We start from the raw sequence: 66,366 nt of genomic DNA, 5'->3' as shown, positions 1-66,366 counted from the left end.
TGTTAAAGGGTTATAGGATTATGTTTAGGGACCAAGATAATTTTAGTGAGAAATGTTATGTCCACAACAATTTTACAACAAATCCTAGGTGACAAGCTTTTATTGATGGATAAAATAAGTGATGTCAGTGGTGGGTTCAATTAAAAACTAATAACAATTTGTTACTTAAGATATGTTATGAAAATATTATATATATAGCATTATTCTATTTTTGTTAAACCCAAATTCTTGGAATTCTCAAGCTAGGATGTTTAATATTTAGACAAATCATGTTAGTTTGAAAATAATTATACATATAATTTTTTTTTAGGAAGTTAGGGTGTTCATTTGAACACCCCTGAAATGCAAATGGAGCTGCCTGCGTCCATGAGTTTGAAATCTATATTTTTTAATAAATTTGAATTTAGAGTAGGTACTCAGTACTCTCAATCTCAACTCAAACCTATCTTTTTTTATTCTTAAATAAGTGCACCGAAATGAATCAACTAAATCAAAATGTTATGCTAATGTGACTCAACAAAATTATAGCAACAATAAATACTGCATTTCATCTTTTAAATATTATTATATAGATTACAAACTTCAATAGGGTTAACAAGTGCCTTACAAGCACAAGTTATAATAGCATAGGTCATGTATCTTGTATCTTAGTTTTGTAATTGTAAATGTATAAGAATATTAAAAATTTTGAATATTCTTATACAATCACAAATTTTAATATTAAAGCTTATACAATCACAAATATGAATATTCTTGTACAATCACTAATTTTAATATTAGAGCTTATGAAAAAATTGGGTCATGTTAACTGGAGCCTTATAAGCACAAGTTATAAGAAAGATTAAATATTCAATTATAAACTACAATGCAAGTTTTTGTGTAATGAAAATTTTTAAAGTTCTTCAATTCTACGTATTACTCTCTCTATAGTGAAGATGCGAAAAAGGGAAAAAAAATTACATAGCTCTTATTTGTGGTTATAATGCTACAATATCATGTTGGCTCAGTTTTCTTTATGTCGATCATTACAGATCTATTTTTATTTTCTTTTAGTTGTTATTTTTATTTGTGTATAATGTCAGTTTTGTTTTCTTTATTATTGATAGGAATTCTCTCATTAAGTCACCATGAATTGAATAAAACCTAATTTTCATACTATAACTCTGATAATTCAAGAAAACCTTCAAATTAGCCAAAAATGTCTCTAAGAAAAAATGATTGGATCATCATTTGCGTAAAGTTTGACTTTATTTTTTAAAATAGTAAAAAAAAATATTTAATAGAATAATAAATGCACTTTAACTTGTATTGTTGTGGCACCCAAAAACAAAAGTCTTACTCTAATAAAAAAAAATGAAGTCAAACATAACACAAAAATTAAGAAAAATATATTCGAATTTGTGCGTGCATGCCCATGAATCACTATCATAAGTAGATATTTTATTTCGAAAACATGCACTATAGCTCATAGTTAAATATTTAATATTTCTTAACTTGTGCTATTAAGTAGGGTATCCATTCAACCCAACCCAATACCTCAGGTTGAATTTTCAATGGTTGATAGGCTTTGGTTATGTACTTCTATTTTAAATATCATATTAGGTTGGTTTAGAACGTATTACCCAAATTCGGGGACAAGGGTAAAACGACCTCTCGATCTACTTACTGCAGCCCAAGAATAAAAACGTCGTCTAGGCATTCCCTGTTGCTCCGATCTCCTACCCCTAGAACGTTGTCTAGGCCAAGAGCCATAGTTAGTTGCTATTTCCATTTGGTTGTTCTTTTCCTTGTTGTTGATACCGGCAAGACCCAGCCATATGATATCTGCTGGTTGGTAGTGAGAGGACTCTTAGTACCTGCATACCTAAAAGGAGGCGCCGATTAAAAAACAATCATTTGCGATCGAACCTCTTTATTAATAGTTTTGAACTATATGTATTTTAATTTATTAATTTGTTGTATGTTGGATTTTAAGACTAATTTTAAATCTGTTAATTTTATGTATTTTAATATTTTGAGACTTAGTTTTGATAAAGTTGGAATATTGGAATTAATATGTAAATTGCAATCATTTATTGAATAATGGACTTAAAGAAGCATGAAAAAATAAACCCAACGCAACATCATTCTCATCAATCTGAGATACAATGACCCAAGAAAAATGTTAGCCACATATGTAATTATACCTTATGTAATCACTTATATACCTTAGAGTTTCGGTCCTTATAACTTGAAACTACTACTACAAAGGTTAGGCTCTTTTGTAGTAGTACTCTATTTATGTAATATATTATAAACCTGTTTAAAAAACTCCATATAGTATATACTACTTTCGTGTTTGTGTGTTCTAATAAGTATTACTATTTCCTAAAAAAAAAAATCAAAATAACATAGATTTTAATGCTAATGATATGATAAGTGTAGGTATGAAAGGCCCAAGGGTACATATTGTGTCGTGGGCCTTGTCCGAGGACATTTAGTGGTCCAAAGACAGATAAACGATAGTGAAGATGCAAGAATCAGAACTCCATGGGCAAGCTATGGCTAAAATGGTTGGGGAAGGGGAGCCGAGGAGGAATGCCTCCTTGGCTAGGCAAAGCAGAGGTCAGGAGGTTTGGTCTGCTATCCAGAATAACGTTATGGGATGTCTTATTAATAAGAGGATTCATCATGGAAACACAGGACAGAGGGAAACTATGAAATATCTAAGAGAAAGCTGCTACCGTCGCATTAAATGCTAAACAACTAACTCTCTGGCCACATTAATGTGGAAGTGATACCTGGATAGTAATTTTCAGTTTTACAGCTATTCCCAAAGACTTCAAGAAGGTGCTGATGGGACAATGATCAACACTAGTGATCTAATATACACATGGAGGGTGGAAATGAAAGGAGGTAGATAGTATAAAATAAAGAAGAGACCCTTAGGGAAGGAGATCGGAGAATTGAGAGAGAAATACTGTAGCAATAAGAACTGTACTTGTAATCAACTTCAAGAATTATATACAATAACTGATCTCTTCGGATTGTGCTAATGACAATTTTCATTAGATAAAATCAATCTATTTTTACTTTGTTGTCATTTAGGTCAACTATAATTGCTACCCAACTCATTTGATAATAATGCATATGTTATTTTGATAAAATCACAAGAATGGGAATAATAACCTTCTCCTATCTCATGCCGTCGGTAGTCCTATGTCAACTTTTTCTCTTGCATATCTTATAATTGGTTGTTAACCTCCAAGAATATCATAAAGGGAAAAAAGGGGGTGATCCATGTTTCATAAAGCTATTGGAGTAATACTTATCTTAAGTATGGAGCATATCATTTTTCCCTCATCTAGTATAAAGATTTTGCAACTATGTGGAGTTCATATATCTTAAAGGAGAGGATGTATGTGTCTAATGCATAAGATACTTTCTTATTTTTTCATCTTTATAAATAAATAAAAAATGTAGCAAAAAACATGGCAACATTAAATGCTTCAAAATGGAAAACCATTGAGGAATAAAATTTTGGATAATTTCATTTCATTTAATAATTGTGTGATATCAATTTTTTTTTTTTTGGGGTCCTTGATATCGTTCTTATTTAAATAAAAGTCTAGTTAATAAGTGTGTGACTCTTTTTTTCTTTATGTTTATCATTACAAACCTTTTTTTTTTTCTTTTAGTTATTATTTTTATTTGTGTGTAATGTTGTTCTACTTATGTTTTCTTATTATTGATAGGAATTCTCTTGTTAAGTAGCTATGAATAGAATAAAACCTCATTTTCATGTTGTAAGCCTGTAACTACAATAATTCAAGAAAACCTTTAAACTAGCCAAAAAAAATTATCTAAGAAAGAATGATTGGATCATCATTTAGGTAAAGTTTGACTTTATTCTTTAAAACGATAATTTTTTTTTTAACAGAATAATAAATACGCCTTAACTTGTTATCATTGTTGTAGTCATTAACAAAAGTCTTACTCCATCAAAAAAAGACAAAGCTTAGTTATAAAATTGATGGTAACTTAAGATTACGATCTTACTTAATATCTTTTTATTATAGGTGAATTTTGACAAATCCACTATTAGATTATATATTTTTCTTATACCCTTCATACTTGCAAAATTTCTAGAAAAACGAAAATCAATAGCTATGTCGTCAATAAATAGTTTAAATTGCAAGTTTTCGTAGTTTAAAATTATGCATAAAATATAAACTTATAAATCATATAGTAAATAATATCCGATTGACACAAAATTTGAAATGTATATTTAAAGTGAAAAAAACATGCAATTTAACAATTAGATTTTTAAAATATGTAGTAATATTTTATTAAGTAAGGTTGTATCCTAATACTATAACTAATTTTGTAGCTAAACTTTGTCATTCAAAAAATAAAGTCAAAACAAAACACAAAATTTAAGAAAAATACACATGGATTTGTGCATGTTTTGCAAGCCCATGAGTCATTGTCATAAGTTTTTTATTTTTTCTTTTTTTAAGAAACAATCATTGTCATAAGCAAATCTTTGATTTCGAAAAACATGCACTATAGCTCATAGTTAAATATTTAATATTTTTAATTTGTATTATTAAGTATTAAGTAGGGTCCTCAAAAAATAAAGTATTAAGTAGGGTACGTCCTTCCCCACCCCCCCCCCCCAAACCACCCCCAAAAAAAAAAGAAAAAAAAAAGGGGGGGATTAAGTATGGTATGCATTTGATCCGTTAAGATCAGCCCAACCTAACGCAATGTCTCAGGTTGAATTTTCACGAGTTGATGGGTTTTGGTTATGTACTTTTTGTTTAAAGCTCAAATTAGGTTGGTTTAGATTGGCAAATATTCCAACTTGAGTAATCCGATTGAGTCATTCTAGTAAATTAGTAATAGTTATGTACTTGATCAGTTGATTGAGTCATTCTAGTAATAGTTTAGAAACATATGTGTTTTAATTTATTAATTTGTTTTATGTTGTATTTTAAGATTTTTTTTTTTTTTTTTTGAGACACAAACATGTGCAAGAGAAAGGGAATGATCTTCTAACAAAAAGACATACCACAAACTTCATTCAAAAGTTATGTTAACTTTTAAAATAGGGTAGAGCAAGTTATATACATAACACACTCAAAAACATGAATTGTAAGACTTAATTTAGATTTGTTAATTTGATTTATTAAATAGTGGACTTAAAAGATTTGTTAGGTGTGAAAAAATAAATCCAACCTAATATCATTCTTAGTATGAGATTAAATGACTCAAGAAAAAACATAAGTCACATCTATACTTATACCTCAAAGGGACAAGTCAAGTTACTACTGGAAATTCTTGTAATCATTTATGTACCAAAGAACCACCTAATAAATATTCAGCACATACGTACCCACACAAATGCACGCTCATACAATCAAATCATAGCCATGTTGTTTTTAATACTAATGATACGATAAGCATAATCTTCAAAAGATAATAATGCATATGTTTGTTTAACAAAAATAAGAACGGCAAAGATAAACCTTCTCCCCTATCTCATGCCGTTGGCAGGGGAGAATGTGCAGAATAGCTGTGCAAAGCCTTTATATATAGTTAGTTAGACAACATTTGAAACTATAAGGGAAACTAAACATCTCGAGTTCTAGAAACTCGAGATCCATATGCACAAATCTCGAGTTTTAGAAACTCGAGATCCATATGCATAAATCTCGAGTTTTAGAAACTCGAGTTCCATACAAAAAAAATTTTAGTTTTATCGCCCCTATAGTGGCATTTTTAAGTCCTATAGTGACGTTTTAAAGCCCTATAGTGGCGTTTTCCTGCAAAATTTTTTCATAAGTGTTCAATACCAGGTTTAGGGAGCCCTATAGTGGCGTTTTTAAGTCCTATAGTGACGTTTTAAAGCCCTATAGTAATGTTTTTCTGCTAAATTTTTTTATAACTCCATTTTTAAGGCCTATAGTGACGTTTTTAAGTCCCTATAGCGGCGTTTTTCGGAACTTGAGTCTTTAAAACTCGATTTTTACTTGAATTTTTTTCCGCCTCAGAGCTATCCGCTTACAAAGTGAGACTTAAAAACTCGAGTTTTATCATAGAACTCGAGTTTTAGACACTCGAGACATTACTTTTCAACATTGTTTTGAAACGTGACAAGTATCTAAATTTTTTTATATTTATTGTTAAATGGAAATAAAATTCCCGTTGGCAGTCCTACGTCAACCCTTTTTTTTTTTTTTTTTCTCACAAAAGAAATATATATTATAGTTGGTTATCAACCTCCAAGAATAGCAAAAAGCGGAAAAAATAAAAAGAAGCGGAAGGGACATATGTATTTCCCCTCCGTATATTGATTCTACAATTATGTGAAATTTATATATTGTTTAGGGGAAGATGTACGTGACTAATGCATGAGATGCTTTCTTCTTTTCATATCTTCATAAAAAAGAAAGGTAAAAGACGTGAGAATATTAAATGCTTCAAAATGGTAAAATATTGAGGAATATATATATATATATATATTTTAATAATACTATTTAGGTTTTTTTTTTTTTTTTTGGGTTAAAAGGAAATTTCATTCAACTAGGCCAAATTGGCTAAATTAGTGGCAATAAGCCTACAAAAGTTCCCCCTAATAGCACTAGAATATACAAAATCAGAAACTACATCTGATGGGGAGCTTTCCAAAATTACAAAATTTTCTTGCATATCACGTCCTAACTTAGCCAGTGCATCTGCGACTCTATTTACTTTACCAAATGCATGTTGCACTTTGCAATGCTGAAACCTACCCATAAGAGACCTGCAATCAGCCAGCAGAGAGGAATAGAATGCATTAGAGGGGGTTTTTGATTGAACTAACTCCACAACAACCTTATCATCTAATTCAATCTCAAGATTCTGCACTCCAATCTAATTTGCCAGCAAAAGACCATCCCTTAGTGCCCAAAACTCAGCTACGATACTGGTTGTGAATTTGATTGACCTAGCAAAGCCTTTCATCCATCTGCCCTCACTATCTCTAATAATCCCACCTCCTCCTACCTTGCCTGGATTACCTAGAAAGGCCTCATCTGTATTTAATTTACACCAACCTGAGGGAGGTTTTTTCCAATTGACATTACACACCACCTTGCTCCTTTGGCTCTTGAGCTTTCCCGCACGGTAATAGAATTCCAAAGCTTGATTTTTACTAACTCTGTGTAAATTAACATTCAAGGCAGTATTATTGAAAACCATTCCATTTCTATGTTTCCACAAATTCCAAATGGCGAAAGTAAAAACATAACTCCACAACACTAGAGAGGAGTGGGACACCTTGCTTTGATAGTTAACTCTCAGCCAACTGAACAAGTCCATATCAACAAACGAGCTAACCATCTCAGGGGGAACCTTAAGATTATACCAAAAATCTTTTGCCACCATACAATCTCTCAATAGGTGGCTTATGGTCTCTGGGAAGTTATTGCACAAAGGGTAGCAACTATCTGGTATTATGCTTCTCATAGCCAACACAGATCTCATGGGCAAGCTGTTATGCATACACAGCCAAAGAAAATTAACAATTTTTGGCAATGTGTTTATCTTCCATATCCACTGCCCTTGGAAAGGCAGAGTATTCTGCTGAGAACCATTTAACAATGCATAGGCAAACTTGGTGGTGAACTCTCCGTCCTTTGAAAATTTCCACATAATAACATCTTCCCCTCTGTCAACCTGCTGCCTTAAAATAGCTTTAATCCTATCCTTAATACTTGAAGGCAGCTCAAATGATAAAACTTCCCACTTCCACCCCTATATAGGCCCATGGAGCAAATCAGACAACTTCATATCAACCTTCCTTTGTGTCAAAGGGCCTTCAATCAGCTCCCTCAAGGAACTTCCCCTTATCCAGCTATCAGATCAAAGTTTAATTCTTTCTCCATTTCCAATCCCCCAATAAATACCATCAGCAAAGGTTTGGAATCCTACCTTAATAGCTCTCCAATTTGGAGATGCTAGCAGCGTATCCTGGTCTTTAGCTCTCCTTCTATCAATCGAGCAATACTTCCTTAAGATCACTTTAGCCCATAGACTTTCTTTTTCCTAATTCATTCTCTAGTTTAGCTTGGCTAATAAGGCCAAATTCTTAGCTTTAGTAGCTTGAATTCCAAGGCCTCCCTCTTCCTGTGGCCTAATAATCTTGCTCCAACCCACCAAATGTAGCCTTCTCTTTTCACTTGTTGAGCCCCACAAGAAATCACAATTAATTTTGTCTAATTTCTCACAAAGATGAGCAAGGAGGGCGGTGGCCTACATTAGATAGTTGGGAATAGATGACATAACAAATTTCACCAACACAAACCTACCAGCAAAGGACAAAAACCTTGCCTTCCAACTAGCCATCTTACTTATCACCCTCTCCACTATAAAGTTCAACCTATTCCTCGGAACCCTTTTATGATTAATCGGAAACCCAAGGTAATTCCTGATATTAGCCGTGGCTTGAATTCCCAGCCTTGAGCAAATTCCACTTCTTATTTCAGCTTGCACATTGGGGGAAAAGTATATTCTTAACTTCTCCATGCTCACCTTTTGACCAACTCTTCACAAAACTCATCTAACACTTTCAAAATAGCTTCACATGAGTCTTCATCTACTTTGGCAAAGAGAATTAAATCATCCGCGAAAAATAGATATGAGATTCCTATATTATCTCTAGAGGCTTTCAAAGGTTTCCACACACCCTCCATACATTTCTTATCAATTAAGTGTCCTAAATACTCCATGCACAATATGAATAGATACGGTGATATTGGGCCTCCTTGCCAAAGCCCTCTCGAAGGATTAAATGCCTCCATCGCCCCTCCATTAAACAAAATAGATATCTTAGTAGAATTGACACAACTCATTATCACCTTAATAATATTTTGGGGAGAAGGGTATGCTTGAAGAACTTTGTGGATAAAGCACCACTTCAATCTATCATACGCCTTCTCCAAATCTACCTTAATGGCCATATACCCCTCCTTACCTTTTTTTTTTTTTATCCATTGCATAGAAGAGCTCTTAAGCAACTAGGACATTATCTATTCCCTTCCCCCCAGGCACGAAAGCTGATTGAATAGGAGAGACACAAGCTTGCTGAGATCAGGTCTAATCCTTTCCACTAAAAATCTTTGAAACGATCTTATAGACCGAATTGCAAAGACTAATCGGTCTATAATTGGTCAAGGATTCAGGGCTTTTACACTTCGGAATGAGAGTCATAAGCATATCATTAAGGTGATTTGGAACTAAGCCATCCTTAAAAATAGCCTTCACCTCCTCACAAACTGATTTTCGCACATCGTGCCAAAAATGCTGATAAAAACCAGCATGGAGACTGTCCGGCCTGGGGGCTTTAAAAGGTTTCAAAGCCCACAAACCATTCCGAACATCTTCATCAAAAACTTCCCTACCCATCCAATTTTTTTCTTCTTCAAAGAGAAAGCTTCCAGAGAATTCAGACATAGGAGAAAACCTATGTGACATCTCTAAACTCGTGGAGTAAAGTTTCTTAAACTCGTTCAAAATATGCCCCTGCACTGCCTCATCCTCCACTATCCATTCCCCCGTGCCATCCTTCAAACACCTTATTTTATTTCTTTGCCTCCTAACAACAGTATTAACATGGAAATAAGAGGTGTTTCAGTCCCCAAAGTCAGCAACATTAATCCTGGACTTAAGTGCCTAGAACTCTTTTTCTTGAAGCAAAATAGAGGAGTACTCATCAATAAGTTGATTCTTGCTTGCTCACTCCCAAGTGCAGGAGATCGTAGCAATATAATTCTCGGAGTACCGAGGTCGAACCACAACGTGTAGGATAGATTCAAAGACAATATAATTAAACAAAAATTTGGGTAAAGAAGAAAAATATTTTTGCTTGGTGATTGTTAACAAGAATAATAATAATAACTGATTTAAATCAATAATGTAAATACCAGGGCATCAGGGTATTTCCCTATATCGATATGAAATTCTTTGTCATCTAAGAAATTATATATTTCATAATTGATTGTTCTTATACAATTAAAAACTTATGATTTGGTTGAACTAAGACAATTTAAAAACGCATGATAACCTTGATCAATAATGCAGTTAAATTTTTTTTCAGAAAAACCTATTCACTCTAAAACCTGATTTCTATTTGAAACTATTAGAAATTCACCTAAAAAATAAGAAAAACATGATTGAACTTATTGAAAGCATGGAAGAACTAATACATCAAAAGAAATCTAATTGAACAATCAAATATGTCGTGGATAAAATCTTAGAAAGAATCACATTGAATATTCATACCGTATAGAAGAAACATAACCCCTAGCCCTAGCAAAGAGATTAGGCTACCATTAGAGAAAGGAAAATACAAGATTTTCTCTGCCCAAAATTCGTTCTTACAGCCTCCCCTCCAAACCCCAATGTCTTAGTGTCTCAAGAAAATAAAACTTTTACTATTTTAATTTCCATCCAAGTTTACATCAGTAACTTGTGAGTTAATTTCGGCCTTCAAAAATTGAGAATTTTGTAAAACTCAAAACTGGAAAGTTGTAGATATTTAAGTCACGGTTCCAACCTATCTAGTCTTGTGTCAATTGGATTTTTGTGGAGAGAGATAAGCCCAAAATACTGATCAGTGCTCAAATCAGATTTTTCCTTTTCAGATTTTGCCTCTTTGATTTCTTTCCTTATTTGAAGCTTCCAATCATGGTAGACGATCCAATCACTCCAGCTGCACCTCCTTAGATATTTAAGCATGGTCCTTTAACTCCACTTTAATTTTAGTTTGGCCTCCATTCTCTCACAAATTCCTATAAACTCATCTTTCTCACATGATTTCCTGAAAATAGAAAATTACATACAATGAATGGCATCTTATTCAAGAAATTATGTAAAGATAAATAATAGGGACTAATGCAAATCATGACTTAATTATAAAAATTAAGCATAGTAATAAGGAGATAACACCCATATAAATATATAACAAGTACACATTTTAAGGCGTTATCACACCCCCTAACTTAAATCTTGCTAGTCTCTAGCAATCCACAAAGCACCCATGTCTACTAAAAGTAAAAAATTAAAACTAAAATACAAGCCACTTTCGTAGGCTACACAACTGCACTTCCCATGTGCAGCAAGTCTTTGAACCCCTAGGTCACCATAGTGGACGAATTTACTCTCGTGAGGGTTTGCAGTGACTACCCACAAAAGTCAAAGGTTTTCTGAAAATTCTTGCAACAAATGTTAGTCTGCTTTATCATTATATCATACAAATGAACTTTCAATTTTGAGTTGAGATACTATTCATCATATTAAAGAGCTTTCACTAGCTTCACTTTTGGAGTGTGTGTGTGCATAGCGCATCTAATCAAACCGGCTTTTCCAAACATGCATAGACCAAGAATAATCTAGATTAGAGCCTCTACTCCAAAACCTTTCTTAAGTCATCAACACTCTGAAAGAACACACATAGAAGTAATGGTTTCTCTCTTCAAATCACATGTGAACAAAAAGGAAAGAAGAAGTTTTAAGAATATCACATGTGTATACAAAAACAGCCGCTAAAACAATGGAAAAATATCTCTTGGAAAGGATGTTGAATTACTGGAAACATGAGGTTAATACCATTCTCATCCCTAGTTTTTATCCCAAACACATACCAGCCATGCACCTTTAGGATCAAGTAGGACTTTAAGCTCAGTGGTAGTATAATCTTATGGCTAGGTAAAGGCAAACTACTCTCTTTGAAATATGAGGTATATGAATCAAATGCAGAAAATTCAAGCCAAACCCAACTCATAGCAGTAACAATCAACTTGAATCAAAACAACATTTACTCAACCATATAACCCTTCTGAAATACATGAAAGATGTGTAAGACACCAATGATTTATTGATTGAATATGTATGTCTCCTCTTTCTTTCTTTTTTTCTTTTTTTTTCTTTTTTTCTTCTTCTTCTTTTTATTATTATTATTATTATTTTTTTGAAGAAAAGAGAGACAATGGTGGTATCTAAACTCATCAATTGCTCAAAACTTGAACCCTCATGAGAATACCCATAAATAAAAAAGTTTTGTGGTATTGTAGAAGCATTTCTCATGGCTCAAATGATGGTGACAATGATTAATGTAAAGGTAGGCTAAATATTTGTTTAGCTAGTGACAAAAAATTGGTGGTTATAGGCTCTCATCTCCTAAAATTCCACATAAACCAGCATGCCTAAGGACAAAAATAAGTAGGATCATGGTATATCCTCCCATAATGTTTCCAATAGTCAACCAAAAAATATAGAAAACTTTTACAAAAACTGAAGCATATAAGAGAAATTTAAGAGTTCAAACAAAGATATACTCTCACAAAGAAAAGTAAGACTCAAGAACTCTCCATATGGGTTGAGTTTCAGCTTATATCTAGCTTGTTCATGATCCATGCATATCCAACATCCAACCGTCCGCTAACCTGGCTATTGTGCTCAAAAGTTCCCAATTGTGCTCTTCATGAAAGAATCTTAATATAACAAATAGTATAACCAACTCAGCATTATCATTCCATTACATGATATAAAAATAAAGCTTATAACTCTTGTGCATTCAAATTCAAGGGTTTTTTTTTTTTTTTTAATAATTGAAAAGTTGCAACCAAAAAGAAAGAAAAAAAAAATCATGCAAGGTGCAGCAAAATGTGTAGACCTCTCCCCCCAACTAAAATATTGCATTGTCCTCAATGTATCAAAGCCAAAATAAATTCAAGTATAAAGGGAAGAAGTTACCTTAAGCATTTAGTTTTTTTATTTTTTATTTTTTATTTTTGAAATTTCTTTCACACCTGCAAATGTTAACTCACAAAAGAAAAATAATAACAAAAAAAAAAAACATAAACAAAAATAAAAAAACAAAAGGCAAAAAGAAAAAAAAAATTAAAACAAATATGGTACAACTTCATAAGACTTTTTCAAAGTTCACTTAGCATCCCAATAGGCAAGGATCTCCAGTGACATAGTCTCCTCCTTAGGTATAACTCCCCCTAAGAATGGTTTTAACCTTTGTCCATTTATTTTCAAAATTCTACAATCTCTAGGGTCTTCAACTACTATAACTCCATAGTTAAACACTTCCCTTACAATGAAAGGGCCATCCTACCTAGGTTTTAACTTACCTGGGCCTAAATATGCATATTTAAAACCACCGGGCAGCGGCTTAAACTCCAGCTGTGGTGCCTCTTCACTTGAATGCACGAGCTTTTTTTTATTTTCTAGTAGCTCCTCAAAGCAAGGCTTCCATCCTTTATTAATTACCATCATCTGTTGTTCTTTTAAAACCTGTGAGGAATCCAACAAAGAAAAATTTTCAGATACATGAATATCACATTTTAAATCATAAGAACCAACAGAATTATTAAGAAGAGTTTCAAGAGGATCAGAAAAACAATTCTTATTAAACTCTTCTTGAACCACCGCCCCAATTAGGTTCACATAAGCACAATCATCATCCTCATGTGGTTGTTTAGCCACATGAAATATGTTTAGCTCCAAAGTTATGGAACCAAAAGTGAGTTGCATCCTTCCATGCCTGTAATTAATTAAAGCATTAGCTGTGGCAAGAAAAGGTCTACCCAAAATAATAGGGGTATGAACATTAGGATGTAAAACAGGTTGGTAATCTAGAACAATAAAATCAACAGGATAATAAAATTGTTCAATTTTCACTAACACATCCTCAACAATCCCTCTCGGTTCCCTTACAGAGTGGTTAGCCAACGGTAAAGTTACTGAAGTAGGTTTTAACTCACCAAGTCCAAGTTTTTGATATACACTGAAAGAGATCAAATTAACACTTGTCCCAAGATCTAGCAATGCATGCTCCATGATGTAATCTCTAATAGGACAAGAGATTGTAGGACAGCCTGGATCCTTATCCTTTGGTGGGGTCTTATGTTGGATAACTGCACTTACCTGTTCTGTTAGAAATGCAGTCTTCTTCACATGATGCTTTCTCTTGATAGTACATAGGTCCTTAATTATCTTGGCATATGTAGGCACTTGCTTAATAACATGCAATAATGGCAAATTTATCTTGACTTGATGCAAATGCTCTAATATCTCAGATGCGGTGTCCAATTTCCTAGGTAATTTTAAGGCTTGTGGAAATGGTGGAGGGATTGGGCATTGTTCAAATTCACCAAATCCAAGTGACCCAGTTTCATCCTTCTCTTTTTCAACTGGGGTCTGCTTAGATTTCTTAGTTACTAAAGGAGAACTTTTATTAATCTCTTTACCACTCCTCAAAATGGTCACAGCTTTTACTTCCTCATGTTTATCCTTAGAGCTAATTTTTAGGTTTTGATTGATGGGATTGGGATGAGTTTAGGAAGGAAGCTTCCCTCTCTCTATCCCATTCAATGACTTTGTAAGCCTAGTTATATGACTCCTGGTCTCTCTTACCTCTTCATCTAGCCTAGTGAGCATGGATTCAAACTTTTGATTTTGCTCACTTTGCCTTTGAATGAACGTACCAAGTGCATCCTCCAAGGAAGTTCTAGATGATGATGATGATGATGCATGTGGTGAATTAAAATTCCTTGGAGCAGGAGGATTTAACACATTGTCACTCTTATAACTCAAATACGGATGGTTTCGCATATTTGGATTATAATTGTTAGAATATGAAGAATTATTTGGCCAATATGAATTAAATGCATGTACTTGTTCTTTTGGCACATTTAAGAATGATGAAAGTGACGCACATTCATTTGTAGCATGGTTTATCTCATGACAGATTTTACACACATCCATTGGGTCCTTTCTAAAGGTAGCACTAACACTCTTACTTCCTTTCATTTTGAGTGCCTCAATTTCTTTAGTTAACATACTGATTTTTGCACTCATGTTATCATCTTCCCTTAACTTGAAAACACTTCCACTAGAAGTGGTAGTGTTAGTTCTAGTTCTATCAGTGGAGCCCATAAGGCTAGGTCCAGTCCATGTGTTAGAGTTTTCAGCTATCTCATCAAAATAATCCATTGCATCTTCGAGTTCTTTTTGTAAAAAGTCCCCTCCATATGAGAGTTGAACAAACTGTCGGTCCCTAGGTGTAAGTCCTTTATAAAAATAGCTAACCAACCTCCAATCTTCATACCCATGAGTTGGGCAAAAATTGAAAAGATCTTTGTGCCTTTCCCAAGCTTGGTATAAGGTCTCATTTTCTCCTTGGACAAAACTAGCTATCCTTCTTTTTACTTGCTGGACTTTGTGGGGAGGAAAATGTTTCTTAAAAAACTCTTTGGCCATCTGCCCCCAACTACCTATAGATCTAGGTTTCAAGGTGTAAAGCCAATTTCTTGCCTTATCCTTAAGAGAAAAAGGAAAGAAACGTAACTTAGCAGTCTCAATAACATTTTATGCATAGAAACTACTAATTACCTCTTCAAAAGCTCTAACATGGACATAAGGATTTTCATTTTCTTGTCCCCTAAAGTCAGGAAGTATTGCCAATAAACCTTGTTTCAGTTCTACATGTGGTGCATTAGGTGGAAACATGATGCATGAAGGAACAGAATTTTGTGTGGGATGCAACAATTCATACATAGTTCTTCTATTCTCCTTATGATTATTACGTGTTTCATCACCCACGATTGATGAAGAAGGTGAAGGCAAAGGTGTGACAAAAAGATTACCAAAGTAAGTTTCAAAAATTTCTAATCTGCCTCTCTCGTTTCTAACCCAAATGCTCATGCAACAATGAATGCACAATAAAATAAAACAAACAGAAAAATAAAAACAAAATAAGGGGGGAAAAATGGAACGAAGTTACCAATAGAAGAATTTCCACCGGTTGTGCTTTGTTACCAAAATTGCCTCTGAACACGCAGCAGCTCCCCGACAACGGTGCCAAAATTGCTTGCTCACTCCCAAGTGCAGGAGATCGTAGCAATATAATTCTCGAAGTACCGAGGTCGAACCACAAGGAGTAGGATAGATTCAAAGACAATATAATTAAACAAAATTTTGGGTAAAGAAGAAAAATATTTTTGCTTGGTGATTGTTAACAAGAATAATAATAAAAACTAATTTAAATCAATAATGTAAATACCAGGGTATCGAGGTGTTTCCTTATATCGATATGAAATTCTTTGTGATCTAAGAAATTATATATTTCATAATTGATTGTTCTTATACAATTAAAAACTTATGATTCGGTTGAACTGAGACAATTCAAGAACACATGATAACCTCGATTAATAATGCAGTTAGAAAAGTTTTCAGAAAAACCCATTCACTTTAAAACCTAATTTCTATTTGAAACTATTAGAAATTCATCTAAACAATAAGAAAAACATGATTGAATTTATTGAAAGCATAGAAGAACTAATACATCAAAAGAACTTATGATTCGGTTGAACTGATTTAAATCAATAATGTAAATACCAGGGTATCGGAGTGTTTCCCTATATCGATATGAAATTCTTTGTGATCTAAGAAATTATATATTTCATAATTGATTGTTCTTATACAATTAAAAATTTATGATTCGGTTGAACTGAGACAATTCAAGAACGCATGATAACCTCGATTAATAATGCGGTTAGAAAAGTTTTCAGAAAAACTCATTCACTTTAAAACCTGATTTCTATTTGAAACTATTAGAAATTCATCTAAACAATAAGAAAAACATGATTGAACTTATTAAAAGCATGGAAGAACTAATACATCAAAAGAAATCTAATTGAACAATCAAATATAGAAAAACATGATTGAACTTATTGAAAGTATGGAAGAACTAATATATCAAAAGAAATCTAATTGAACAATCAAATATGTCGTGGATAAAATCCTAGAAAGAATCACATTGAATATTCATACCGTATAAAAGAAACATAACCCCTAGCCCTAGCAAAGAGTTTAGGTTGCCATTAGAGAAAGGAAAATACAAGGTTTTTTCTGCTCAAAATTCGTTTTCATAGCCTCCCCTCCAAACCCTAATGTCTTAGTGTCCCAAGAAAATAAAACTTTTACTATTTTAATTTCCGTCCAAGTTTACAATAGTAAATTGTGAGTTAATTTCAGCCTTCAAAATTTGAGAATTTCGAAAAACTCAAAACTAGAAAGTTGTAGATATTTAAGTCACGGTTCTAACTCATTTAGCCTTTTGTCAATTGGATTTTTTTCGAGAGAGATATGCCCAAAATACTCATCGGTGCTCAAATCAGATTTTTCCTTTTCAAATTCTGCCTCTTTTATTTCTTTCCTTATTTGAAGCTTCCAATCATGGTAGACAATCCAAGCACTCCAGCTGCACCTCCTTAGATGTTTAAGTATGGTCCTTTAACTCCACTTAAATTTTAGTTTGGCCTCCATTCTCTCACAAATTCCTATAAACTCATCTTTCTTATATGATTTCCTGAAAGTAGAAAATTATATGATTTCTTGAAAGTAGAAAATTACGCACAATGAATGGCATCTTATTCAAGAAATTATGTAAAGATAAATAATAGGGACTAATGCAAATCATGGCTGAATTATACAAATTAAGCATAGTAATAAGGAGATAACGCCCATATAAATATATACATTTTAAGACGTTATCAATTCTCAAGCCTCATAAGAGACTCGCTAGGATTTTCAGCCAACACCTTTTGAGTCCCATTTAATCTGGCTAACACCCTCTTTTTCCTCACAAAAAGGTTACCAAAAACCTCATAATTCCATTTCTTAGCCTTCCTAGTAAAATTTGGAATGGCCAGTTGTAAGGGGGCATCTTCAAGCCAAGCTTCTCTAATAATTCTATGGAAATCCAAATGAAAAAGCCACATAGTCTGGAAACAGAAAGGCCTCACCAATCTATTCGCATTGGGTTTCCATAATTCAATCAAAACAGCATGATGGTCAGAAAAAAGTTCTAGGGAGATGGATAACAATAGCCTCAGGGTACAAAATTCTCCAAATGGGATTAGCAAAACACCTGTCTAATCTTTCCAAGATCAGGTAAGAAAACTGCCTTTTATTGGTTCGAGTATATTTTGGACCGGCAAAACCAAGATCAACAAAATTGCATGAATCCAAACATGCTTTGAACTCTAGGGCCCTGTTTAAGTTAATATGATTCCCCCCAAATTTGTCCTCCCCACTAAGCGCTTCATTGAAATCACCAATCATCAACCAAGGAAGATTATACAATTGCCCTACCTTTTCTATGTTGGACCAAAGAATTCTCCGTTCAGCTAAATGAGGGCTTGCATATATTGCAGTAAATAACCAAGAAAGATTTGAGGCACATACCTTAAAGGTAGCATGAATCTCCTGTTCTGTTGCTGATAAGAGATTGACTTTCGCATCCTCCTTTTTCCACAGGATCCACAAGCCACCAGCGAATCCAATAGTATCCATGGTAATAAAACCATCAAAGGGAAGCCCTTCAATGATCTTTTCAGCTCTACTTCCCCTCACTCTAGTTTCTGTGATAACCATAATCGAAGGATGGTGATTCACAGCCATTTCAAACACCCTCCTCTTAAAATCCATATTCAAAGTAGCTCTACAATTCCACATGAGAATGTTCATCTTCACAAACTGACCCATGGGGACCTTAACTTGACTAGGATTCATTATTGCAGCTTCTACCATACTCCATCCTATCCTCCTCAACAATTCCTTCGAGTGCTTCCACTTCGGTTTTCATATCATCGTGTACTTCAATATTCCCACCACATCTTCCCTACAACATATTAGCATATCGCACTTCTCGACCGGAGCAAGAATTTGAATAAGCTTCAGCATTGGGTGGTTCCCCATTAATGTTGTTGCCATTCCCCTCTTGTCCACTAATTTCCTTTCCTGTATCACCCATCCGGATTCGTCGAAGTGAGGCACCACCGACGGCCTTCTCTGCTTGTTCAAATCTTCGGCCTCCTCCCATGATAGTAGTGGAATGTCTGTTATAAAGCTCCACCAAGGATTGGGCGTCTAACCCTAAGGCGGGTGATCCAGAGGTAATGTCCCCGTTCTACAACTCACCGAGGTGATAGGGAAGATGTTCTTCCATGCCTGACCCATCTCCACATTGCACCCCCCCCCCCCAACTCCTTTGTCGGTGATGATCTGATTTGAAGAATGATCTCGTCTGGCACCTCCACAAGCCTATTTCAGTGCCGGATCACCTAACCACACCTTGTTAAACTACTTCGGCTCAACCGGTATCCCTCCATTCTCACTGGATTGCGAACTTTTTGTAGATGAAGCTCTCTGGGAAGTGGAGGGGTGTTGTCTCTTTAGAGACTTAGAACTCTTCACCCCAATAGATCTGCTGCCCCTTGTATTTGTGCTCGAAAAAACCAGGCTGATATTTCCCATTAGTCCGCATCACTTCAACTTTTTGTATTGGACTTGCCGCACTAAAACTACCTTTAGGATTACCCAAATCTCCATTCAGCGCTACCCCTAGGACAAAAACTTCACACCTGGCATGTGTTGGGTTAGAGTGAATAGACAACACCTTCTCATTATTTGACTTTACTGAACCACCCTCATAATTTTTCTTCCTTTGGAAAAAAATGCCTTTCGGACTAACGTCTCCCTTATGATCACTCCCTAAGGGAAATCTTGACTGTCCATTCCTAATTGAATTCTTTTTCCTTGTAACCAAAATCCAAGGACCAAAGTTAGGATCTGATTGCTTATCTTCCTCACTTGCCTGGTTTGGGCTTTTCTCTGCTTCACTCTCACTTCTATCACTTCTTTCGCTTTTCTTAATCTTGTAGCAACAGTTCTCTTGTTTGTGCCCAAGCCGCCCATAGCAAAACCATAGGGAAGAAATACCTTCATATTTTACTTGTTGCACCAACCTACCTATCCTGATGGATTTAATTAAGGGCTTTTCCAGATCAATTTGTATACAGAGCCTTGCATAGCTTCCACATGATCCTATGGCAGTGTAGGAATCAATGCGAAGAACCAGACCAATAGCACTACCTATTTCCTTCAAAACTTCCATATCATAAAACTTAATAGGCAATTTTAGGGAACCTCACCCAAACTACAATTGACATTAGATTATCTCCTGAGACTCTAAAATAAGGTTCCCAAGGCTTAATGGCCAAAAAATGCTCACCAATAAACCATGGGCCTCCACGAAGCACTTTATCATAATCATCTGAACAATAAAACTTAATCAAGAAATAGTCTTTCCCAAGATTAACACAGTCCATCCTAGTTGCAAGTTTCCATAAGGCATTGAGCTTGAAAGTGAGATAGTTGAAACCAACAGTTCTACCAAACACTTTCACTATCAAAGCCTTTGACCATGGGGCTTTGTTACCAGCCTTGGTTTCCTTAGACAACTTCACTTTTGCCATCCCTTCAATGAGGGGTTCAACTTCTATATCCGATTCCTCACCATCATCCCAGACATTGTCCAGCTTGAAAGCTTGCTTATAAGCTCCAGGATTGTCTCCCACAAGACTGTTTTTATAGCTGACAAGGTTCCGTGGTGGGGTAAACTGCTTTACTCCACTACTCTCTTTAAACTTCTTAACACTGCGTCCTAGCTCATCTTCTTCCTCACTCAATCTTGGGGGTTCATTGCAATATTCAGCTTCCATTCTCTCTTGTTTTCTCTCTTTGCTCTACAGTCAAATTTCAAAGCTTTGGATGCCAACCTTTTGACCAGGTCTATTTAGGATAATTTTATTTCATTTAATAATGATCATGTGATATCATTCTTATTTAAATAAGAGTCTAGTTAACGTGTGCATTAATTTTGGTTTGATTTCGCATATTCCTTTGTTTATTTTACCAAGTACCATTTTTTAAAGTCTTTATGTGTACTATGGGTTTACACAATTTTTTATGTGGGTATTCTTAATAGCAAGGGAGTCAATACCGTACCGAAGGCTGTACCGATTTGCCCAACGGTACGATATATTTCGGATACCGGTCAATACCGGTGTACCGTTTCGGGTTTACCGCTATTTTTTATATTTATAAATAAATAAATATATATATATATATAGATATATATATATATATATATGTATGTGTGTGTATATATATTATAATAAATATAAAAGCTTACCATAAAACATTTCCTCAATTCAGAACTAATTATTCATGATTTTATACTTTAGTATCAATTAAAAGAAAAAGAAAAAAACACAATATAAAAAATAGAAAACTTAAAAGTTATCATTGCATACTAAGAAAACAAATAATACTAATAAGTTAATACAAATAAGTTACCATTCTGCCCTAAAAAAAATTTAAAAATTACAAAACTTTAAAAAAAAAAAAAAACTGTTTTCTGTACCGGCCGGTATTGCCCGAAATTGGCCGGTACGGCCGGTACATGGCCGGTATGGCCGGTATTTAAACCGGTATGAAACGTTGATATTTCGATACCGGTATGCAGCCGGTAGGGTATGTACCGGCCGGTACGGCCGGTACCGGTACGGTATCGACCACCTTGCTTAATAGGTGTGGGGCATGCTAAGGAAGAATACGTGCAATTCATGCATGTTAAGAAAATATTAATAGTATTTAATTATGTGTTGTAATGTATATTTTTAAAGAAATTGCCTACCATTCATTAATTTGTATGCATAAATTCATTATAATTGTATCTGTTTTTATTGATATTTGTGCATAATTAGACTTTATTTTTATTTATTTTTTAATTTTTAATTGAGTACTAAATGCTTATTAACTTACAACCTTTGAAAACTTGATAACAAAATCCTATTTTTGATGGGATCTGGTGTTGGTATGATTGCATTATTGTTAAGAAAATGAGTAGATGTATGCACAAATTCATTGCAACTGCATGTGTGCTTTTTTTTTTTTTTTAATAATTTTAAAAAAATATATAAAAAAATTACTTATCAGAGTGTTAAATATAAAAACTAGTTGTCTCATTTCATTGGACACTCGTTTATCTTCTCTATATATTAAGAGAATTCAGAAAGATAGTTATGGTTTCAAAAAATGTCAAAAATACTCATAATCTAATTAGATAATCCTTATTCTTAAAAAATAAAAAATAATTAAAATTGTATTTTAACAAAATTAAAAAAAAAACTACAAGATAATTTTTTTTCCCTTAAAAATTAGCACACTCTCTATTTGAATATATTTCACGCACGTTTGATACATATTTTCTTAAAACTAGTACACACTAAATCCATCATTCATGTATAACCTCCCTAACAATAGATAAATTCAAATTGAAAAATTACATTAAACTCAAAATAATAATAAAAAATTATTATCGCACGAGCAAAGTGCGCGTGGTGAGACTAGTACTTATTATTTATTTAAAAACTAGTACACACTAAATCTATCATCCATGTGTAATCTCACTAACAATAGATAAATTCAAATTAAAAAATTACATTAAACTCAAAATAATAATAAAAAAAGTCTTATCATATATATAGAGTGCATGTGATAAGACTAGTACTTATTATTTATTTAAGTTCAATGAACTCAATTGGCAAAATCTCATGTTGTAGAATAAAAGACCTGAAATTCAAAAGATATCTTAAAATTACTTAAATAAAACCTTATTTTAAATTAAGATGCTCCCTCCGTCCCAGCTTGATATTTCCTTAAAAAAATTGGCTTGTCAAACATGAGAAATAAATTGGGCAAAGGGAGTATTTGATAAAGAATAATTTACCCGCTTGATTAGTCAGAGCGGGGGAAACAGGCAGGCGCACGTTACTCACACTTCCCAACTTTATGTCTCTGTCTATCCTCCCAAAGTCACGTCGCCTCCACGAATTAAAATCACACTTCCCCAGCTACATTTCAAAATTGGCGTTACTATACATCTTCCTCTCAACTCTCAACTCATTCATTCTACAATCACAGTCACAATCACAATGGGTTCGCTTTGTTTTCTAGATGAACCCTTGCACTACCCTGTTGCTCGCAGAGACGAGTCCGTCGTCGACGACTACCACGGCGTTAAGATCGCCGACCCTTATCGATGGTAATCAAATTCATCGAAAATGGGTTTCTCACTTCACATTTTCCACGAAAATTTAAATCTCTTAGGATTTCAAGATTTTGTTTTCTATGATTCTCTAATTATGAGCTTAACGATAAAAAAGAAAAAAATCAAATCATATCCAAAGCACTTTTTATTGTTCCTTTCTTCCAAAAATAGAAAAAATCGCTATACTTTGTATTAGGAAAAAAAAAAAAAAACTGATGCATGAGTGAGTGGTTATGTTATGTTAGCACCAGTAGTGATGCTAAAGTGAGTGATTATTGATTGATATAACGATCCAAAAAAAATCTCAGGCTCGAGGATCCTGACGCAGAGGAAGTGAAAGAGTTCGTGGAAGAGCAGGTGAAATTGACAGAGTCGGTGCTCGAGAAATGCGAGACGAGAGAGAAGCTTCGCGAGAAGATTACGGAGCTCTATGATCACCCGCGTTATGGCGCGCCTTTTAAGCGTGGAGACAAGTACTTTTACTTCCACAACACTGGCCTCCAAGCCCAAAGCGTCCTCTACGTACAGGTTTGTGAGCTAGAATTGGATTTTAGCCATTTGTTATTTCGTAAAGAAATATTCATAATTATTATGTGTCTCTGTTTCTTTATTCAGGACAGTTTGGATGGAGAGCCTGAGGTTTTGCTGGACCCAAATGCGCTTAGTGAAGATGGAACTGTCTCTTTGAGCTCGCTTTCGATTAGTGAGGATGCTAAATACTTGGCCTATGGGCTTAGTGCTAGCGGTAGCGATTGGGTGACAATTAATGTAATGCGGGTTGAGGATAAGAAAGTTGAGGCTGATACATTATCATGGGTGAGTTTCTTAATCTTAGTACATGTCTTACTATTCCAAATAGATAAAAACAAGTTTTTTTTTTTTTTTAATAAAAAAGGAATCAAGATTTTACTATTCCAAATAGATAAAAACAAGTTTTTTTTTTTTTTTATTAAATAAAAAAGGAATCAAGATTTGTTAGAATTATGGTTAAGCGATTAAATCTACAATCTCCTAACCAATTAAACTTTTGGGAGAGTTAGATATTTATTATGGTATCAGAGCAAGTGTTTCTGAGTTTGAATCTTGTCTCTGCTTTATCTTCCGTTTAAAAAGCTTAAAATCCCACGTAAGGAGAGGCTCAGCCCACACGTGAAAGGGAGTGTTAGAATTATGATTAAGTAATTAAATTCACCATTTATAATAATTTGAGCTTTTAGAAGAATCGGTAATATATCAAGATTAATTGAAGGGATTTTATATGTTGTAATTTCAGGTTAAGTTTTCGTCTATTAGTTGGACACATGATGGCAAAGGGTTTTTCTACTGTCGATATCCTGCTCCCAAGTAAGTGATCATCTTCATCGTGTTCTTGCATTTTAAAAAAGGAGGAATTACTTGAATCTTTGTAAATTATGAACCATGGTAATGATATTGCGTTTGTTTAGAAGGAAAAATTGGATTTAGTGAATCGTATTTGAAATTTCGTAGATTATTATATTGAATTCATAATGATAGTATAATGCTGTAGAGAGGGAGAAAATGTAGATGCTGGGACAGAGACCAATTCTAACCTTTATCAGGAGGTATACTATCATTTCTTGGGTTCGGATCAATCTGAAGATATTTTATGCTGGAGAGATCCTGAAAACCCTAAATACAGGTTCAGAGCCAGTGTTACACATGATGGGAAGGTAATTCATCTCTCTTTTTTTCATGGCTTTTATGGTTATGTCGGACCAGTGTTAGCTTTAATTTCTTGTATTGATGTTAATCCAACTGCATGTTTCTTATCACTCCCTTAAAAAAATGTATCATTTCTATGTCTAGTGGCCAAATTTGTTATAAAGAGGTTTTCTTGAGATGATCTATTATATAATTGAATGCATACCCAAAAAATGAAAAACCTTAAAATTCCTTTTTGAGTTGTATATGAAGCATCATCATTATACCATGTTGTTGAGTTTCTATACTTGAGCTGCCTCTTCAGTTATGCTTATAAATACAATCCATATGTAGTATTTATATGCATGCATTAACTAGAATGCCTGATTAATTTGGCTTAGATAAGCAGTGCAAATGCTCTGTCCTCTTTCTTATGGATTTCCTTCTAACTGACTCCACTTTGATATTTTTGTACAGTATGTTCTCCTGTACATCAAAAAGGATTCTGGCCTTGTCAATAAATTTTATTATTGTGACTTTTCTGATCTTCCTAATGGGCTTATGGGTTTGAAGGGAAAGAAAGCCTTGTTCCCGTTTATTAAGCTTATTGATGAATTTGATGCTTTTTACGATGCCATTGCAAATGATGATACTTTGTTTACCTTTCGGACAAATAAAGATGCTCCAAAATATAAGTTAATCCGAGTAGATCTGAAGGAACCAACTGTTTGGACTGATGTTCTCCAAGAAGCCGAAAAGGATGTACTTGAAGCAGCTTGTGCTGTTAATGGTAACCAAATGATTGTGAGTTACCTGAGTGATGTTAAGTATGTTCTACAGACAAGGGACTTGAAATCAGGTTCCTTTCTACATCAATTACCCATTGACATTGGGACAGTCTATGGGATTTCTGCAAGGCGCACAGACAATGTGGTTTTTATTGGGTTTACTAGCTTTCTTAGCCCTGGAATTATTTATCAGTGTAATTTAGAAACTGAGGTTCCCAATATGAAGATATTTCGTGAAATTGTTGTTCCTGGGTTTGATCGCTCAGAGTTCCATGTTGATCAGGTAATACTCGCTGTCTTGTTGACACCCTAGTCACTCTAGTTTGCTTCTTCTTCTTCTACCTTCTTGCCAAGCTGCATTAGTGTGGATGATTAGGGGCAGCTGTTCTTCTCAGTCTCTCTTCCTCTGTTCATCTAGGGTGTGTGTTTGAGTCCCTAAATGTGTCCTCATCTTACTTGATTATTTTTTTCCATCTCAAGGTTTTTGTGCCTAGTAAGGATGGTACCAAGATACCAGCGTTCATTGTGGCCAGAAAGAATATTCTTTTGGATGGATCACACTCTTGTTTGTTATATGGATATGGTGGATTTAACATTAGCATTACACCATCATTCAGTGTTGGTCGTATTGTACTCATAAGGCATCTAGGTGCTGTTTTCTGCATAGCAAACATTCGTGGTGGTGGGGAATACGGAGAGGAATGGCATAAAGCAGGCTCACTTGCAAAGAAGCAGAATTGCTTTGATGACTTCATTTCTGCCGCTGAATATCTTATATCTTCTGGCTATACCCAACCCAGAAAGTTGTGTATTGAAGGTGGAAGCAATGGTGGGCTTCTTGTTGGGGCTTGCATAAATCAGGTATTGCTGTGTAGCTTGTAATAGAGGGTGCATTTTCTTAGTCTATAACTTGTAATAGTCGTTTGAGTGCTTAGACTAAATTACAATTTTTTTTGGCAGAGACCTGATCTTTTTGGTTGTGCTTTGGCTCATGTTGGTGTTATGGACATGCTGCGATATCATAAGTTTACTATAGGTTAGTCTAAATCCATTGGATCCACTAGTTAATATTTTTGAATCATGTTTTGAACCAGAGTTGCTTTATAGGTCATTCATGGACTTCTGATTATGGTTGTTCAGACAAGGAGGAAGAATTTTACTGGCTAATCAAGTAAGTAAAGTTTATTCAATCAAAAAAAAAAAAAAAGTTTATCCTATATCAAGGACCTGATAGGAAGCTCTTACCACACTTCCTGGCAATCTTTCAAATCTTTAATTTGTAATTTTCCATTGTACACTGCCGATTAGCTCTAGCTCAATTGGCACTTCCTCCCCTTAGAAAATATAGGTGGTGGTGGGTTCAAGACCCATTGGGTGCATGTGGAACTTGCCAATATAAAAAAAAATCTACCATATGTTGTGTAAGAAACTGGAAAACCATTGTCTATTCTCAATCTTGTAATATTGGACAAAAGTTAAATTTATTCATGCCATTCTTTTTTGGCTTGAGAAGATTCATGTACCAGAAAAAGCTATACAAGTATCAGATGCAAGAGGCTTGACCAGAAGGGGAGGGAACTGAGATGAGTCAGGCATAGTAGAAAACCTCATTTTAACTGCCCATTGAGCTCGTTCATGCACTGCGCTGTTTACATTCCTACAATTCCTACTAAACACATAAGAAATGAAATTTGATTCTAAACTTTTGACATTCAGGCAATACTCCAGCTCAGAGTGGCGTCCCCTTCTATCTTCCCTCACTGATGCGTCTACATTGATGTTTGTGAAAAGGGCTGTAGATAGAGTAAATTTAGTGGGCTCATCATTGCTTAACTTGGGCTTTTCAGCCATTAGAACACCACAGTAGCTTGCATGGGCTTTAATTGTGATAATTGGGACTTCCATAATGGTGTTGTAATGTTCTCCATGCATTAGCTGTTCTTGAGTTTCCAAGCTGTGTCCAAACTCCAATGCAAGCAGAGTGAATTGGTCATTTGGAATTTCTGGGTCGACTAGACCTTCTGGGTGGAGATAAGAATATTCACTAGTCTTATAATTGTGTTTGTTTGAATTGCTCCAATTATAAATCCCCACTGGTTCCCCATCCAAGCTAGTCTTATGACTAGGCACATCTCAGATAGGTGCAATTCATCCTCATCTTCCCTATGGCAAAGAGGACAGAATGACAATTTACAGGGGCATAACCTGCTTTACTGGTAAGTGTCCAGATACCAACATCCAAAGGAAAACTTTGACCTTTCCTGGGGTTGGATGCTCCAAATTTTGATCTAAATCCTACCATTTTCCCTATCAAATAGCCTATTTTGGTCCACCCAATAAGCCCATTTAATGGGAAAGCATCCCTTATTTGTTGGGGATCCATACTAGGTTATCATTAATAGCTGATAAGGAGATAGAACTTGTAGGATGTGGACCATGTGGTTCACTAGTTAATCCAGTTCATTCACTGCCATTCAATTGCTATATGTGATTGCTATGCTTATTTTTATCTCATATGTTCTAGCAGTATCCATATTGATTCTTATTTCTTGATCCAATGATCCAACACATCAGTTGTTATTTGCCATGATCATTAACATTCACAACAGCTTGGGTTGCATTACATATCTGTCAATTAGGAAGTATTATTTACCCTTTGTTTTGGACTGCACCACTTTTGTGCTTTTATTAGATTCACTAAAACAAATATTTTACCTGGGTTTTCTACTAAGCAATTTTCTCTGGAAATATTGTGTTAGGATTCTTCACATTGATTGTAATTTTTTTTTAACAGGTATTCTCCACTACATAATATCAGGAGACCTTGGGAACAGCATCTGGATCTGCCTTCCCAGTATCCATCCACAATGTTATTGACTGCTGATCATGATGATAGGGTTGTGCCATTGCACTCATTGAAGTTATTAGCGGTTGGTCTTCTTTATCTTTAGCAAAATTTAGAATTCATTAGCCTTTAAAAAAGAAAAAGAAAAAGAAAAACTTGAATTATAATGTTAAAATGATTCTATGTTATCATGTTGCATATAAGTTCTAGTATTAACAAAGTAGCTGGTGGAACAAGATAAATTATGCATTGTAATTTATTTATTGGTTATGTAACTACTTTTTAGATTTTCTTCAATGATGTTTTCATTGTCTTCATTGTTAGCCATAAGTGTATCGTAGTTCTTTCTTTTTGGTTAAAGAGAGGCAATTATATTAAAAGTTAACCCGCTGGAAGTTGAGTATCAGTTACAAAAGGGCTGCTATTAGCAGTTACATGAGTGCTGTCATAGGCTAAGACCTCCATAACATATAAGGGAGGGGTTACAAAAGAAACAAAAAGCTCCATTTGAGCGCACCCAATTTTTGCAAGAGAATCAGCTGCTCTATTGGCTTCCCTGAAGCAGTGAAGGAGATGGACCTGTTGGAAAGCTTGGAGAGTGTCCCTGCAATCATTGACCAAAGGTTGAGTTAGCCTATTAGAGCAGGATGGTGAGGATAGAAGCTTAATGGCTTCATTGGAGTCCACATTAATTATAAGGTTGTGGATATTTAAATTTATTTTTTTTTCGATGTGGATGCCATCATGCAGGGCCCAAAGCTCTGCCATGAGAACAGAGGTAGTGCCGATGTGCCTAGAGAATCCCTGAACCCACAGCCCTTCTGAGTCTCGAATGAGGCCTCCCCCACCAGCTTCATCATTAATAACAGATGCATCCGTATTTAATTTGAACCAGCCCATAGGGGGGTTGATCCAATTGTAGTTGGTTCGAGCTCTTGGCATGGATGGAGTGGATGGAGAATGGAGATGTAAGGAAGTGATACTCTAGAGCTTTGGCAATACAGTCCTTCAACAGGTGGGGGTTAGACTGCGAAGATTGGAGGGCAACCTTATTCCTGTTAAGCCAGATGGACCAAACACCGAAGAGAAAGAGCAGATGCCATGGGATACGGTGGTGCCAAGAGGTTTGCTTGGAGGTGCAGTTGGCGTGTAGTCAATCTGAGATAGGCAAGCTGAAAGAGAAGATAAGTCCAGAGGGAGGGCCGAGCCGGTTCCAAAAGCTTACTGAGTGAGGGCATTCTCAAAGAAAGTGACTAATGGATTCTGAGTGAGCATTGCAGACGGGGCATTGCATTCATAGTTAGTGCTGCAACTACATGCATATGCAAGGGCATGGCTTGATTAGCAGGCATTGGAAGTTGATATCCTCTCCCCTCAAACCATTGGATTTGTTAATATGTTCTTACTCAGTCATTGCATTTGTACACTGCAGCTGTATTATTTCATTTTCTTTTCTTTTTGCTTTTAAAATGGTTGTTTCTATTGTCAGACCATGCAATATGTTCTGTGCACAAGCTTGGAGAAAAGCCCCCAGACCAATCCTATTATTGGTCGCATTGAGTGTAAGGCAGGACATGGAGCTGGACGTCCTACACAGAAATTGGTAAGCTTTCAATTTCAATTTCCCCCCCTTAAAGTAGAGTAGTTCTACGTTTTTGTCTCATTGTTACTTTTGGCTATTGGCTCTTCTACTTACAGATTGATGGAAATGTTGACCGTTATGGTTTTATGGCTAAGATGTTGGATGCATCATGGATTGACTAGCTACAATTATGAAGATTTTTTAAGATTCTTATAGCTCAATTGATACCTTCTAACATTTCCAACGAAGATGTTCAGATTTCAAAGCCCCCCACCCTCATTGTAACTATAAAACAAAAAAACAAACAAACATGAAGATTTGGTGGGAGGTTGGGAGGGGTTGTTTCCTCCCTTTTTTTATTTTCTATTTTCTCTTTAACTATTACTGCAGCAAAGAAAATTAAAGGAAATCTCATGTAATAATTTTTCTCGGTTTTTTATTTTTATTTTTATATATTGATAGTTGGAGGTGGGGGATTTAAACTCTAGATGTCTCCATTTGAAACACTCCGGAAGTGTCAATTAAACTACAAAGCTTTTGACAATCTTTCTCTAAATTTGTCTTTTTGTTCATGAGCTGAATTCATCATAGAATATTGAAATTTTGACTATTTAACTATCATCTTTTATTTATATAATTGATTATTTAAGCTCGCCCGTGAAATCTTTTAAACGTATTATTTGTATAATAATGGATTGAAATTGAAGTCTATTAAAATTTGTTAGATCTTTCATAAAATGGTATAAACATAATTGTATTTTTTGTTCAGAAATTGTTGTAAAACAATGGCACCCTACCTCATCAACTAGCATAAGATGGTTTACATAATTGTCTTCATAAGCCTCATACCTATCGTCAGGCTAGTATTGACTCTCTTTGACAAAATGTCATGTTTGAGGAACTTGATATCCTACACAAAACCCATGCTTGGACATGGTCCACTGGATAAATTTGCATTTAGGTTTAAGTGGGTCTATAAGATAAAAAACTTTGTAGATGGATTGGTGGAACACTATAAGACTTGCCTCGTTATTGAGGGTTTCACCTAGGAATATGGTATTAATTCCGGATAAATTTGCATTTAGGTTTAAGTGGATAAGATAAAAAACTTTGTAGATGGATTGGTGGAACACTATAAGACTTGCCTCGTTATTGAGGGTTTCACCTAGGAATATGGTATTAATTCCTATATGTAATTGGTCTCTCTTTTAGATATATATTAAAATTGGACCCCGTCAAATAGTAACACATGTTTAAAAGTATACATGTGTCACCATCTTAAGAACGCTAAACTCAAACCTAACCCTATTTAAAATGCCTCTTGAATGATAAATTTCTTAAATAAGACTTAGATTAATCTAGTCCACTTTAAAAACTAAAGACTAACCAAACATTAAGGTAACCCAACATTAAATATTTAAATTAATGAATGTCAGGCCCACAAAACAAATTAGCCCATATATATTTAGACCAACATATGCTTTTATTTATTTATTTATTCATGGAATAGACCAACATAAACTTGGTCTAGTTGGAAGAATCCAGAATCCTACCCTCCACCTATCATACTTGTCAAAATTTAAAAAAAAAAAAAATCTATATTTCATGTACGTTTGGCTCTAGCATAAAAAGTTAACTTATTTTATTATCCAGTTTATTTTTACTACTTTTTATATATTTGCACAACTTACTGCTATTTATGTGTCCACCGTACTTGTTGGAACTATTGAAGCCAAATGTTTGATGATAACACGATGAAGATTGAAGAGGACAGTACTAGGCTACTAGCCCAAAAACATGGCGACATTATAGACACAAAATGGCAACACAAGAAGCAACTTTATTCGCTTATAGTCCACCCGCTTGAACAAATGGCCTAAGAAAAGGCCTCACAATGTTCACATACACTCGTTATGCCAACGCCATTTTCTATTCCCCAACCACTTTCGCTATCTCCCAAAATTCCCGCCGCCTCCAAAGTCTAGCTGTATTAAGTCACCCCTTCCTTCCACGCAAACAAAACCCAAACCCAAAGTACCAACATTACTTCAAATTCAAATCTCCTCGTTTCTTTTCTTCTTCCTCATTTTCCTCAATCCATTCTTCAATGGGATCGCTTTGTGCCTTAGACGAAACGTTACAGTATCCGGTAGCTCGTAGAGACGAGTCCGTCGTCGATGACTACCACGGCGTTAAAATCTCCGACCCTTATCGATGGTAATACTCATTCACGAAAACAATTTCCAGGGAAGATATTTTAGGACGAGAAATGCATTTTGATTGTTCGCATTTGCGAATAGAATCGTTAAATTTGGGAATAATCAAGGAATTTTGATTGGAAATGTTGATTTTTTTTTTTTTTTTTTTAATGTTTAGGCTTGAAGATCCTGATGCAGAGGAAGTGAAAGAGTTTGTGCAAAAGCAAGTGAAATTGACAGAATCGGTGCTTGAGAAATGCGAGACGAGAGGGAAGCTTCGCGAGAAGATTACGAAGCTCTTTGATCATCCACGTTATGATGCGCCTTTTAGGCGAGGAGACAAGTACTTTTACTTCCACAACACTGGCCTCCAAGCCCAAAGCGTCCTCTATGTGCAGGTTCGTGAAGCCAGAATTGTATCTAGCAGAGCTATAAATATTATACTATACTATACTATATTCTCAAATACATTTCTGTTTTTGAAATAATAACAATTCAGGATAGTTTGGATGGAGAACCTGAGGTTTTGCTGGATCCAAATGCGCTTAGTGAAGATGGAACTATAGCTTTGAATACGTATTCGGTTAGTGAAGATGCTAAATACTTGGGTTATGCGCTTAGTGCTAGCGGTAGCGATTGGGTGACAATCAAAGTAATGCGTGTTGAGGATAAGAAAGTTGAAGCTGATACTATATCATGGGTGGGTATCTTAATCTTAGTACATGTTTTATTCATCCAAATTGGTAAAACAATTTACTTTTTGATAAAATCTGAGACAAGGCTAATAGAAGGGATTTTATATATTGTAATCTCAGGTTAAGTTTTCTTCCATTGTTTGGACTCATGATAGCAAAGGGTTTTTCTACAGCCGATATCCTGCTCCCAAGTAAGTCATCATCATGCTCTTACATTTTACGCGAAATGTCAAAATTGGAATCCTGACAGGGTGCCCCTTTGATGATTGTGGGTTTTAAAATTTGCATTTACCAATTTTTAGAAAGAAGAAGTTTGCCAAAAATCTGGACATAATTTTATGCGAAGTTAAATTGGATGTTGGAACTGCTAAAAACCATTGTGTATGTTTGGGCAGGAGAAATTGGATTTATTACATCATTTTTAAGATTTCATAGATTGTTTATATTGAATCTATAATGGTAGTAGTGTTATGATGTAGAGAGGGAGAAAATGTAGATGCTGGAACAGAGACCAATTCTAACCTTAATCATGAGCTATACTATCATTTCTTGGGAACGGATCAGTCGGAAGATATTTTATGTTGGAGAGATCCTGAAAACCCTAAATACACGTTTGGAGCCAGTGTTACAGATGATGGGAAGGTAACTTATCTCAGTTCTTGGCTTTTCTCGGTTGTGTTAGTGTAGGGCCTGCTTTATTGTATTGATATCATTGTTAGCACTCCAGTTGGACCTACACTCTTCAATTTATTATTTATTTTTATGAGTTTCTGTCTCCCTGTGGCAAAAGTAAGAGTTGGAGTTGTTCTATTTCTATGGGATTTTTTGTTTAGCCTTAGAAATGGACCTTGCCTTTGAGCTTTTCCCCAGAAATCCCTGAATTCCACTCACCGGCTTCAGAAAAATTCCAGTTTAGATTAATGGGTTTTTATACATGGGAAGAAGGATTTAATTTCAGACTTGCACGACAATTAAATTTTTTTACTAATGAAAGAGGATTTATTGTCTTGATTTGTGTTAGATTTAGCGCAAAGTTGTACAGTGAAAGGTAAATTATGGCAATCCAACATCTTGCATCAAACTGCCTTTGTTTACATTATAGAGAGATGTTGAAGTGATAATATAAGATCCTCTATAGCGGTTTAGTGAGATGACCTATAATTGAACTGAAACGAGATTAAAAAAAAAAAAAAAAGGCTTTAAAATCCCTCGAGTTTTATGAAGCACCATCATTATTTGCATGCATGACCTAATTAATTTGGTTTAGATAAGAAATGCAAATGCCTTATTCATCCCTGAACTGACTTCTCTGTTCTGTTATTTTGCAGTATGTTCTTCTGTACATCAGCGAGGGTTGTGACCCTGTGAACAAATTTTATTACTGCGACTTGTCTACCCTTCCTAATGGGCTTGTAGGTTTGAAGGGGAAAAATGACTTGCTCCCATTTATTAAGCTTGTTGATGACTTTGATGCACAATACCATGAAATTGCAAATGATGACACCTTGTTTACTTTCTTGACAAATAAAGATGCTCCAAAATATAAGTTAGTTCGAGTGGATCTGAAGGACCCAACCGTTTGGACTGATGTTATCCAAGAAGCAGAAAAGGATGTACTTGAATCAGCTTTTGCTGTTAATGGTAGCCAAATGATTGTGAGTTACCTGAGTGATGTTAAGTATGTTCTTCAGGTAAGGGACTTGAAATCAGGTTCCTTGCTACATCAATTACCCATTGACATTGGGTCAGTTAGTGGGATTTCTGCAAGGCGTAAAGATAGTGTGGTCTTTTTTGGTTTTACTAGCTTTCTTTCCCCTGTTATCATTTATCAGTGCAATTTAGAAACTGAGGTGCCCAGTTTGAAGATATTTCGTGAAACTGTTGTTCCTGGGTTTGATCGCTCGGAGTTCAATGTTGATCAGGTAATACTTTTTACCTTGTTGACACTCTAGTCACTGTAATTTGTCTCTTCTTCCTTCTTGCCTAGCTGCATTCATTTGGATGATTAGGGGCAACTTTTCGTTGTGCCTCTCTATACCTCTGGGGTGTGTGAGCCCTCAAATGTGTGTTTGTCTTGATTGGTTTTTTAATTTCCAGGTTTTTGTGCCTAGTAAGGATGGTACCAAGATACCAGTGTTCATTGTGGCCAGAAAGAATATTCTTTTGGATGGATCACACCCTTGTTTGTTATATGGATATGGTGGATTTAACATTAGTCTTACTCCATCATTCAGCGTTGGTCGCCTTGTACTCACAAGGCATCTAGGTGCTGTTTTTTGCATAGCAAACATCCGTGGCGGTGGGGAGTATGGAGAGGAATGGCATAAAGCAGGCTCACTTGCAAAGAAGCAGAATTGCTTTGATGACTTCATTTCTGTTGGCGAATACCTTGTATCTGCTGGTTATACCCAGCCCAGAAAGTTGTGTATTGAAGGTGGAAGCAATGGTGGGCTTCTTGTTGGGGCTTGTGTGAATCAGGTATTGATGTCTTAGATGTTGCATTTGCTTGATTGTATTCTTGGTTCTATTTCTCTTCATAGTTATTTTGAGTGCATGGATTAACTGAACTTTCCGTTCTTTGGCAGAGACCTGATCTTTTTGGTTGTGTGTTGGCTCATGTTGGTGTTATGGACATGCTACGATTCCACAAGTTTACCATAGGTTAGGCTAAATCCTTTGTGTCCACTAGGTAGCAATTTTTAATCATGTATTGATATAGACTTGCTTTCCAGGCCATGCGTGGACTTCTGATTTTGGTTGTTCAGAGAAGGAGGAAGAATTCCATTGGATAATCAAGTGAGTAAAGTTTTGCCTATGTTAAATTTGATGCGAAGATCTTACTTTACTTCATGGTAATGCTTCCCATATTTAATTCATAATTTTCATATGTTAGTTCACTGTTGATCTTATTTTCTTTCTTTAGGTATTCTCCACTGCATAATGTCAAGAGACCTTGGGAACAGCACCCGGATCAACCAACCCAATACCCACCCATAATGTTATTGACCGCTGATCATGATGATAGGGTTGTGCCTTGCATTCATTGAAGTTATTGGCGGTTAGTCTCTTTATCATTAGCCCCCCCCCCCCCCCCTCCTCTTCCTTTTTTTTTTTAATTAACTTCTAATTACTGTTAGAATGCTTCTACGTTATCATGTTACATATTATTTATTGTTCTAGTATTAGTTGGTGTATATGATATGTTACAATTTGTTATTTTATTTGTTTGCTGGCAATGTAATTACTTTTTAGATTTCCTTCAACAGTGTTATATTGTTGGTCATAAGTGCAACTGCATGCATATGAAAGGGCAATACTTGAATGCCGCTGTCGTTTTGCCTATCCTCTCCTCAAACTGCCGGAATTTGTAACTATGTTATTAGTCATTGCATATGTGCACTGCACGGGTGTTATTTTATGTTCATTTCCTTGTTTGACAGTTTTTTTCTATGTATTGTCAGACCATGCAATATGTTCTGTGCACAAGCTTGAGAAAAGCCCCCAGACCAATCCTATTATTGGTCGCATTGAGTGTAAGGCAGGACATGGAGCTGGACGTCCTACACAGAAATTGGTAATCTTTCATTCTAATTTCCCCCCTTAAAGTAGAGTAGTCTTAGTTTTTGCTCTGGTTATTTGGTCATTTGCTCTTCTACTTACAGATTGATGGAAGTGTGACGATAGGTTTTATGGCTAAGATGTTGGATGCTTCATGGATGACTAAATACTAGCGGTTAAAGGAGTTTAAATTAACTCTCTGGCTTTACTCCCAAAAAAAAAAAAAAAACTCTGGCTAGACACCCTTCCCTATGGAGGTTCTTAATTCATAGGATTTCAATATGGAAGATTTGATGGTATTTGAATCATAGAATTCACATCTATAGTTTATTTCTCTCTCTCTCTCTCTCTCTCTCTCTCTCTTTCTTTCTTCTCTGGGGGTGGGGTGGTGGGGGGTCTTTTTTATTTTATTGTGGGGGTTCGGGTGGCTCCTTTTTCTAATTTCTTCTCTCCTTCGTAACAATCACATTCACAATAAAGAAAATTAAGGGCATCATATGTAAGTTTTTTTTTTTTTTTTTTTTTTTTTTAAGATTTTATATTATGGTTGTTAACAATTGTCGGTAACTTTTTTTTGGCATTATACTGACTTGGAACTTGGACTGGACGTGCTTCTCGCATATGAATCTCTAGTCATCTAAGGAAAAAAAATTTGTGCTTTACAATATTATGAGTAAAAAATAACCACAAATATGACTTGATGACTCTCAAAGACGAGGACACAAGCGCCTTAGACCTTGCAAAATTGGATTCAAATCTGTCCACCCCGTGGAATTCGAAATAAAAAATGGGTATGAAAGGGAAAATTTTAACTTGTTGGATGGGCGGAGGAAATTTAAACTTGGGGAAAATGAGTCAACTCAACATTTGACTTTTCAAAAGTGGATTGGATTCTGGTTTGATTGTTGGCCTGGCAGGTTAAAGCATAATTTTGCTATAAATACTTCATTGAGTGATCACATCCGATATGCCCAATCCATATGCCCAATCCAATTGTTTGACCTGAAGGATTGCGAGTGATTCTCGGTTGGTCAAAATCAACATATATGTTCTATAATTTTTGGATTTTCGAGTAAATTTGAATAAACTTTAATCCAACCAATCTGACGTGACTGGCTTTAACATATATTTTGCTTTATGTGGCTAGATTTGATTAGTTGTATATAATTTATGCTCTATTTGTTTCAAAATAAAATATTTTTAAGAATATATTTTCACATTTTACAGTGTCAGTTTTGCAAAAAAAAAATATTTGATCAAAAGTAAAATATTTTCAACCAACCAAAATAACCAAGACAAATTTGTGTAAAATATTTTACACTTGAAATATTTGTAAAACATTTTACATTTTGTGCTCTCTCAGCCCGACACTCTACTTATCTCTCTCACTCTCACACTCTATCAGTATTTTCTCCAAAACTCAGTCCACCATGATCATTCTCTCTCACCTATCATCGGCTTCACCTTAGGCACCACCCATCACCAGCTCCTCCCTTTGCCGGCGCTATCCATAACCAGCTTCACTTGAGGGTTTTTTTTTTCCCCCTGTAAGTTGTTGTCAGCTCCACCATTTCTTGGCCACCTCCATTGTCATCAACTCATCCATAGTTTTTTTTTTTTTTTTTTTTCCTTTACTGCCAAGTGGGTTACTGATTTGGGTTTTTTCTTTGTTTGAGTCTAGCGTGGCTACTTTTGTGAGCTACCGTGGATGGTTGGGATAAATTGTAGGTCATGGTGGTGGTTCATGGTGGCGGAGGGTAGGTAGCTAAAATGATTTGTGGGTTGCTTTGGTGGCTATGTTGTGGTGGTGGTTGGCTATGAGAAATATGCCAACAACAATTTTTGTGATAACTCTGTTGAGAATTTTGCACTTTCTTTTCTTTTGCAATCATCAACGATTCTATACTTGCATTTAAAAAAATTTTAAAACACTCAGATTCTTTATTACAATTTTAGGAATTCTACATTATTGCAAAGGAAGAAAAAAAAGGGCATTTTTAACAACAAAAAGAAGCCTCAAAGCCTTTCTCTTCAAATTTCTCTCTTTGTTGGTGCGGGTGTGAGTTTTTGTTAAGTGATTGGGGTGTTTACATTTCAATTTGCTTAAAGATTTTAGGAATTTTTAGCATATTTGTTCTGTTTTGTTTTTCCTATGGTAGAACTTGATTTTCAGGAATCAAGGTAGTCCTTTTTTGTATCCTTGTAAACCAAAACTGTTTTGTCCTCAATCAAAATGGGTTTAAGATGGTCTTTTTTGTAGTCCTTGTAGATTTTGATGCTCCCTCATGCACCTATATGTATTTTTTGGAAGTTAATATATTTTTTTTTAATTTTTTTAATAATTTTTCTATCCATTTTTATACAACATTTTCATGTACACAGTTAAACACTATAAAATAAAAATATTTTCCTGCAAATATTTTATATGTAAAATATTTTACTTTTTATAAATATTTTATGTCATAAAGTGTTAATCACACATGGTTAAATACTATTAATGATCATTTGATAACTCTCTCTCTCTCTCTCTCTCTCTCTCTCTCATCGTAAGAATAGCAACAAGATCTCGTTCCTCAATCTTTGCTTTAAGAGAAGCCCCTATCTAGCAACAAGATTTCAATCCTCTAAGAGAAGCCACTTTAAGAGAAGCCCCTATCTAGCAACAAGATTTCAATCCTCTAAGAGAAGCCACTTTAAGAGAAGCCCCTAACAATAGAAACAAGATTTCAATCCTCAATCTCTCTAATAGCAAGGGGGATGGAGTTGTTTGTTTTTTAAGAGGGATGTAGTCAATGATGGCCATATTGGGAAGAAGAGATAAGATCAGCAGTATGTTCTAATTAGCTCAATTGGTAAAGTCTCTAGTCACCGAGTAACAAATCTGACATTTAATCTCCACCTACACTACAAACTTAATCGGTGTTTTGATCTGATAATAAAGAGCAATTATCAAAAGTAGACACTATAAATTGAAACTATCCCTTAAAAAAACTTTAAAATACAATTTTTATTTGAATAAATTTTTTTACAATTAAATAGCTAAATTTATCTCCCAATAAAGGAGACAAAATATTCTTTGAAAGAAAATAGTTGCCGTGGACAAAGCAGTATTAGAAGAAACCAGTGGTAGTTGAGATATAATAGAAAATACGAGAGCATGAGGTGCAAAATAAAGTCAAGGCACTTCTCCTTAAGTGGGAACGGAAAGTGTGTAGAACACGGTCACGGGACAGTAAAGGGCAACGGAAAGCAAGTATAACAGTCACAGGACAATAATCCGTTCATGCCTTGCTTCACATGCAAAAGATTTGTGTGGAATCTCCTAGTGCAATTACTTGAGATAACTACTCATTATATTCTGAAACTCAAACCATTCCCATCTGGGGCTAGCGCTAATCGGAAGTACCTGGAATTTGGGAAAAATGCAAGTTCGCCAAAAACATGGAGTCATCTCTCTTTTGGTCAGTTACAAAAAGCCATGCCTCACTGGATTGATTCAGAGACCCACAATAAAGCATAGTTCCTGCAACAGCAGTACAGCACAATCAAAATGTTAAAACCACATAATGAAGGGTATCCAGAAACTTAATAGTGGAATACCAAATAACCTCATTCTGTCAGAAAACAGTCCATTTTAACATCTGTAACATCAAGTTGTAGAATCTCTGCTCTGCAACCTAGGATTGATCCAATACTGCACAAAAAGGGGGGGAAGGGGGTGGTCAGACCTTTCCAAAGATATCAATATGATAGTTCATTGCCAATGTTTTTACACACATTTTCTTCTATAATTGCAATAGAAAAAGTTCTGGACGGCATCTGATATTCTCATTTATTCAGAAAATAAGAAGAAACTAATGAGCTCTAACTCAAATGACACTACAGCAGTTGGAGGATGAGGACCCAAATTATTGGATTTACTTGAGTGTGACTAGTGAGGACGATTTGGAGTATATGATAAGAAGTACGAGATTGGGACAATTATTAACATATACATAATGGTAGAGCTTAAAGAAGGCTATCTGACATAATGGTAAGGCTCCAACCAATGTATAATTTTTTCACGTTGTAATGGACTACGGCGGTGAAGCACCCTTATAGGGGTCCCCTGCAAAATTTGCTGTACAGAACAGAAACAGATTGTGAGTAACTTCTATAACAAAAATAAACTTTGCACAGGCAGGCCTTATCCTTTTTTTTTTTATAAGTAAAATCAAAATAGAGCATATAAGAAACTGACAAGAAACAAAGATATGCCACTGGATAGAAGTATCAAAACGTAGATAAGAATATTCTCTCTCATTCAGCAAGGATAGATAAAGTGCGTTAGTTTTTATGAACATATAGAGAAAGAGGGTGTAGAAAGAAGAGAGGACAAAAGAATTGCATGGTTTAGCCTAATGGCCTACATCCACTGAGTAAGCCTGGAGGGACGCCAGGGCATTGCATTTATTGTGATTTTATTTTGATTTCAGTCTTTATTTCTGATTATGGCATTTTCAGTTATTTCCCTTTTTGTATTAGTTGACTCTAACTTGAAATTGCGGCATTAATGATGATTGTAATTTAATTGGGAGCCTATTTGAGGATGGCTCCCCAGACATTTTGGGATGGAGAATTTTAAAAAATAAAGAATATTTCAGATTGTATGTTTCTATATTTGGTGGTGAAGCCAAACACCATACCCTATGGTGGTGAAGCCTACAGTTGGCCATTTATCTATACATTCTACACCATACTTTACTCCATAGCATTACCTAGGGCCTGTTCGGTAGAGTGGTTTTGAACCACACTTTTTCAATTTAAAACATTCTTAAATTTCACTTTTTATAGGTACAGTTTTTTCAGACAACCCCATTTCCAACAAACTAAAAAATAAGCTATACCAATGGGCACTTTGTTAGTTGACCGAACAGCAATGAAGTGTATCAATGTGTTGGGAGTGTGGAATTAATGAACAACACATGTAATTTCCTTGAGTCCAACAACTTGAGAACTTCTATGGTTCTACCAAACACTGGTTGGATTCTATTAATGTAAAGAAAGCATCATAAGAGACATCACATTCAAAGCTTTAGCAAGTTGCAAAAATTATTATAATAAATAAATATTAATAAAATATGAAGCTTACAAACAACTCACCATGTCCTTGAGTGAGGATATAGAGTCCACGTCTACATCCTCAAGTGGGCGCGAAATCCACACAAGCGCAGCATACTGCTTCTACACGAGATATATGAGTAACAATAAGAATCAAGTCTAACTTTAAGTAATGTCACATCACTTGATATTTTTTTATTGGATGCGAATTTTGACAAATCAACAGTTGGATTACATTTCTTCTCTTGTACACAATGCTTGCAAAATTTTAAGATGATCAACGATCAACAACTATGTCATTTATCAAATGTTTAAATTTCAATTTTTTGTATTTTAAAATTATGCATAAAATATAAGCTTATGGCTTAAATAGAAAATAACATCCGATTGGTATAAAATTTGGCATGTGTTAAGAACATAGAAAACAAGTAATCTAATGGTGGGATTTTCAAAATATTAATCTAATAAAAAGTTATTAAATGGTGTAATATTACTTAAAATTATACAAAGTGTAATACTTTTTTTTTTTTTAATATAAGTAAAAAAGAGTATACCAAGTGTAATACATACACACGTATATATAAACAAAGAACTAATTAAATAAACATATATATAAACAAAGAACTAATTAAACAAACGTAAACCTGCTTCTCTGCTTCTCCCTCACGCATCATGGTCCACCCCTCAATGCCTACAACTTTCAAATTTTTTACACCAACCTGCATCTCAAAATGTTTTATGCACCATTGATCGTAATCATGTTTTTTTAATATCAGGAAGAAGTGTAAATAAAATTGGCATTGAACTCACCAATTTATTTTCCAAATTGTTTATGTTTGTTTCTATTTCTCTTACAAATGCCTCAGATGGTATTCGGCGTGCATTTTGTACCTCAACCAGGAAAGGCCTACCTGAACCCAACATTCGAACCTGAAAAAAATAAGTTCCATAATTCAGGATTTCATCATTTGGGTCAAAATTGCAGCAAGGAAAGCAGATCTTTAGTTGCAGCAAGGAAAGCAGATCTTTAGTACATCAATATCCTCTCTTCCAGCGGCATGAAACTTATAATTGTCACCTTGACACAGAGGTTGGATGTTGCTACCTATTATCTCCTAGAGAGTAAGCACATTACACTGTCAGTTTTTTATCCATTGCTTCATAGAAACAGCCTCAATCAGAATAATAATCACCATGATCAGAAAAGTAGATAGTACCTCAACAGATGCTTCTCCCATTCTTTCATCATCAATGATCCATCGTGTTTGACTCACATTTCTTGAGTACTACAATACACAAGAGTAACTGAGTGAGACTGATAGCATGGATTGCAAGTTGCACGGTATACACTTTTCAAGTTCAAATTAACCATCAATGTTGCTTTGCACTAAAACTAGTGATTCAAGTGTCCAGTAGCATTGTAATACATAGATGCTCCAATATATTTTATTGAGGAAAGACTACTTCGTGTGCAAAGAACATGAAGGAGCCTAAAGAAACATAGATGCTCCAATAATGTAAAATAGACATCACGATGTATGTTTCCATATTTAATAGAAAAACACTCTTGCAGGTACTCTTTTTGATGTCTAATAATAAATCAGAACAGATGATTCAAGATCATATCCACACATGAGGGCTTGCTAGCTCTAGAGAATTTGATATTCTGAATGGAAATCAAATATATATAGATTCACATATTGTAATATGTAGATTCCCCAATAATGTAAAATATGTATCAAGATGTATTTGCCAGATTTAACAGAACAAAATTCTTGCAAAACTTGTTTGATGTCTAATAATAGATCATATTGATTATTCAAGAACATATCCACACACAAGACATCCTAGCTCTACAAATTCTAATACTCTAAATGGAAATCAAATCTATTAGTAGATAGATTTGATTTCCATTTAGAGTATTAGAATTTGTAGAGCTAGGATGTCTGGGGGTTTCAAACTGTTCTTCTACTTTGGAGTTCTTTTCTACCCTTAGTAGTGCCTCTAAGTTGCTTCTCTTATTCTGTTTTTAGTTGTTTGTTTGCTGTTTTTGTGTTCACCATCATGAACACCTGTAATGGCTGTTGCGTTCTTCTTGTTGAATAAAAGTCTTATTACTTATCAAAAAAAAAAGAAATCAAATCTATTAGTGCGTGTGTGAGTTTTTTTCTTAACGCGGGGGGTGGGGTTGCTGTATTTGTTCTCTTGCCAAGGTGTCTGCCTCCAATTAAGAAGCATGACTGCATGATCTAATGAAGGGTGTTCACCTCATTTTTTAAAGTTTTATTTAATGTCTCTAAAGGGACCGCCTCATTTTTTAAGTATACATGTCATATACACTCTTTCCGCATTTATTTTGCTTTTGTTTTGACCTAGACTGAAGAGTTGGATGAAAGAACACATATGCCACATGAAACCAGTAACTTCACTAACGTCTAGTACATCAACTTTCTCTGCTCTCCCATATGCTCTTACAAGAAGCAGCAATGAAGCAAACTGTTTCCTTGTTAAAACTAAAATATTTGAAATCAAACAAAATAAAGAAAGATTGATTGTAATACAATCCGTTTGGAAACAGCTTATTTAGCTTTTTTTTGTTGAAAACTTTATGCTAAAGCGTACTAAATTATACTTGTACTTTGAAAAAGTGAGAAAAAGTGAGGTTTTAAAAAGCTGAACATAAAAACTAAAAAGAAAAAGGCTAGTTTATAATCTATATCCAAACATACACCAAGTATTTACATGTAGCCAAGAGATTGAAATTGATAAACTAGACACCAAATACACTAAATTCTTAAACATTTAAGGGCTAATATAATCCAAAAAGGAAATAAAGTTCTTTATTGACAATGGTTTACCTTCAAATATCTCCCACCAAAGTAGATGGGTGTCCTCTGGCAAAGAAGCACCAAGTGACAAGCGTCATTGACCTAGAAAGGTTAAAAAGGCAAATAATATCAGGACTGTATTAAATCTAACAACCAAACCAAAATCAGTCTAATATTTTATCAGACATGAATCATGAAGTGCAGTGACTTAGGATCCAGTTGATGCTTGATATTAAAAAAGCGACACTTTTATATCAACTTTACAAAAAGTATGACTAAGATTACCCAGCACATCTCTGTTTCGTAGAGTGAAAAAAAAAAATGCTTCTCTTGTCACCATTAATTCCAAATCACCTCTCTCCCATCAGCCAGAGTCAGTAAAGAATTAATTTAGGCCCCAAAGGGAGAGTGAAGGGGAAGATTTAAACCAGTCACCTCCNAAGAAGTACGAGATTGGGACAATTATAGGACCTTTGTGAAACTACTTCATAATGCAATAAAGCGATTTTCAGGTTCTGTGTATGTTCAAATTGAGTAAGCTGTAGGCACTAGGTAGTAGCCGTAGGCTGGTTAACGATTTCGATTGGCTCGTTTTATTATTTTGTGTTCATTTTCTATGCATTGAGATTTTTGGAGGGTTAGCAATTTTGGATGCTTCGGCTGGTTAGCAGTTTCTGTGAGGTAACTTTTATTACAAAGCCAAAAATCTCAAAAAGGAAACAATAATAAATATATAAAAAAGGACCCCTTGTTCACAATTGAAATAGAAGGGTGGCCCAAGACACTCAAAATTATTGTTTCCTTTTTGTTTTAAAAATGGGCCCAATACCAACCCAACAAGTCCAATCATCTGTCAAAATGTTTTCTTTAATAGGCAGCACAATCCAAGATCTGATCGTCCACGTATAAGTGGCGTGCATGTGGGCAACCTCACCCAAACCTTCTGTCAGCAATGACACAAGCAGAGGCCCTTCACCCAAGATTTCGGTTTGGGTGATGGCTTTATAGACAACCTAAACTGATCCTACACGTGAACACCCCTAAATTCCTTAACAATAAAACAAAGAAAATGAACCAAAAAGGAAAGGGCATAGAGCAAGTATAGGAACTGATGAGATGGTCAATACAGATAATTTTCCAATCCAATAAATTCTCTTACCTAGGATGTGTACGGCCAAGATCACCATGGACAAACTCCTTAATATATGTTCCAGCCTGAATCAAAAGACCATCATTAGTGTTTTCCACTTGCCATATATGAGCATACAGTATTAGTATTCATGTAATTCATAGTCATCAAAAATATATATAAATATATATATATATATCATAGTCGTCAGGCTCTTCATGATACTCAATACTGATCTGAGCTAAGTCCTTTGTGTATGCTATAATAAAGCAGAAAGAGTACAGAAGTGGATTATAGGCCGCCCCAACCCATTAGTATCTGACTCCTGAAATTATCCAGAATTACTTTCCACAACATTATTTTTTTCATGAAAATGTCTAATAATATTTCACTTAAAATCACAAAATGCAGAGATTGTGCCTTGGAGTTATATTAACTAGGATACAAATTAGTTGTTGGAGTAGCTATATCTCCAAGCCTCCACAATTAAATCTTGATAGATTTCAATAGAAATCAAACATAATCACTATTTCACAGTAAAAACAATAAAAGTAGCTTGATATTGTGAGACTCAAAGTTGGGGTGGAGAGGCGCACATTTAGCTGATTTTCCTACGCATCAGAAGAATTGGAGAGGCATTCCCTCAACCCCCCCCCCCCCAAAAATAAATAAATAAATAAATAAATAAGAGAAAGAAAGAAAGATCATGAACTAGTTTGGGAGAGCACAAGCCTTTTAAAAGGCTGTAGCTTTAATCTTTCTTTTTAGGATAGGTAAAAAGCCGTAGCATTCTTGAGAAATAACCTTTGACTGCTTCTCAAAAGCCACCTAAAAAGCTTAACCCACTTTACAAATAACACAAAACAAAAACAGCCCGCTTCATGAAGCGTGATCCCCCTACTGAATGTGCTACCCCTTGGACTAAGAAAGGGAATTTCCTATTTCAAGTCATGGATGCAAGAGAGGTCGACAAATGAGTTGCAAACTTGACATTGCTGAAAGTGTTCTGATCATCTACATATTGGAGTTGCTCTAAACCATACCAAACCCCATCCTAATAGAAGCTCTAGGCCAAAGGAGCAAAAGAATCACCTTCTCTAGAGGGAATTTGAAGCACTCAGAAGATTCATTATCTTGCAAACCATCAAAAGACCTTTCAACAGTTGCGTCAGCTAAATCAGAGCATTCAATGTCCCCAGCTACTGAATCATCAAGAGAGTCGACACTGTTTCCTGTGCCCGTATCAATCAGCAAAGTCAATTTCAGAATCCAACTTGAATAAATGTAAATAAATTTATAATAAAAAGGAACACAATTGTATATTAATAAAAGTTTCTGATATTGTACAATTAGTCATAGTATGGAACTTAATCTGAAATAAATTAGCAAGAGGATTACAGCATCTTATGGATAAAGAATATCTTAACCATTTTTATTTTTTTATTTTTTATGAATTAAGTAAATATAATATTGATCAAAAAGACTTTATGTTCACGAAAATCCTAACCATTTTTTTACTGGTAAATAAAAAGAGAGAGGTACAGCGAGAATAGTTTCCCTGGTACACAGGGAGTGGACAAAGGGAATACTAACTATATATATATATATAATTCAATCACATAGCTTCAAGTCTTCAACAACAAAAACACAATGGCAAAAAAATTAATTTTCCATAAATATTACAATAATTACAAAACAACTTGGAACCCCACTGCCCTCATATCATTTACAAGGCTTTTAGCTGTACAAGTCGGGAATAAGGATAGAGATAATTGAACTCATCTGAGCAGATTGCTCTGTCCGATACCGTGTACATTTAAAATGGGATACTCAGTCCATACAACAACCGGGCTTTGAATATTAGCTCCGCAATTTCAATGTCCAGATTAGTAATTACTTATTAAGCAGACAGAAAAACAACAAAGAGCCCCTAGAATTTGCTCCTTTTAGTCATTAAATGGATGCCTCTCCTACCAACAACACCATATATGCTTTATGTAGACCTATCTCCTCAAGAAACATATTGAATTATTTGTAAGGGGATGATATCAACCAAAATTTGTAACCTTTTTTTTTTTTTTTTTTTTTATAATTCAATAGTAGGGGATGGGGGGATTTAATCTCCTCAAGAAACATATTGAATTATTTGTAAGGGGATGATATCAACCAAAATTTGTAACCTTTTTTTTTTTTTTTTTTTTTATAATTCAATAGTAGGGGATGGGGGGATTTAAAATCTGGATGTCTCCACTAGAAACAACAATAGGTGCAGTTGAGCTATAAGGCTCTAGGCACAAAAAAAATTGTAACCATTAGGCACTTGGTCCCCACCATCGCACCCTAAGGTCCAGTAACTGCAAATATCTCAATTTAAAAAGGAAATAGAAAGTGTTGTTCCTTTTGTCCAGTGAGATAGTGGGTTCAAGAGTCAAAACCCAATGGGAGTGTGTGTAATTACTGATTATCAATCCAGGAAAAAAAAAAAGGAAATAGAAAGCACAAAGCTCTCCAAATTACAGTTACACAAAATCTGTACAATCAGATAATCTCCCAAATGATCAACCTAAAAATTTAATTCTGAAAGAACTTGTATAATCATATACCTTAACAAAGCAATTTTGTCTCAATAAATTCTCTTCAGGGATAGTTAGAAACACATCATGATCTTCAAGCTTAGATTCCAAATAAAATAATAACACAAATTAGAACTGCATGGACATGCATCAGGTACAGATTATGGCTTTTCAACTTGAAAACAGAGCAACTAACACAGAATTATAAGTTTTCATTTATCGCATTCATAATGAAACAACAAGACTAAATGGGGTTGATATAAATATTCACATGCCTGTTTTCATTCTCTTGCAACCCTGTTTGCTCACTGCTACACTCTGAACCACTTTCGAAGCTTTGTGAGAAAATGTCAAACGGATGCGGAAATTGCTTATACCTGATTTACAATCCTGTGAAACTTTTAATTTCATATAAAATAATTGGATAAATAAAATTTCAATACATGCTTGACTCTGTTCAATCATAGGAAAGTTCAGTATAAGAAGCAAATCTATACTCACCAACAATGTTTCAAGGGGTTTTGCTAAAGAGAATTTTAAGGCATCCTTTGCAGATATACTTTGAGAAAATGGCCCTCCTTGGAACCAAGGTTCAGTCCCATACTTTCTTTTCATGTACAACCTAAAAAATTTGGAAACTGAAATCATTGTCACCAAATCATATATTGTTATATTAATAGGTAAAAAGAAAGAAAGAAAATAAACCAAAACAGAGAATCACTAGGTGCACAAATCATAGTGATAAGATCCCCCATTAAAATCAGAATATTTTCAGGCCTAAAGAATTTTTGAAATTTTCTGACAAGCATAATAAGCAAATAGGGCTTCTTCCTTCCCTTTTCTTTCTTTTATTTTTTTGAAAGAAAAATTATTAACCAAAGGCCAGGCACCCCTGGCTTCTGAATTTGAACAGGAGAAGTACCATTACAGGCACATACTCAGAGATTCTACAACATCAGCAAGTTAACAATTCTTACCTAACTGAGTGTTCATTTTCAAGGATAATTGGAGGTACCGACACTTCAAGAGAAAAGCTATCAATCTGATATCCCTCTTGCTTAACCAGCTCAGAAATTGCAATAGCCATATCATTAGCACTTTCTTTTTTCACCGGAATTTCTTTGTTGTCGCAATAGGTGAACTGCAAAATACCCAAACAAAGGGTGCAGAGTACTTCCTCAAATTCAGATTCCTTAGAATCGGAACTGATGTCCTCATCATGTCTTTGTTCTCCAATAACTGAATTCAATATTGATGGTGAGATTGCAGAAATTGAATAAATATTTCCTCGGATCCCAAATAGCCGAAGGATACATCGGGTGCATACCTACAAACAAAAAAGAAAATCATAAAAAACCAAGACTCATAATTTTTTTTTTTTAAAAAAAATCTATCAATAGCATAAAAAAAAAAAAAAAAAAAAAACAAAAACAAATATCTATCGATGGTAAACCTACTTTTGAATAACATAATGTAGACTTCATAAACCGAGACCTTTCTTTCAGGAATATACTAAAATCCGCTCTCAATGTGAAAATCAGACACGAACACCAACTGTAACCAATTTCACATTAATTAAGTTTCTATTGAAGCAATTATTATCTAGATAATTAACATTTATTACCGCTGCGGGTTCACAATCATATATGCAATCCCTGTAACTCACTAAATTATCCAGTTAAGGTTCAATATACTTCATAAATACATTTTTTGCACTCTTCAAAGTAATACAACCAAACTTATCTAATATAGCTTCAAAGCAGGAATAACATTATAATGTGTAAATGACATGAGGCCCTGAAATACAACATGAAACGAAAAGAGAATAATGTATCACTGTAAAAAAAAGGTAAAAAGATAGTGAGATTTGATGATAAGCAACATGAAATTGAAAGAAAGATGAAATTTTAAAAACAATAAGCGACATTTTCAATATTCCTTTGCCAAATTACTACACGAATTCGATATTTGGAACAACAACTAAATTTCGATAAAGATTGTGCAAATATAGAAACCCTAGATTAGACGAAAGAACACGAACCCCGACGGACAACAAGTCCTTCACGGCGTGAGAAGGCAATCCTTGAACGACGTCGTGTAGAGCCCCCACATCATCGTCGTCGTCGTTGCATTCCTCGACGGCGGAGATAACATGCGCTGCCTCGGAATCGATGCTAACGTGCGCAGCATCGGTATTGTTCGTGTTCGCGTTCGCGTTCGCCATTTTACAACGGCTCTCTCGGAGGGCAATGGCGGCACTGTCTCTCTCGGGGAGTTTCGACTTTTGAGTGTTTTTTTTCTTTAAGTTCAAAGGGGGAGTGAGTATAGGGAAAGTGTTGGGTATTTATATGGGACACGAGTCGCTTTTAACATTAGGTGCAAGTCCTCGTCATCTTGGTCGTTAGATTCATTTACCTTGTTCTTTACCGTTAAAACTCTTCCTCGGGCCCCGCTTTTTCTTTTCTTTTTTTTTCCTTTTCCAAAACATATAAAAATTTAAATAAAAAAATAATTTAACCCCCCTAATATTTGGAATTTGATTTGCAGGTGGTTTTCCTTCAACCGCTTTTTCATCCTCCACTTAAAGCCCAACATTCTGTTAAAGTCAAAAATCAAGTTAAGGTTTCGGTTAACTTGTTAACGCTAAATTGTCATTCTTATTATCAACTATAACTTTTGGTGTAGTGGGTAAACATTTAGTATTGACAATTGGTATTAGACTAAACTAACATAATTTTAGATACTTTTAGTTAATTAAAGTAGTTTTTATGAACTTTTTTAACTTTCTCAAGACAAATTTTACTTCCAAACAAATTTGTTACATTAAAATGTTAATATACTTATCATAAAATGTTAATACTTGTGTTGGGCTATTCGCCTCAAGTACAGTGTTAAGGAGGCAACATTTATAACCTCCCTCTCTCCAAAACAACCATGTCCTCTCTATCAAAAAAGTCATGTACTATGTACGCATAAGTTGTTTTCTCATCCATGTGCCTAGTAGTACTTGCCATTTTTTTTTCCTTGTTTGAACTTTTTTTAGCATGGGACATATAGAAAATTCAGCATTTAGGCTTTCAACTCAAGAATTCACGTCAAACTGATTCAAAAAAATTCATGTCAAACCTCACATTAGATTTGTGGGGGGTCAAATCGAAGTCAAGGAAGAACAATGAGAAACCGAACTGGAAGGCCGCAAAGGGACCGTCCTCGTTAATATCCCATGACAGCAAACACAAGTCCATGTCATTGAATGCATCCAAATGCTTAAAACATGGTAAGCTTTGATAGAAATCATTTTATAAATCCTATGAAAAATCCTCATATGTACAACAAAATCTGGTTCATGTTGAACAATCAACTATATTTGATTTAGAAGTTATGTGAACACAATTACTCCCAGCACACTCGTATTGAACAGGAAGAGAAAAGTTGGAGTTGAACAAAAAAAGATGAACATAGTGTTTTCAATAAGAGCGTTTTTAATTACATACCAGTGTGCATGCGCCACGGCAATTGAAATCATGTGTTCAAAACACAATTTTCAGTTAAATTATGAAATTGTGTTTCCAAGACATGATTTCACATTTTCAAAATTATGACTGAAATCATGTTTTGAACATATAATTTTTCAAAGCTGTGTGTATGATTGTGTGCAACAAACATTAATCTTTCAATAATGTGCTCACATATATAGATCCAGACAACCAGTTCTTGATTATATCATTGAATATTGAGATCCAGCTACATATTTTGGCCAACACATAATATTTTAGTGTGTATCTTTTCATACAGATTATCGAGGTTTATGATTGTACTCCAATATATCATTTAAATACGGTTTAGGATCTAAATCATAGTTGTTCAAAGTTCAATCACAGACAAAGGTCACAACCAGTTTCAAATTGAAAGCAAAAGCTAGAGAATAGTTCAGTTATAGTATTTAAAGGAAGTACCAGTTTACTCAATGCTTGTCACCAACATAAGAACCGATTTTATATCAATCGACTTCATGAATTCAAGACATTGCCTAAGCCAAATATTAAGCAGCTTTATATCGTTTAGCTAAATACAATTTGACAAGACCTAGAATGCCTGGGAAACAACAATAATTCCTTGAGAACACAAAGCTTCTCCTCTGAATTTAGATTATAAGAAGAGATTTTCATTGTCTTTAAGACCTTTGCCCTCTTTAGGAAACGTATAACAAGTTTTAGCTCATTCTTTAACCCTTCAAATCCTTTATAATGAAGAGTTGTAAGGCATGATGACAGACATTTGCGAACAACTTGTTGCAGTGGCTCCTTATAGATTATCCTGTCAGAAGTGAAACTCTCTTCCTTTTCCCAACTAAAAAAGTGCCTTTCTTCCTGACAAAAAAAGACAGTAGTCACTTGAATCAATGCAGGAATGAAAAAAATAAAAGATAAAAAGACATACATCATCATTTGAACTTACATGCCTTTTCAACAAGAAATACTGCAAGATTAGAGTCACTTGAAGCAAGTGCGGTAGCACATGCTGGTGGGAATTCAACCGAAATTCCAACTTGTGAGGAAAAAAAAAAAAAAAAAACACACACACACACACACGTCAAAGAAAAACAATCACACGCACAAGACAGTATTTACGCGGTTCGGCAATTTGCCTACGTCCACGGAGTTGCAGGAATTTCACTATTATCAGGAAAAAATACAAAGTGCAGCTACAGTGGTTTTTCTTTCTCTCTGAAACACAACAAGACAAAACCCTAATTACCAAAAAACGACTTTTATATCCTACGCACATGATTCACAATGGGCCAAAAAAATTTCATGAAACCCCAGGAGGTTTGTCCGCTCTATGAACTAAACCTCAGAAAATCTCTCATTAAAAACCATGCAACATTATTTGGGTCGGATCGGGTCATCAACCGGATCAAACATAAACTAAGCTCCATAAAGCCCAACAAATCTCCCACTTGGAAACTAGTTCAATCACCAACATCAACTGTTATCCTCCAAAACTAATCCCTCATCCCTGTAACTCATCCTCCTGTCCTCAAGTTAGAAGGCCAACTGAAGCTGCACACACCTTCAGCTTCTCAATAGTTACACCCTTAGTCAACATGTCTGTTGGGTTCTTAAATCCACTAATCTTCTCAAGTATTATCTGTTTATCTTCAACAAGGTACCGAATAAAGTGGTATTTAGTCTGTTTATGTTTCGACTTTGAATGAAAAGCTGAATTTTTAGCAAGAAAAATTGCACTCTAACTATCACGGTGTAAAATGTCCATCTCCTACTTCTTACCCAATTCATCTGGGAAACCATATAGCCAAATCATCTCATTTTCAGCTTCAGTTGCTGCAACATACTCAGCTTCTGTAGTAGACAAAGTAACAATCTTTTGCAAATTTGAAACCCATGATATAGTTGTACCATCCAGAGTAAAAACAAACTCAATAGTACTCTTTCTACTATCTATATCATTAGCAAAATCAGCATCTACATAACTCTGCAGTTTCAAACTTGTACCTGTGAAGTAAAGACATATATCTGATGAACGCTTCAGATATCTCAGAATCCACTTGACTGCCTCCCAATGCTGCTTTCCAGGCCTACTCATGAATCTGCTCACAACTCCCACTGCATGTGTAATGTTTGGCCTTGTACACATCATAGCATACATCAAGCTGCCAATAGCTGAAGCATAGGGCACCTTGCTCATATAGTCCCTTTCTTCTTCTGTCTTTGGTGACTGTTCTTTGCTTAATTTGAAATGACTACCTAAGGGTGTGCTCACTAGTTTAGCTTCATTCATGTTAAACCTGCTGAGAACTTTATTCACATACTTTGACTGTGAAAGCTTCAATGTACCATTAGTATTGTCTCTAATGATTCTCATACCAAGGACTTGCTTTGCAACTCCCAAATCCTTCATTGCAAACTGTTTTGACAATTGCTTCTTCAAATTATTAATCTCCTCAATGTAAGACCCTGTAATAAGTATATTATCCACATACAATAGTAATATGATGTAAGAATTGTCAAAGAACTTAACATAACAATAATGATCAGCTTCACATCTCTTGAACCCAATTTTATGCATAAAACTATCAAATTTCTTGTACTATTGACTTGGAGCTTGTTTAAGGCCATACAAGCTCTTTCTCAGTCTGCAGACTAGATTCTTTTGTCCCTGAACAATGAACCCTTCTAGCTGAATCATGTAAAGGTCTTCCTCCAAGTCACCATGAAGGAATGTCGTCTTCACATCTTACTGCTCAAGATGTAAGTTTTCTACAGCCATCATTCCCAGTACCAGTCTAATTGTTGACATCTTCACAACTGGAGAAAATATCTCTGTGTAATCAATGCCTTCCTTTTGCTGGAACCCTTTAACAACTAATCTGGTCTTGTAACATTTGCTACCATCATGCTCATTCTTTATTCTGTATACTTACTTGTTGTACAAAACCTTCTTTCCTACTGGCAATTCAATCAGTTCCCATGTCTGATTCCCCAACAAGGAATCCATCTCATCATTCATGGCTAACTCCCACTTGCTTGAATTTTCATCTTGCAAGGCTTCTTCATAACACTCTGGCTCACCACCATCAGTCAACAAGAGATAATTTAGAGTGGGTGAATAACGATATGGAGCTTTAATGGTCCTAGAAGATCTACGGACTTCAGCTACAGGTGTACTCTGATTTATCTATGAATCTACATTCTCCTTATCTTCTTCACCCATTTTCTAGATAGTACTTTCAGTCAATCCATTTAGGTTGACAAACTTAGATTTCTTTTGATCTATCTCTGTAACATCTGACACTATAATTGACATGTCCTTATATATAACCTATTCATTAAATATCACATTTCTACTTCTGATAATTTTCCTGTTTTGTTCATCCCAAAACCTATAGCCAAATTTCTTATCACCATAGCCAATGAAAAAACATATTTTAGACTTTGCATTAAGTTTACTGCGAGCATCAGAATCAATATGAACATAAGAAACACAACCAAAAACTTTTAAATGTGAAAACTTTACCTCTTTACTGCTCTAAACCTCCTCAGGAAGTCTGAACTCCATGGGAACTGATGGCCCTCGGTTTATCAGGTAAGCTACAGTGCTAACAACATCAGTTCAGAAAGTTTTTGGTAGTCCAGCATGCAACCTCATACTCCTATCACGCTCATTGAGAGTACTGTTCATACGCTCAGCCACACCATTCTGCTGTGGTGTCCAAGAATGGTCTTCTCCATCCTAATTCCCTGTGCAACACAATACTCACTAAACCCTCCATCTATATACTCTCCTCCATTATCTGACCTTAAACATTTTACTTTCAAACCTATTTCTGTCTCAACCATGGCCTTCCACTTCTTAAAAGTTTCAAATACATCAGATTTATTTTTTAGAAAATAAACTCTTACCTTTCTACTTGAGTCATCAATGAAAGTGATGTAGTACCTTAAACCTCCAAGGGATGCAACCGAAGAATACCCCTACAAATCAGTGTGTACTAACTTCAATTTTTCAGCCTTCGATGTCCTGCAAGTTTTCAAGAAGCTCACTTTTTTCTACTTTCCTAAGATGCAGCTTTCACACTTGTCAAAATTAATGGACTTCAATTCTGGTAGTTTTCCTTTTGACAGCAGCATCTTCATCCCTTTCTCACTCATGTGACCAAGTCTGCAGTGCCATAGGCTTGTATTACTACTTGCATTAGCAACTGCAATTGTGTCTCTTGGACTTGAGGTCATATATAGAGTACCAGTCTTCCTTTCACGAGCCAATACTCTAGCTCCCTTTGTAACCTTCCAAGTACCACCAACAAATAGTATTGCATGTCCTTCATCATCAAGTTGTCCAACAGAAATTAGATTCCTCCTTAGATTAGGAATATGTTGAACCTTCTCCAGTAACCAAACAGACTCATTAGGCAACAATATTCGGACGTCTCCCATACCCACAACATCCAAGGCTGAACCATCAGCCAAATACACCTTACCAAAATTACCTGCAACATAATTCTGTATGATTTCTCGGTGTGGAGTGGTATGAAACAAAGCTGTTAAGTCCATAATCCAATCATCAAGTGGACTGTCTACTGAAAGAAATAATGCATCTTGTACCTTTTCTATTACAGCATTAGCAGAATCATCTTCATTTTTCTTCTTAGGACTTTTGCATTGGTTCCTAAAGTGACCTATTTTCCCACAATTCTAGCATTGTACTGGCTTGATCTAGATTTACTTCTGTTTCGATTAGTATTTCTGGATTTTGATCTGAATTTTTGTTATTATCTCTGCCTCTTGTCTTAAGGTTTAGGGAAGAACCAGATCCTAAGATTTCACCTACATCTCTTCTGTGAATCTTCTCAACCAGAATTAAATCTCGTATATCATTGTACTTGAGTTTTTCCTTTCTTGTAGAATTGCTTACTGCCATCCTCATTGCCTCCCAACTGTTTGGTAAAGAAGCCAAAACGATCAGAGCATAAATCTCATCATCAAAATCAATTTCTACAGACGATAATTGATTTGTGATAGTGTTAAATTCATTCAGATGTTGTGCTACTGATGCATTCTCTGCCATCTTCAGATTGAACAGTTTCTTCATCAAATGCACCTTGTTATTTGCTGATGGCTTTTCATACATACCAGACAAAGCCTTCATCAGATTTGTTATGGTCTTCTCCTTTACAATATTGTGTGCAACAGACCTATACAGAGTTAACCTGATAACTCCCAGTACCTATCTGTCAAGAAAAGTTCATTCATCAGCCTTCATAACCTCAGGTTTTGTCCCCAAAAGAGGCAGATGCGATTTCCTCCCATAGAGATAATCTTCAATTTGCAAACTCCAATACGCAAAGTCCATGCCACCAATCTTTTCTATTCTAGACACCTTTTTTGCTTCCTCTGCCATTGTTCCCACTCAAACTAACCCTAGGCTCTGATACCAGTTGTTGGAAATTCAACCGAAATTCCAACCTGTGAGAAACAAAAAAAAAAAAAAAAGAGAAAACACACGTCAAAGAAAAACAATCACACGCACAAGGCAATATTTACGTGGTTCGGCAACTTACCTACATCCACTGAGTTGCAGGGATTTCACTATTATCAGAGAAAAATATAAAGTGCAGCTACAATGGTTTTTCTCTCTCTCTGAAACATGATAAGAGAAAACCCTAATCACCAAAAAAACGGCTTTTATATCCTGCGCATAGGATTCACAATGGGCCAAAAAAATTTCATGGACCCCCAGGAAGCTTGTCTATAGGCTACAGCTTGGGCCTGTCAACTCAAGCCTTCGCTTCATGGACTAAGCCTCAGAAAATCTCCCATTAAAAACTACACAACATTATTCGGGTCGGGTCGGGTCATCAACCAAATCAAACATAAACTAGGCTCCACAAAGCCCAACACATGCAACATACAAGGACCCTTCCCAGTATCAATCCACAATGTTATTAACTGCTGATCATGATAATAGAGTAGTGCCATTGCACTCATTGAAGTTATTGGCGGTTGGTCCTCTTATCTTTAGCAAAATTTAGAATTCATTAGCCTTTAAACATAAAAGAAAAAAGAAAAACTTGAAGTATAATGTTAGAATGATTCTCTATTATCATTGTAGAATATGGCTTGAATTAGGAGTTCGACTCCTTGTTGGATTTGGATAATGAAGGAATTTTATTCCTTTCACAAGCCTAAAATATTTTCACAATCAATCTTGGTAATTTGAGCTTCCGCTATTTTACAACAATCATGTTGCATACAAGTTCTAGTATTAACAAGTAGCCGGTGGAACAAGATAAATTATGCATTGTAATTTATTTATTGGTTATGTAACTACTTTTTAGATTTTCTTCAATGATGTTTTCATTGTTATCCATAAGCGTATCTTAGTTTTCATTGTTAGCAATTACATGAGTGTTGTCATACATTAAGACCTCCATAACAGATAAGGGAGGGGATACAAAAGAAAAAAAAAAGCCCTAATTGAGTGCACCCAATTTTTGCAAGATCTGTTGGCTTCCCTAAAGCAGGGAAGGAGATGGACCTGCTGGAAAGCTTGGAGAGTGTCCCTACAATCATTGACCAAAGGTTGAGTTAGCATATTAGAGTAGGATGGTGAGGATAGAAGCTTAATGGCTTCAGTGGAGTCCACATTAATTATAAGGTTATGGATATTTAAATTTTTTGCCATGTGGATGCCATCACGCAGGGCCCAAAGCTCTGCCATGAGAATAGAGGTAGTGCTGATGTGCCTAGAGAATCCCCGAACCCATAGCCCTTTTAAGTCTCAGATGAGGCCTCCCCTACCAGCTTCATCGTTAATAACAGATGCATCCATATTTAATTTGAACCTGCCCATAGGGGGCTTGATCCAATTGCAGTTGATTCAAGCTCTTAACATGGATGGAGTGGATGGAGATGTAAGGAAGTAATACTGTAGAGCTTGGCAATACAGTCCTTCAACTGGTAGGGGTTAGACTGCAAAGATTGGAGGGCAACCTTATTCCTGTTAAGCCAGATAGACCAAATATCGAAGAAAGAGCAAATGCCATAGGATGCGGCAATGCCGAGAGGTTTGCTTAGACGTGCAATTGGCATGTAGCCAATCTGAGATAGGCAAGCCGAAAGAGGAGATAAGTCCAGAGGAAGGGCCAAGCTGGTTCCAAAATCTTACTGAGTGAGGGCATTCTCGAAGGAAGTGACTAATGGATTCTGAGTGAGCATTGTAGATGAAGCATTGCATTCATAGTTAGTGCTGCAACTACATGCATATGCAAGGGCATGGCTTAATTAGCAGGCATTGGAAGTTGATATCCTCTCCCCTCAAACTACTGGATTTGTTAATATGTTCTTACTCTTACTTCTTAGTCATTGCATATGTACACTACAACTGTATTATTTCATTTTCTTTTCATTTTGTTTTTAAAATGGTTGTTTCTATTGTCAAACCATGCAATATGTTCTATGCACAAGCTTGGAGAAAAGCCCCCAGACCGATTCTATTATTGGTCGCATTAAGTGTAAGGCAGGACATGGAGCTGGACGTCCTATACAGAAATTGGTAAGCTTTCAATTTCAATTTTCCCCCCAGTAGTTCTACATTTTTGTCTCATTGTTACTTTTGGCTATTGGCTCTTCTACTTACGGATTGATGGAAATGTTGACCGTTATGGTTTTATGGCTAAGATGTTGGATGCATCATGGATTGACTAGCTACAATTTTGAAGATTTTTTAAGATCTTTATAGCTTAATTGACACCTTCTAACATTTCCAACGGAGATGTTTAGATTTCAAATTCCTCCAACCTCATTGTAACTAAAAAACAAACAAACATGAAGATTTGGTGGGAGGTTGGGAGGGGTTGTTTCTTCCCTTTTTTTTTTTTTTTTTTTCATTTGAAATGCTCCAGAAATATCAATTGAACTACATAGCTTTTGGCAATCTTTTTCTAAATTTGACTTTTTGTTCATGAGTTGAATTCATAATAGAATATTGAAATTTTGACTATTGAACTATCATCTTTTATTTATATAATTGATTATTTAAGCTCGCCCATGAAATCTTTTAAATGTATTATCTATATATATCTAAAAGCTGAATGTTACGCTTCTGTTAAGCCACGTTAGCGGTCCTATCACCTACTTATTTTCAATCATTTCTCTTTTATTTTTTGACTCTTTTTATTTATTTATTAATTTTGTAGTTTATGGTTACATTTTCTCGAACTTTTCCCTTTCCCTTTTACCTTTTCTTCTCCCCACTACTATTAACATTAATATCACTTTTCCTTTATCCCTTCATCTTCCTTTTATTTTGACTATTCTTATCCCCATTCTCGTACTATAAATTTGCTAATCTCTTTCACTCTATACATATTTTATCACACAAAAAGGTTATTACTCTCTCTCTTTCTTGTGTTTTGCTTTTCCTTTTTTGGTAGGTTTTTTTAAAATATTTTTTGTATCTTTACTTTATATTGATGAATTTCCATGTTATTTAGAACTCTACTATTATTTTCCCTCTCTCTCTCTCATATATTTTTATTTCTTTTTTGCGTGCGTTTGCCTAGAAATGATTTTGCATTTTGCGTTTTTTTACTGGGTCCCACGGCACTGTTCAAGGACTAGCCAAGTACTGAAAAACATAGCAATAAAGTTTGCTACAATGTTTTTTCTTTTAAAAATTATTTTGCTACAGTATTTTCAGCAACAAATTTTCAATTTTCAGCAAAATAAGTGGTATCAAAATAAACCATTTTTATGGATTTTTTTTATGTTTTATATATTTACTTTAGGTTGATGAATTTGTGTGTTCTTTAAAACTCTAATTTAGGCTAATGCATACTCCTAAAAAAAATAAATAGGATTGAATTGAATTTCACGCTCCAAAATTTTTGGTTTTGTGTTTTCAAGTTGTTATTTTTTCCTTTTTTTTTATTGTTAAATGCTATCACATTGCATTATATAATATAAGAATATAATGTTATTCAATTACATAACATGACTTGGATAATTTGGTGTGACTATATCTTTTATTTTGACTATTCTTCTTCTCATCTTATTTTTTATAAATTTATCCAATTCAGGTCTCTCCTGAAAAAGGTGATTATTCTCTTTCTCAATTATTTATTCTTTCTTGCAACTTAACTTTAGTTTGATGAATTATTATATTTTTCTTTTATAACACTATTTTGGGTTAATATGCAATTTTATGTGTGTTTTTGAGTTTTCCATCACAAGCCTTCTCTCTCCCTCTCATAGCTTTTGTTTGATTTTTGTTTGACATAATACTTAGTTATTTTGAAAGTGAAAATTAGAATTTATTTTAAAATAAAATCTTGCTATGTATTTGAATGTATTTCTTAACTATTTGAGTAATATCAGGTGTAATTTTGTGATGAGTTTTGATTATCATGATATCTTATTTAAGAAATGAGAAATTTGAATAATATATTTGAAACTTAAAGAAAATTTTTTTTGAGTAAAAAACTTAAAGAAGTTAGTTGTATGAAAAAAAAAAAAAAAAAAAAAAAAAAAAAAAAAAAAAAAAAAAAGGAAAACACAACATAACATAATATAATTTAGAAAAATATGGACAACCTCAATGAGAAATAATTTCAAAAAACACACCTAAAATATTAAAATGATATATATGTAAAGATGGATAGATGAAAAATAATTTTAGAAATCTTTGATTTTTAGAGAGAACATATTATACATCGTACCTCAATTTCAAAGTAATTATATATTCCTACGCATCACATGGATCTGCGACTAGTTTGTATAATAATGGATTGAAATTGAAGTCTATTAAAATTTGTTAGATCTTTCATAAAATGGTCTAAACATAATTGTATTTTTCGATCAGAAATTTTTTATGTAAAACAATGGCACCCTACCTCATCAGCCAGCATAAGATGGTTTACATTATTGTCTTCATAAGCCTCATACCTATCGTCAAGCTAGTATTGACCCCTTTGACAGAATGTTATGTTTGAGGTACTTGATATCCTACACAAAACCCATACTTGGACATGGTCCATTGGATAGATTTGCATTTAGGTGTAAGTGGGTCCATATGATAAAAAACTTTGTAGATAGATTGGTAGAACACTATAAATCTTGCCTCGTTAGTGAGGGTTTCACCTAGGAATATGGTATTAATTCCTATATGGAATTGGTCTCTCTTTTAGATGCATATTAAAATGGACCCGATCAGATGGTGACACATGTTCAAAAAATGTGTCACCATCTCAACAAGTTCAATGCTACTGGACACTGGATCCAAGCCTAGCCCTATTCAAAATGCCTCTTGAATGATAAATTTCTTAAATAAGTCTAAATGTGCATGTCCTAAATAAGACTTAGACTAATCTAGTCCACTTTAAAAACTAAAGACTAACCAAACATTAAGGTAACCCATCATTAAATATTTAAATTAATGAATGTCAGGCCCATAAAACAAATTAGCCCATATATATTTAAACCAGCATATACTTTTATTTATTTATTTATGGAATAGACCAACATAAAATTGGTCTAGTTGGGGAATCCAGAATCCTACCATCCACCTATCATATTCATCAAAATTCAAAAAAAAAAAAAAAAAAATCCATATTTCATGAAAACATGTTGAAGGTTTTTTTTTTTTGGGGGGGGGGTTTTAAAGCCAAATGTTTGATGATAACATGATGAAGATTGGAGAGGACAATACTAGGCTACTAGCCCAAAAAACATGGCCCCATGATAGACATAAAATGGCAACACAAGAAGCCACTTTATTTGCTTGACTTCCAGCTGCTTGAACAAATGGCCTAAGAAAAGGCCTCACAATGTTCACATACACTCGTTACGCCAATGCCATTTTCAATTCCCCAACTACTTTCACTATCTCCCAAAATTTCCGTTGCCTCCAAAGTCTAGCTGTATTAAGTCACCCTACCACCACGCATTCTTGGTGCGGTCATCATTCTACAAGTATAAGTGCTTGTGGGGTGGGGGGTAAGAGCTGAGTTTAAGTCTCCAGAAGGAAGCTTTACACACATGTACACTGGCCTCGTTTGGGAGGAGGGAATGGAATGGAATGGAAAGGAATGAAAAGAATAATTTTAGAATATTCTTCCCTTCCCTTGTTTGGGATTTTTAATGGAGGGAATGAAAAGCAAATTTCCTTATTTGAGAGTTTAAGTGGGAGGGAATGAAATGAATAGAAAGGAACACTCATTCTTCTCTATTCCCTTAAAACCTCAAATTTTCATTCCCTCCGAAATTGGGAGGAATGGGAGAGAATGGAATTAGATTTAATGATTTTTTACTAAAACTCCCAAAATACCCCTATATATTCAACTCTTTATTTTAAAATAGGGGTCTAATAATAATATTGTCAAATGATTCCATTTCATTCCCTCCATATTGCTCCCAAATAAGATTACTTACATTCCATTCATTTTCATTCCTTTATTTTAAAACATCCAATCAAGGTTACTTAATTTCATTTCATTCCATTCCATTCATTTCCTTTACTTAAATACATTCCATTCCATTACATTCCTTTATAATCATTCTATTTCATTCCATTCTATTCTCTTATGAACTCCCAAACGGAGAGTTAGACTGGGCTAGAATCAAAATTCTATCTTGTATTAAAAAAAAAAAAAAAAAAAAGTCACCCCTTCCTTCCACGCAAACAAACCCAAACCCAAACCCAAACTACCAACATTAGGCCCAAATTGGAAACTAATTTCGTTTTCCAAATAATATAATTAGTAGGCCACAGTATCAAACTATATTACTTACTAACATCTCGAGCCTGAGCTTGATTTTGGGCTTATAAATCGAGCCTTTGAGGCTCGGTTTTCATGTTCTGAGGGAGTCTGACCTAGCCCTTTTTCCACCTGGAAATTGAGTCTTAAAGACTTGATTTCTATCTCAGCCCTCAAATACTCGAGTTATGTGTATACTGCATCTGACGTGGATTCCAGCTAGATATCAAGCCTCTAAGACTCAATTTTCAATCTTTGGTCCACAAACTGCCACGTGGTTAGGGCAACTATTGACCTTTAGTCCTCATAATGTGGGTTGTCTCTTTGTTTTTTCCTCTACCCAGCAGCTCTCTCTCTCTCTCTCATACAAAACTCACCCTATTACAAAACTTCAAATCAAACTCACCCTCCATATTTTCACATCCTCATGTCAGGTAAGGTTTCTCGCTCTCTCTAGTTGTTAGCTATGTATATATGTATTGTTAGGTTTTTTTATGGGTATGTATATTATGACTTTTTTTTTTTTTTTTGGGTTTGATATTGTTCTTTATATTTTTGATAGAATGATTTGAATGTTTGTAATGAGGTGAGTTGTGTGTTTAGTTTAGTTTAGTTAGTTTTTTTTTTTTTTTTTTTTTTTTTGAGTATGATTTATGATTTTTTATTTTTTATTTTGAAACAAATGATAATGACTGAGTGTGTTTGTATGTGATAGGGTGAGTATATGCAAATGTGGGGTTTGTATATGCAAATGATTTAACAAGTTAGTGTATATATTTGTTAGGCTTTTATAAAAGAAAAAAATATTGTAGATATATGTATTGTTAGGCTTTTTATCATGACTATTTTTTTTTTTTTGTTGAGTTTAATACTTTTCTTTATTTTTTTGTTAGAATGAGTTGAAATTTTGTAATGGGTATGAATTTTGTCTTTAGTTTTTTTATTTGTTTGAGTACGAAATGATAATGATTGAGTGTGTTTGTATGTGATGTGGGGTGAGTATATGCAAATGTGGGGTGACAAGTTGTAATTTTTGTACTTTGCGTAGATAGAAAAGGTTTTGTAATTGATGTTAAATGAAAGAGATAAAATATGTCACTAACATATTACATTTGATTCTAATAGTTTCACAATCTCTGAAGAATATTGATATAAATGTATACTATGGTGGACCCCTTGTCAATCCTGGAGAGATTGACAGATTCCATTTAGAGGGTCAGGTATCGAATGCTACTACATGATGATACGTCGTAAGTTGAAGATGTTGAATGATTTGAAGAGGAAAATAATGAAAGAATTGAATTTAAACCTTGCTTGTTATGACATAAAGATTATTTATCGTTACCCACAAGAAGTCCTTCATGAACGGATAAATTACGAGTATATGGCGATAAAAAAGACAAACATGTAAAGTTCATGTTTAATAGGATCCATAAAATGCTCCAAGTAAATGCTGCTGAGTTGTACGTAAGTTCGGAGCCGTTTGCAGAAGTTGATACTGAGGAGGTGCAACAAACAATTATATCTTTACAATTTATAGCCCTAGATGATGGATGCACTACAATAGGAGGTTATACGCTTCCATCTTCAAGATCATACTACCAATACTAGTGAAACACTCCAACCTCAAGAGACACATTTAGGGGAGGAAGACGAAAACGAAGATCATGCTGTGAATGATGGTGAAAATTTTGATGATATGGATGAGTACGAAGAGAGGATTGAGCGAGGCGACTTTGACAGGGATGTGGATGACCATGAACTTGTTCCCAATTTTGCAAAGGAAAATGTGGAGTACCATGATGAAGGTGACACGGACGATGATATTGGCGTCCAGCATGATACAAATATGACCACTGCCTACACACCTCCTGCCGAGTCATTCTATGCAAATATTTGGGAAAATATGGTTGATCCTTCATGTCTTCAGATACCATTTGTTTCTACTTGGGAGATGGGATGCATTTTAGTAAATGATTGACTTTTGCAAATAAATCTACTCCATGCATAAAGTGCATACACAACTTGACCAAGCCTTAATCTTAATGAGCATATAAATGTTGTACCTAATGCAAAAAACTCACAGTTAACGTGCATGAAAGATAGAATAAAGAGAAGATTTTCTTTTTATTTTGTGGTTGCTACCATTGTTATATGATTATGAGTTAAAATAAGCCAGGTAAATACTACATGAACTCAATCTAAAGCCAATAGGTAAATTAAAATACTGATCCAACTAAGCTTCACCTTGCAGTGTTACTCACAAATGCACTGACCTTCTATTGTAGGGCTGCCGCTACAAAGTTTTTTTTTTTTTTTTAAATGAATTAGAAAATTTTTATTCAACAAACCACTTACAACAGTATTACAAATCATAGGCAGCAGTAGGCTGCAAACTATCAAACAAAACTAATTAAGGAAACTATCACAGATATGTTTTTTATTTGGCTTGGATGAATTAAAAAAAAAATTGTTTTTTTGAATAAATTATGAATTAATTTATTTAGCTTCAATGCATGAAAAATTCATTACCAAATCAAAGAGACGAATACTTAAATATTAAAATCACTATTTTCTAATCACCGTTTTAAGTAGTTTCCATTAGAACACAAAATCAAACCAAGTGCAATCCATATATGGAAAGATTTAAAAAAACGACATGTGAAGTAAGCACGTACATGCCACTGGCCATAGGTTTCAAATCTAAATTGGTTAAATCTTTAGTGTTGTGTTTTACCTGCCCATTCCAAATAGCTTCAGACCGATGGTTAGCCTGCTGTGTCAACACCGACTTGTCAAATGGGTCCAAGCTATGCATGGTCAATCTGTCCAGCATTTGCAACAGTCATACTGCACAAGAATGATAAGTAGTTAGCATGTAATAGACATTACTGAAAACAAAAACAAAAACAATCTTTTTTTTTCCTCATGGACACTGGAATAGTTGCAAGCAAGATCCGGCAGCATGTGATACAAGGCAGATAGAAACATTGCAAGGTTAGTATTTATTTCTTTCTTTCAATGAATATAAAATAGACTTCATTAAGTGGCATAAAAAATTTCAGGCATTAGAAAGAAAAGAATTATTAAATTCACAAGTTATCATGACCAGTTGAGTTGTTGAATTCAATTTTAATC

The 66,366-nt window shown here is 34.8% G+C and overlaps 3 protein-coding genes across 4 annotated transcripts; 2 read left to right on the top strand and 1 right to left on the bottom strand.

The window, feature by feature from the left end:
* Positions 1-22,821: 22,821 nt before the first annotated feature.
* On the top strand, positions 22,822-30,416 carry LOC112006754 (uncharacterized). The gene is made up of 12 exons (XM_024039067.2): positions 22,822-22,987; positions 23,302-23,521; positions 23,609-23,809; positions 24,267-24,337; positions 24,522-24,684; positions 25,133-25,726; positions 25,924-26,304; positions 26,404-26,479; positions 26,551-26,614; positions 28,238-28,373; positions 29,778-29,891; positions 29,987-30,416. Exons 1-12 carry the CDS (start codon positions 22,878-22,880, stop codon positions 30,050-30,052), a joined length of 2,196 nt encoding a protein of 731 aa, XP_023894835.2. The 5' UTR covers positions 22,822-22,877; the 3' UTR covers positions 30,053-30,416.
* A 1,329-nt stretch (positions 30,417-31,745) lies between these two features.
* Positions 31,746-35,836, top strand: LOC112006753 (uncharacterized). The gene is made up of 10 exons (XM_065772798.1): positions 31,746-32,087; positions 32,247-32,466; positions 32,568-32,768; positions 32,884-32,954; positions 33,243-33,405; positions 34,092-34,685; positions 34,861-35,241; positions 35,349-35,424; positions 35,496-35,559; positions 35,687-35,836. Exons 1-10 carry the CDS (start codon positions 31,765-31,767, stop codon positions 35,808-35,810), a joined length of 2,217 nt encoding a protein of 738 aa, XP_065628870.1. The 5' UTR covers positions 31,746-31,764; the 3' UTR covers positions 35,811-35,836.
* Positions 35,837-40,307: 4,471 nt separating this feature from the next.
* Positions 40,308-50,276, bottom strand: LOC112006749 (uncharacterized). 2 transcript variants are annotated; one of them, XM_065772799.1, is made up of 12 exons: positions 49,993-50,276; positions 48,929-49,278; positions 48,453-48,573; positions 48,227-48,341; positions 46,471-46,610; positions 44,280-44,351; positions 42,639-42,707; positions 42,456-42,536; positions 42,232-42,351; positions 42,066-42,140; positions 41,464-41,544; positions 40,308-40,441 (listed from the first exon to the last, which is right to left on the bottom strand). In XM_065772799.1, exons 1-12 carry the CDS (start codon positions 50,173-50,175, stop codon positions 40,340-40,342), a joined length of 1,509 nt encoding a protein of 502 aa, XP_065628871.1. In that variant the 5' UTR covers positions 50,176-50,276; the 3' UTR covers positions 40,308-40,339. The 2 variants fall into 2 exon arrangements, with proteins under 2 accessions (XP_065628871.1, XP_065628872.1); XM_065772800.1 differs by having other exon boundaries at positions 41,464-41,538.
* Positions 50,277-66,366: the final 16,090 nt, after the last annotated feature.

This window comes from Quercus suber, unplaced genomic scaffold (genome assembly GCF_002906115.3).
Source record: "Quercus suber isolate HL8 unplaced genomic scaffold, Cork oak 2.0 scaffold_64, whole genome shotgun sequence".
NCBI classification, from domain to species: domain Eukaryota; kingdom Viridiplantae; phylum Streptophyta; class Magnoliopsida; order Fagales; family Fagaceae; genus Quercus; species Quercus suber.
Note: the sequence above shows the minus strand (reverse complement) of the source record. Positions and strands in the feature narration are given on the sequence as shown.

Excerpts from the sequence above, each read along its gene's own strand:
- LOC112006753 (XM_065772798.1), top strand. The coding sequence starts at position 31,765 with ATGTTCACATACACTCGTTATGCCAACGCCATTTTCTATTCCCCAACC. Across the intron at positions 32,467-32,567 it reads AAAGCGTCCTCTATGTGCAG|GATAGTTTGGATGGAGAACC; the intron begins GTTCGTGAAGCC and ends ATAACAATTCAG. Across the intron at positions 35,425-35,495 it reads ATTCCACAAGTTTACCATAG|GCCATGCGTGGACTTCTGAT; the intron begins GTTAGGCTAAAT and ends CTTGCTTTCCAG.
- LOC112006754 (XM_024039067.2), top strand. The coding sequence starts at position 22,878 with ATGGGTTCGCTTTGTTTTCTAGATGAACCCTTGCACTACCCTGTTGCT. Across the intron at positions 26,615-28,237 it reads GAATTTTACTGGCTAATCAA|GTATTCTCCACTACATAATA; the intron begins GTAAGTAAAGTT and ends TTTTTTTAACAG. Across the intron at positions 28,374-29,777 it reads ACTCATTGAAGTTATTAGCG|ACCATGCAATATGTTCTGTG; the intron begins GTTGGTCTTCTT and ends TTCTATTGTCAG.
- LOC112006749 (XM_065772799.1), bottom strand. The coding sequence starts at position 50,175 with ATGGCGAACGCGAACGCGAACACGAACAATACCGATGCTGCGCACGTT. Across the intron at positions 49,279-49,992 it reads AGGACTTGTTGTCCGTCGGG|GTATGCACCCGATGTATCCT; the intron begins GTTCGTGTTCTT and ends TTTTGTTTGTAG. Across the intron at positions 42,708-44,279 it reads TTGGTGGGAGATATTTGAAG|TACTCAAGAAATGTGAGTCA; the intron begins GTAAACCATTGT and ends TGTGTATTGTAG.